Source organism: Marmota monax, unplaced genomic scaffold, assembly GCF_021218885.2.
Source record: "Marmota monax isolate L192 unplaced genomic scaffold, Marmota_monax_Labrador192_F-V1.1 WCK01_AAM20220418_F8-fsc00102, whole genome shotgun sequence".
NCBI lineage: Eukaryota > Metazoa > Chordata > Mammalia > Rodentia > Sciuridae > Marmota > Marmota monax.
In genome coordinates, this window is record NW_026692494.1 from 3,166,723 (window position 1) to 3,237,448 (window position 70,726).

Here is a 70,726-nt window from a genome sequence, read left to right on the forward strand (position 1 = left end):
CTCGTTCTTTGGGTTCCTGGCAGGTGAAACTTCCACCAAGGTTTCTGACCAGAGGCCCTCTCCAAACAAGCCAGTGAACGTGGAGGCTTCAGGAAGATGCCATCCTGAGCACGAGGGTCACACACTTCCTCCTTGCAGGAAGCAGAAGAGGCAGAGTGCGGCTGTCCACTCACAGACCAGCTGTGAAGGAGGCTCCACACCCCTGGGAGGGGAGCAGGAGTGAGGCCAGACGCTACCCAGAACCCACTGTGATTCGCCCCAGGTAGAGATTCTACCCACTCCTGCCAATCAGCAGAGCCCGCAGGACAGTCAGTGCAGAACCCAGCAAAGCCAAGCAACTGGACCTCACCACTGGGGCAGCAAGGCTCTGCCTGGGCAGTCACTGGTAGAAGTTCTCGATTTGTGTTTTGTATTTCTGGGCTATGAATGGCCTCTTCATTTTTGTTGTTGGACCTGTTGAGAATGGAGAAATCGATTGAGTCATGGAGGAAAGGAAATTCCATACTTGCAGCATTGACCAGGAGACAGAATCCCATGGCCAAGACCCACAAGCCCTCTGACCCCCAAGAAGCCACATGGCCCAGATGCCGGCAAGGGACCAGCCTCTGAGGTCGGCATCGTCAGCTGTCCAGCCCACTCACCAAGCTCTCCGCCTTGGATGGAGAAGTCCTTCTCCAAGATGACCCACTTGTGGATCCGCTGTGCCTCACTGGTGGCTTCCAGGTTCACAGCATCTATGCCTTGCTGGATGGCCTCGTAGATGAGTGGGTCTTGCTGCCTCACGATCTCGGTCACAGTGTCTGCCTGGCTGCCCAGGCTCCGGCAGAAGTTGATGGCCTCCAAGCTCAGCTTGTTCAGGGGTGCTCCGCTCACCTGATCCGTCTCACACTACCCCAGGACAGCCCTGTCACCACACACGTTCCTTGGCCAGCCCAATCCAACCCAGACCCTGAAGACCAAGAAGTGATCTTGAACCTGCAGGCCAGCTCCCGGCCCTGGGGCCAGGCCAGGCTGGCTGTGGAGGCCCCAGGGGACAGCAGGGGCCCACCTCACCTTCAGCGTCAGCAGTATGCTCAGAAACTTGGCTCTGTCGCCCACCAGCATGGCATTACTGATGATGGGGATCTTCTCCCTCACCAGGTTCTCGATGGGAACGGGGGCCACGTTTTCACCACCAGCAGTGATGAGGATTTCTGCAACAAGGCTTGGCTCAACCAGGTCCACCCATGACAACAGGAAACCCCCACTGGTATGGGGACAGAATGGCAGATGACACTCACTGCCAAAATCTCAGGAGCATGTAGGCCCTGGCCCCACCTCCCTAGTCACTTGCTTTCCCATCAAGAATCCCAATCCGAGTTCCTGCCTGGCCCCCAGGGCCTGTCCTGGCCTTTCTCATGTCTTGCTTACAGGCTAGTGAAGCCCCTGGGGCCAGGCTCTGTCTGTCTCTTGCTGCTGCATCCATTGCCTGGCCACCTAGGAGTCTAGTTCCAGACTTACCCTGGGGGCGTGTGTGGCATCCCTAATTCTCTAAGAATCCTTCCCCCTCTGCCCAGTCTCCAGAAATCTTCACCTCCAGAATTCACATCTCCTCCTACCCTAGACCCAGAAAAATTTACTCTTTCGTTCTGTGATCCTGTCTCCTCCTGTCCCAGGACCTGGCAAAGCTGCCCTTACAATGGCCATTTGTCCCAACAGCATCTTCACTGTGATGGTGCAGAACACCTCTGTGGCATGGCCTGCCCAGGGACCCCTCCCTGGGGACAGCACTGGCTGTTTCACTAGCAATCTGCTCTTTCATGCAGTTGGCTTGGGTGGGGTGGACCACAGGGATGACCAGGTCTAACAAGTTGGCATATTCCACCCCCTACAGTGAGACTCATTCTGAGACACATGCACTCCTCTTGATAATCTTTTCTCCATTAGTCCAATGAAAGCCAGACATACAGTGTTTGCACTGGAACTACTGGAAATACTACTCTCTTTCCATTGGAGTTAGAAATGAACCTAGACTGTTGGTAGCCTTCTTGCCACAAAACAGGAACCACTTTATTAGCAATGGCATTAGCACAGAGAAGGAAAAAGATTCATTGTGAAGTCATTTTGGTACCTGGATCCAGCTATGCCTGAAGCTAGAACTTCTGGATTTTTCAGTTATATTTAGCCAACAGTTTTGCTTTGCCACTCAATTTGAAATGAGTTTTCTGTCACTCATCACAAGAAATAATGTTAACATAGCCCATTTATTGAATAGTTACTGCCTATGTCAGATTTGATACCAAATGCTTTCTATATGAGTTGGCCAACTACATAGTTCTGTGCACCAAATCTGGCCCATTGCTCAATTTTGTGTGGCTATAAGCCAAAAATGTTTATTTTTTAAAATATGTATTTTCCAAGTGGACAAAAGGAAGTGAAAGGAGGATTATTTGTGACACATAAAATCACGTGGAATTCCACACCCATTCCTTCATGCATCGTCTGTGGCTGTGCCAAGGTGGCATGACTGATTAGTGGCAGTGGAGACTGTGAGTCCTGGAAACCCAGAAGCACTTTCCATAGGGCTTTCTCCAGGAAACCCTGGGAGATCCTGTCCATGTCATTGCAATTAACCCTCAGGCTCTGTAGATCAGCATCCTCACATCCTCAAGCTACAGTGGAGGGAATGGGTGTTTCAGGGCCTGTCTCTCCCAGGTCCATCCTCCCAAAGGAAGACGATAGAGTGCCAAATGATGGAGGGGTGACTTTCCTGGGCATGAGGAGGAGGCTGGGTCATGCCCACCAGGGTGTCCTGCACAGCCCTTCATGGGAGGTGGGAAAGCCAGAAAGCCTTTGCACCAGCACGTGCAAGAGGCCCTCAGAGCCCAGACCCCGGCACCAGTGCTACCTTTGATGCGGCCGGTGATAAACAGGAACCCCTGGTTGTCCATACGGCCCAGATCCCCAGAGTGCAGCCAGCCATCCTCGTCAATGGTCTCTAGAGTCGTGTCCTCCCTATCCAGGTAGCCCATGAAGATGTGCCTGCCCCACATGCAGACCTCCCCAGTGCCGTCCTTGTTCTGCTGGACCAGCATGTTCTCACACCCACTCACGATCTTGCCACAGCTGCCAGGGGGACAGGAGTGGGGAAACCGAGGCTCAGAGACAAAGTCACCCACAGTGTGCTCAGAGGGCCCAGGCTGGACCTGCACCCTCTCTAGGACCCAGCAGATGTGAGGAGGGGCCTGCCAAAGTGTTTCATCTGTTAAATTCCCAACACTTTGTGAACTGGAAACCCTAGCAGTGATGTCGACCATTTTTTGTTTTGTTGTTGTTTTGGAGGGGCAGGGGAAGGTACTGGGGATTAAACTCAGGGGCACTCAACCACTGAGCCACATCTCCAGCCCTATGTTGTATTTTATTTAGAGACAGGATCTCACTGAGTTGCTTAGTGCCTTGCTTTTTATTGAGGCTGGCTTTAAAGCAATCCTCTTACCTCAGCCTCCCGAGCCACTGGGATTATAGGCGTGCACAACCATGGTTGGCTGTGGATTGTTTTTATTTATTTATTTGAAGTGCTGGGCATCAAACCTAGGGCCTCACCTGTTCCAGGTAAGTTCTTTGTCACTGAACCCCTACCCCAGCCTCTGTGGACTGTATTTATACCCATGTACATAGGAGAAGGAAAAAGTGCTTAAGGATAGGGAAAAAAAATCCCCCCACCCTTGAGAAAACAGCCGTGTAGACCTATACATCTATACTGCAGGTCACCCTGACCAGGACAGCTGACTATCAGCAAACCAACCAACTAGAATCTCCCTAGAGGTGAAAAGTTACTTCCATAAGATAGCAGAGCATCATCTGAAATCTGAATTCTTATAAGACTCATTTCTCCAGAAATACATTTGCAAGGGCAGTTTTAGGATGCAGAGATAAACACGCTCTTGCATCACTGAGATCTCCTTCCCTGGAAACTAGAAGGATAAGGGTTAAGCCTAGGAATCATCTCAGCAAGAGAAGAAAGGCAGGGCTGAGACATTCAGAACTTAAAAAAGACTTACAGCTTCTCCACTGAAGCCTTTCTAGATATGTAGAAAAATCTAGAAGCCATAAAAAAGATTGATAACTTCAACCAGATAAAAATCATAAGTTTCTGTACATCAAAAAACAGATTATGGCTGGGGCTGTAGCTCAGTGGTAGAGCACTTGCCCAGCATGTGTGAGGCACTGGGTTAGATTCTCAGCACCACATTTAAATAAAATAAAGGTCCATTGATGACTAAAAAATATTTTTAAAAAACCAGATTAACTGGGGCTGGGGTTGTAGGCTCAGGAGTAGAGCGCTCGCCTAGCACATCCAAGACCCAGGGTCTGATCCTCAGTACCACATAAAAATAAATAAAATAAAGGTATTGTAAAAAAATTAACTAAAATAAAAACCCTAATGAAAAAATGAAAGACAAAGGGTTGATTTTCCTAATATGTAAATGCTAACAAATGATTCAATTTTTAATGGGAAGATAATGTAGACAGAAAGTTCAGAGAAAAGGAAGTTACAAGTGGGGTTTATATGTGTGAAAAGATTATTTCTAACTCCACTTATAATAAAAGGAAGAGAACAATGGAGATATCATTTTGCATCACGGTACAAAATGTCTATGTCAAACATTCATTTTATCATTATTTATGGGAACACCTGATGGGAGAAATTAAGCCCTAAATAGTCACCAGTAAGGGAACCACTTAATAATTTATGGTACGACCATTTGTGTCCTCTGGGATACCACAAAACTGTTAAGAATGGCTCAGAGGGAGAGCACTCACCTAGCAAGTGCAAGGCCCTGGGTTTGATCCTCAGCATAAAAATAAATAAAGTAAAGGTGTTGTGTCTAAGTACAATTAAAAAAAAATTTTTTTTCAAGAATAAGGCAGCCGGGGCAGGGGCTCAGTAATGAAGGGTTCCACCACGCGCAGGCGCACACACCACGCGCAGGCGCACACATACACTGACAGGGAACATTCTCCACGTGGTAAGAACCCCTTACTAACAAAATCCATCTGACTCCGAGCATAGATGGTGCCAGTCCAGGATGAGGGGAAGTTTGCCCTGAGTCCACCTTGAGAGGGAACCCTGTTGTCTGAGCTGATCTGGTTCCTGGGTTGCAGAGAGAACCAGAGTTCAGAGGAGGAGGGTTCTGTGTCTGTTTTGACATGGAAAATGCTTCTGTTGGGGATAAATGCTCACAGCATATGTCAATGCCTGACGTGTGCCAGCTTGACTAGAAAGAACACTGTGGTTGTTTTGCCTCTGGGAGGTGGTTACAGGTTGAATTTTGTTGTGCCCCCCACCCCTGCTCCCCAGTTCATATGTATAAGTCCTAAACCCAAGTAGCACGGCATGTGACCTTACCTGGAAACAAGGTACTGCAATGTAATTATTTAAAAGGAGGTCACACTGGGGCAGGGTGAGCCCTCATCCAGAGTGACTGGTGTCCTTACAGAATGGGGAAATGGGGACACACACGCGCGCGCGCGCACACACACACACACACACACACACAATACCACAAGAAGATGGAGGTGAGAGGGTGACACTCCATAAGTCAAAGAACACCAAAAAATCACCACAAGTTGGGGAGGGGCCTGGGGCAGATTCCCCATCACAGCTTCTGAAGTAGCCGGCCCTGTCCACGTCCTGATCTGACTTCCAGCCTCCAGAACTGGCAGCCCACACACTTCTGCTGTTTATTGTGGGTGCTTTGTTATGGCTGCCCTAGGGGACTCAGGAGAAGGCTTGGGTGGGGACTTTCATGGTGCCATCTTTAAGCCTGCTGACTTACACATATCACTCACTGAAAAGGATCATTTGAAGACAGAGACTGGCACCGGTACCTTCCTTCCAGGGGTGGGTGGGAAGCACTGCTTTTTGGTTCTGAAAAACACTAGTGGGCCTTGGGGTTCTGCAGAAGACAGATTTTGATGGGAGTTTAGAGGCATGAGGGGGGAGGCGGAGACGTTAAGGTGCCCGCAAGTCAGAGGCAGGAGAAGGATTCGTCAGGTTAGAAGGATTTAACTTATGTTTTGTTTCTGAAATATTTTTATTAGTTGTTGATGGATCTTTATTTTTTATTTATTTATTTATATGTGGTGCTGAGATTCGAACCCAGTGCCTCCCACAGCCAGGCAAGCGCTCTGCCCCTGAGCCCCAGCCCCAGCCTGTTTTGCTACCTCAGTTGGCACCTGACAAGGGAGAGCCCCAAGCAGGACAGGGAGGTGAGAATGGCGCCATGGTGGCAGGGACTCTGGATTAGGGCTCACCCTGCCCCAGCGCTGAGCTTGCCCTTGGTGATCTCCTGGTTTTGGTATCATCTGGGTCAACCTCTGGGCCTGGGGTGAGTCCAACTTGGGAAAACCCAGAAAGGGGCCGGGGAAGTGTTAGAGATGGAAGATGGCCAAGTGGAGGGGCTTCAAGGTCACAGGACGTGAACTTGGAGGCAGAACTCGCCAGACACATGGGGGCGGCCCTTGCTTTACCTGACCAAGCAGGGGTCCGCGCCTCAGGAAGCTGGGGCGCTGGAGGCCCGAGACTGGGGCCTTCCTGGAGAGGCCCGGAGGCCGCCCGGCCCCTGCCCCTGTCCCCTGCCCCTGCCTCTGCCTCTGCCTCTGCCCGGGCCTGCCCCCTGCCCCCGCCCGGGGCCTGCCCACCTCAGGATCCGGTAGTCGCTGTGGGTGGAGATGGAGTGGGGCCCCGAGCTCTCGCTCAGGCCGTAGATCTCGCCTATGGGGATGTCCAGGCTCAGGAAGAACTCGGAGGTGCTCTCGGTGAGCGGCGCGGCCCCGCTGAGGAAGGCGTGGCAGTGCTCGAGGCCCAGGGAGCGGCGGACCCTGCTGTACACCAGCGCCTTGGCCACGTGGTAGCCCAGCGGGAGGTCGCGTTTCCGGGGGGCCAAGGACATCCTGGAGCCGGGCGGGCGGGAAGGCTGGGCTGCCCCGCCCGGGCCCGGGCCGCCACCTACCCCAGCATCCGTTTGGTGTTGACCTTCAGGCCCGTGTCTTTTGCCCACGTAAACGCCTTCTTCCGCAAGCTCGAGGCCTTGGCCAGGTTTTCCTTGATGGTGTCATGCATCTTCTCCCAGATGCGGGGCACCCCCAGGAAGATGGTGGGCTTTATCTCCTTCAGGGTGTGCACCAGTGTGCCCTGCGCAGGACGGACGGGCAGGTCCGGTCGGGGCACGTCCGCAGTGCCTTGGGGGGACCTGAGCCGGGGTGTGGCACAGCCCGAGGACCTTCCCTTCGCGGATTGGACAGCCGAGTCCCACGGGAGCTCATGCTCTCCAGGGCTTGGATATGGCACCCACCCCGGGAAGATGCTTGGAAGTGAGCCGAGGGATTTAGCTGAATGAAAGACTTGGATACACAGAGAAAGGCAAACAAGATGTGATTTGTGGCATAATGGAAACAATTTGCATGTTAAGCAAGTGAGATCAGCTACAGAAATTGCCCAAGCTTGTAATGGGATAGTATGCAACTGTGAAAAAAAATAATAATAAAAAGAAGCAAGATTCACCTCCCAACTGATCTTTTGATCCCCGCAATCCCTGTCCAAATCCATGCAGGAGGTCATGTACAAATCAACAGGCCAATCTTACGTTTCACATAGAAATGCTGAGGCTTCCAACAGGCAAAGCAATTTGGGAGAAGAACAAAATCAGAGGCTCCTACCTAGTTTTAAAACTTACTATAAAATAGGCTAATCCACTGTGCAGGCTTACCCAGAACTGAGGGGGTTCCAGAAATGCAAAACTTTCAGTTTAAAAAGTGGGAAATCCCCAGGCACACTGGGACAGGTCAATCACCCTGATACAAAGTGCCATGACCAAGGCAGTGTGGTTTTGGCCTAAGGATGGCCGTGCTGCTCAAGGGAACAGAGCAGAAGTCCCACAAGAAACCTTCCATTTGTAAACAACCGATTTTCAATAACGTGCCGAGGACTGCAGGGCAGAGAGAGGGACTCCACACAGTGAGCAAGGGGCTCCGCTTGGCAACACTAAAACTGAAATGGGCATCGCCCTAAAGTGGAAGTGATAAAACAAAATCCTTCTAGAGGAAAAGAGAAGAAAATCTCTGTGATGTTAGTGTGGGCCAAGATTTCCTAGATACGAGAACAAAAGCATGAAAGGGGGAACCCATAAGTGGGTCTCATTCAAGTTAAACACTTGACACTCTTCAAAAGACTATGACAAAAACAGAGATACACACCACAGGACCAGGAGAGCACCTGTGAGTCTTCTATTTGATAAAGAATTCATGGGGGGGAGTGCTCAGTGGTAGAGCGCTGAGGCTCTGGGTTTGATCCTCAGCACTGCATAAAAGTAAATAAAATAAAGGTATTGTGTAATTACAACGAAAATTTTTAAAAATCATAACCAGAATATGTAAAGAACTCTTAAAATCAACACTAAGGTTAAATATCCAACCAAAATTTAAAATGCAAAAGATTCAAACAGACATTTCTCCAAAGAAGATATACAAATAGCCAATAAACACAGGGAAAGATCTTACCATCACTGGCCATTAGGGAAGTGCAAATTAAAGTAATAAGGCACCACATTGTACCCATTAGAATGGCCATAAAGTAATTTTAAGTGGATACGTGCTCTGGGCACCCATGGAGAAACCAGAACCTTCATATACCCCCGGGGATGTGAAGTGCTGCAGCTACTGTGAAACACAAGGCAGATTCTTAAACCTCAAGACCCCTCAGCACAACTCTGATTGACAATTAAAAATTCTGACACTATTAGGGATTGATAAGGATGTGGGAAGATGGAACTTCTTGGATCCAGTAGGTGACTATGTATACTTTATGCATTCAGTTAAAAAAATAAAAAAGCATGCCTTATTGAGTAACTGCAGTGGCTTAAGCACCGAACAGAGGGGACAGGAGAGTGACTGAGAGACCGAGGAAACAGTCAAGCAAAGAATGAAGTGACAGGGAGAGTCAGCCACTCACAGAACAGGAGAAGGCCCTTCCAGAAGGCAGAACAAAGGCCCAGAATTTAGCTGCTTGATTGAGAGTGTGGGGGAGAATAATGCCCTCCCCCCAAGTATGTCCTCCTCACCCTAACTCCCAGAACTGGTGATGACCATGTCTTTGGGGACAGAAGGGTCTTTGCAGATGTGGTTGAGTTGAAGGGTTGTTGAGTTGAGGGGTTGAACCCAAGCTCCCTCATCACTGAGCTACACCTCCAGATCTCTAGTCTTTTTTTTTTTTTAATTGAGTCAGGGTCTTGCTCAGTTTCTGAGGCTACCCTTGAACTTGAGATCCTTGTGTCTCAGCCTCCCAAGTTCCTAGGATTACAGGTATGGGCCACCAAGCCCAGCAAAGTTGAGAATCTTGAGATGGGGACATTTCCTGAATCATCCAGGCAGCCCAGTGTCATCCAAGGTCCTTGCAAGGGGCAATCAGGAGGCCAGAGTCAGGGACATCTGATGATGGAAGCAAACTGTGGAGGAGGGTTGAGAGTGGAAGGCACTGCACTGCTGGCTCAGCAGGTGGAGGGAGAGGCCACCCTGAGGACCGTGGGAGGCCCCTAGAAGCTGGGAGAGGAAGGAAGGAAATGGATGCTCCCCAAGACCTCCCAGACAGAACCAGCCCCGAGGACACAGAGAGAGAGGCATTTTGGACGTCCAACCTCCAGAGCTATGACATCATAAAAGTGTGCCTTGCTAAGCCACTAACTCTGCGGTCATCGATGTGGCCGTACCAGGGAGCTCACGGGGCAGCAGGGGCCGGTGGAACTCCAGAGTTCTCTTCTGGCTTTGTTATGTTTGCGAAGTCCAGACATAAAAGAAATCAAAATTCCTCTCACAGAATTACTCTGAAAAAGCTACCATGGGCGATCTCCAGCCACATGAAGGAATATCCAAAAACACGACACAGTGACCCTGGAAAACAGACCCCAGTGTGGGGGAAGGGATAGCCCTGCATGGCGGCTTGTAGAAGGTGCGTGGGTGTTCTAGCCTGGTCCCCACAGTGCACGGTGTCTTCTTTTCTGGAGAGGAGCCCTTACTCAGAAAGGCCTGGCAAGTTGTGCTCCCCTGTGGTGCGTGAGCCTACAACCAGTGACTATCTGAGACATAGACACCAGTCTTCCTGGCCCAAGTGGAGCAACTCTGTGGTGCATTCATGTCTTAGGGCTTCCCGTGGATTGAAGGAGGTTTTAGTCCAGCCGAACCGACATCCTTTCTTGGCTTCTTCCCCTGACCTTCTCTGCTCCTCTCCTTTCACTTGAGAGCTTCCTCTCAATAAATCACAAAAATACCCATCTCAGATTTTGCTTCTATGTGGTCCAACCTAGGACAACAGCCGTCCAGATTAGAGCTAAGAATTGAAGGGAAGAAAGGCAACGGATATTTGACCATTTGAAAAATGCCAATGAACACGGGCTGGATCAAATGGAGCGACTGGACTGGTGTGCAAAAATGTCACCAAATTGGAAAAGAAAAGCAAGTATTAACTCTAGAAAAACCAAAAAGTTGTACCCGACCGGGAAACATAACCATATAGTGAAGTGCTGGGCTAAACTGGTAAGAATGATTGACCCTGAGAGGATGGGAAGGGAGATGTGTGGAAACGGGGGAGAAAAGGAAGTAAATTTTTACTTACCACAGTGGAAAGGTAATTGATGATATTTAAAATTCAATAAATCAAGAAAAGATGGTATCACATATTCAAGGAATCTTGGAGCAGAAGACAAGGACTAAGGAAAAAGCCTCATAGACCTAGAGCTTAACAGGACACCTGTTCCCTGGAGGGACAGCCCTCCACCCCTGGGGCCGCCCGGAGGATGCCGTGGGGCCCAGGTCCTCACCCAGCCTTACCTTGAGCGCGTCTGATTCAGCAAAGTAAATGACAGCGCCGATCTTTATGGGTACCCACATGTCCATCATCTGCGCCGCAATATGGCTGAGGGGCAGGTAGCTGACCACCACCTCCTGATGCTCGGGGGTTGCCGTCAGCTCCAGGTCCCTCACCACTGCTCCAGCCATCCACTGCTCCATCCATCCAGCCATCCACCTCTTGTGATCTAGAACACAAGAGACGCCCACAGGCCCTCACCTCCCCAGGGCCTCACCTCCCCAGGGCCTCACCTCCCCGAGGGCCTGCTGTGCTCACAAAGCCCTGCTCTGCAGCTCCAAGCTGCCCCTCGGCCCTGCTCCCAACACCTGGGGTCCGTGGCTCCCTGTTCCCCAGCCCGTCTCACAGATGGGGAGCAGCAGCACAGGGCAGTGCCACTAGCAATGTGTGAGTGTGCCTGCTCCCTACGGCCTCACCAACATATGTTGTTACTTCTACTCTTGATGATTGCCATTCTGGCTGGGATGACCTGGAGTCTCAGTGTAGTTTTAATTTGCATTTCTCTAATTGCTAGAGATGTTGAACATTTTTTTATACATTTGTTGACCATTTGTATTTGTTCTTCTGTGAAGTGTTTATTCAGTTCTTTTGCCCATCTATTAATTGGGTTATTTATTTGTGTGTGTAATTATTATTATTATTATTTTTTTAGTTTTTTGTGTATCCTGGAGATTAACGCTCTGAGGTGCAAGTGGCTAAGATTTTTTTCCCATTCTGTAGGCTTTCCATGTTTTTGACTATTTCCTTTGCTGTGAAGAAGCTTTTTAGCTTGATACAATTCCATTTACTGATTCTTGGTTCTTTCTTGTGCTTTAGTAGTCTTGTTGGGGAATTTGGTTCCTAAGCCGACAAGATGGAGATTTGGTCCTACTTTTTCTTCTAGTAGGCACAGGGTCTCTGGTCTAATGCCGAGGTCCTTGAATCTCATGCTTATTATAAAACAATAGAACCAAACAGGCTACCCACGATCCCATCACACAAATACGCCAACAGTGAGCGGACTGGTGCTTTCCCATTTCCAGGACATACCTTCAAGTAAAGTTTTAGAGTGTCTACAATTTCGCTATCTGTATTTCTCAATGTTGTCATAAATCTACGGGGAACAGTTACTGTGCTAATCTAGCCACGTGGACCTGGCAGCTGTCCCTCCAACTCACCAGGCCTGCTTCAGCCTCAGGGCCTTTGCATTGGCCATTCCCTCTTCCTGGAATGCTCTTCCTCTGGCTTTCTCCCCCCCACCCACTCCCACGGTGGGCTGCTGCTTGAATATTTGGCGTGGCTCAAATGTCACCTCCTTAGAGGGGCCACCTTACACGGCTGCGGTTGAAGGTGTTATGGTCTGAGTCTTAGCACAGCCTGTGTTTGCCTGTTCATCTCCCGTCTGTCTTCCTGGGATCCACCATTGGGTCTGGCTTGTTCACTGCGGTATCCCCAGCCCTGGAACATCCCCACCACGGTGTGTGCCTGACAGCTGTTGCTGGGCGAGTGGACGGGAGAGAGGATGGCCGAGTCCAACGCGTGGAGCATTTGGCCCCAGATATGTGCTTGGGATTAGTCCATCTCCGAGGGGGTCCGAGGGGGTCCGGAACCACCCGCTGTGGCCATCGAGGGGCCACTGCGGGGGTTTCTCCAGCCAACCCCGCTTTCCAGGAGCGGACACGCCCTGCTCTCCGGTGCTCTCATTTAGAAAATAGAATCCACAGGTTTTAACTCTCTACGAACAACAGCCCCCGGTGGAAATGCTCCCATCCCGCAGATGAGGGAACCGAGGCTTGGGGACCGGGACTGCCCGCCCGAGACTGCAGAGTCAGGCCTCGGACAGGTCTGCCCTGAAGCCCCGTCTCACCCCGCTAGGAGCACCCACCCCGCCCGCCGCCCACAGCCAAGGGCTTGGCGCTTACGTTGTCGTGACTGAGCATGACGCCCTTGGGGAGGCCGACGGTTCCCGAGGTGTAGATGATGACCGCACACTGATTAGCTTTCTGGGTCTTGATCATCTGGTCCAACTGGGTGTCAGGAATGCTGCTGCCAAGTTCCATGAAGTCATGCCACTGTGGGTGGACAAGACAGCCGAGGCCATCGAGGGGCCACTGCCATCGAGGGGCCACTGCCATTGAGGGACCACTGTTTTGTTACAGCAACGGGGGACCACCAGCTCCGGGGGACCCACGAGCTCCAGGGGACCCACCCACTGGCTTGGCCCCCGCCAAGGTGGGGCCTTTGAAAGCTCTGCGCTTCCCAGTGCCGTCGCCTCTTTGGGCCTCAGTTTCCTCATTTGGGAAATGGGAATGATTTCAGGACCCATTCCTGCGGAGGTTCCCAGCCGTAACAGAATCCATTCATGGAGGAAGAGGAGGAGGAGGAGGAGGAGGAGGAGGAGTGGTGGCAGAGTGTGTTTTCCAAAAGTGACAGTGATGCCATTTATGGTGTCACATCTCTTTGGGGGGCCTTGCCCCTCCCTCGGTGAGATATGGTGGCCCTGTCTTGTGGTTCCTGGCAGAGCTTTGGGTTGGCTCTGCGGCTTCCAAGACAGGTCATAAAAGGCAAGGCAGTGTCCACCTGGCCAGCTGCCTCCCAAGACATCCTCTGTGGGAAACCGACCAGCAAATGAGTCTGGGGTCTCATGGTCAGAGCTGCCGAGGCCATATGGTGAAGGCACAAAGAGACGGGGAAAGAGGCTGGAGGAGTCGCAGCTGAGAACAGGGTGAGCACTAGGGCTGGGTAGGGCATGGAATTTAAGACACACACACCCCTTGGTAATCAAGATAAATAATGTTACAATGCAATTCAAAAGTCACTATTAATGCAAAAAATCTGATGCCTATATCAAAATTTTAGATAAAGACTGGACCATTGGGTCCAAGCCATAGCAGAACCTGCAGCCAAAAGAAAACTGTGTGCGCCTGATATATGTTCTTTTACATATTTTAAAGTGGTCAGTGGTTTGGTTTTTTTTGGGGGGGGGGACTGGGGATTGAACTCAGGGGCATTTGACCACTGAGCCATATCCCCAGCCCTATGTTGTATTTTATTTAGAGACAAGGTCTCACGGAGTTGCTTGGCATTTCACTTTTGCTGAGGCTGGCTCGGAACTTGAAATCCTCCTGCCTCAGCCTCCCTAGCTACTGGGATTACGGGTATGTGCCACTGCGCTGAGCTTCAGTGGTTTTATTTTTATCTTCTGTGGAACTGGAGATGGAACCCAGGGCTCCTGCGTGTTAGACAAGTGTACTACCACAGAGCTATATCCCCAGACCCAGTAAATGGTTTTAATAAAAAATATTATTGGGCTGGGGTTGTGGCTCAGCAGTAGAGTGCTCGCCTCGCATGTGTGAGACCCTGGGTTTGATCCTCAGCACCACATAAAAATAAATAAATAAAATAAAGGTATAAAAATTATAGATGAATTTATATCTGTTGTTAAAACCACACACACACATATATGCATATATACATACAATAAACTATGGCTTGGGTATCAGTAAAATATTTAACTTTCAAATAATGTGAGTTGCAGGGCTGGGGCTATAGCTCAGTGGTAGAGCACTTGCCTGGCATGCGTGAGGCCCTGGGTTCAATCCTCAGCACCACATATACATAAACAAAATAAAGGCATTCTTTCCACTTACAACTACAAAAAAATATAATAATAATAATGTGAGTTGTATATTTGAAAATCACTTAGACTTAAAGTATTCTCACAAAAAAACCAAGTATTTAAAGTAATCTAGGGGCTGGGGTTGTGGCTCGGAGGTAGAGCGCTCACCTAGCATGCGTGAGGCACTGGGTTCGATCCTCAGCACCACATAAAAAAATAAAATAAAGATATTGTGTCCACCTATAACTAAAAAATAAATATTTTAAAAAATAAAGTAATCTATATGGTAAATAGTTTGATTTAGATATTCCATAGTATATACATATACGAGAATATCATATTGTAAAACATAAATATGCATAATTTTTACTCATAAAAATAAATTTTAAAAATGTGTTTTAATACATCTAACTTTCAATTTTTTGGTATTTTTTCAACCACCTTCATGTTCTGAAAAAAAAAATGAAATGATTGTTGCTGTTTTAATCCACCAACTTTGGGGATGTGTCCTTATCCAACAATAAGTAACCAGAACAGACACCTTCCCACTGCAAAAGAAAAAAAGAGTCCCAAAGGTCCCCCAGCTTCCCGTTACAGGGTCCCATCCACTTCCATGATAAAGCCTCACCCATCCCTGTGCAAGGCCCAGCCTCTCCTTTGCTCTCTGCCCACTTCCTTTAAGAGTTCTACCCCTTCCCTTACCAGGTCTAGGGCTCAGGGCATGGCCACGCCCATGCCCCAGCATGATCCCACCTACTCCCCAGCATGGCTCCACCCCTTCCCCAGCATGGCTCCACCCTTTCCACCTAAATGGTCTTATCCACTCCTCCAGCACAGTCCCACCTCTTCCCCAGCATGGTCCCATCCCTTCCAAGCATGGCCCCACCCCTTTACAGCATGGTCCCCTCCCACTCCCCAGCATGGTCCCACCCACTCCCCAGCAGGCCCCACCCACTCCCCAGCAGGCCCCACCCACTCCGCAGCACAGCCCCTCTCACTCCCCCCTCATGACCCTGTCCACTTCCCTTACCCCCTCTCTGCTTGCCCACTGGACCGGCTAACCCACCTCCCTGGCAAGGCCCCAGCCCCCTCCCCAGCGCCCGCCCCCCCCCACTTACAGAGTACAGGTTGTTGCTTCTCTCCTTCAGTGGAGGCTTGTACTGGATGATCGCTTTTAGGGTCGCCAGCTTGCTTCGTGGAATCTGAAACGAAGTTCCCTGTGGGGCTTGTGGCCACCCAGCCCTGGGGAAGCTGACGCTGGCAGAGTCTCAGCTCTGTCCTGAAGCAGCTCCAGCCTCTTGTCTTTCCCCACCCTCACTGCAAAGCACTGCTCTGTCATGGCTGGTTTGGGCTACGGGATTCTTTGGGGTCACATCAGTAGTAGCCTGCAACGGGCAAGAGTGGATGAAGACCACCGCCTGCGGCCGGGCGCTTCTCAGGCCGTTCTGCTGCTCTGCGTGGCGGACGCTGGCGCGCGAGCTAAGCATGTCCTGGTTCTCCCCTTTCCAGCGACCTGCACTAGGCAGCAGGATTCCCCTAACCTAGGCAACAAAATTCTTCATGAAGGTGGCTGGCACTGGACACGCTGGGAGCCGGCTGCCTGCCTAGGACTGTACGGTTCAGGCGACTGGTGCGATTCCTACAGCCTGTTCGTGCAAAGGAGGGCACTTTTATGGCGTTATTTAGCCAGCCCAGAGAAAGAGCCACCTCCGGCATGCCCTGTGCTCAGACAAGAAGCTGGTGGGACAGCCAGGCAAGAGTTTTCCAGGGGGAAGAACTAAATGCTCAGCAGCCTGGAAGAGGCCCAGCCTAGGGAGTTTGAGGACCCCAGAGAGCATGGCCAGAGGGGACACCAGGACAGTGACAGGGAAGGAGGCAAGAAAGGGTGGTGAGGGCCAGCGGGGTGGAGCCTGGGAGGCCAAGGCAAGGAGACAGGAAACCTCTGGGGGTGGAGGGTCATGATCACAGGGGGGCCATGATCATTGGCCCAAATCAACGCTCTCCAGCGGAGCTTGATATCCAGTTTGAATCTTTTACACAGAGCAACTAGAACAACAAATCCGTCTCTCCCGAACTTCGCCTTCCACAAAACTAGGAACAGAAACAACTTGTTGCGCATGGGAGGCCAGGCATGCCAGAATCAGGGCTGTAAGGTATGGCATCCAGGGAGCTGTAGAGGGAACCGTCAGGGCATGTGGCGTATTTCAGTGATAGTAAACTCACATTAAGCCAATATGCATGGCAGGAGTAAGGACCCACCCACCCACCATCACCCCGGCCCCTGCCACAGTGTGAACAAACAGCGGTGACATGGGTATTGGAGACTACAGCAGCAGCACTTAAGAAAGCAATTCCCAGAAGCTTAAGGCTGGAGCTGTCTGTCATTCCTGAACCCTGGTATGGAATCTCAGCGGCTCTAGCTGGGAGTTTGTTGAGTCTGGACAGTGTGCCTGAATTTTGGCATGGGAAAACACATGATCGACGTGATCAGAAGATGCCATCAATGGCAAGACACCTCTGTTCTCTAGAGATATTACAAGTGAAGAACTGTGTGACTCAGAGGCTTTTGAGCTGAATGAGGAATTTGGTTGCCTAGAAGTCTCTTCCCAGGACTCTCCTACCTTCAGGATCCTCCTGCCAAAAGCTGATGCAGGAAACTGCAGCTCGTTCAAACAAAATTTTACAACATTTATACAAAGATACTACAAAAAGAAAAGAAGAAGAGAAGCTAAATTTCCTTGCACACAGAGAAAACTCACCTGAAAATTTCACCACAAAGTGAAAGAAAATTGCAATCCAGCTCTCCAGCATAAAATTTAAAAGGTAATGAAGCAAAGAGCACAAAGCAGACATTCAGGTGCTCAGGGAAGGAAGGGCCTGTCACCAGGGGGAAAAAATGAAACAGGAAGTGGCAGAACTCAGGAAAGAAATAGAAAAGCAAAGTAATTTCAGAAATGAAAACAGTGATAAGAAATGAAGAAAATGTCAGGGAGCGTGGACTTGAAATCATCACACTCCTAAAGAAAAAATAAATCGTGTCTGTAAAATAAAATGGCATCTATAAAATAATGCATAAATGCATTTTTTACGTGGAGGTTGAGCCGTAAACTCAGTTACTGTTAATTGGAAATTAAACCCCCCACAATCTGCTGCCTCCACAAAAGCAGCTTCACCCGGACCTTGGTGTGGTCATGGAGGACTCTTCCTGAGCCCATTTCAGGGGGAACCCCCATCTCAATCATTAGCATCTACCAGGGAGTCAGAAGAGGCCTGGCCAGAGCCCTGAGGTCTCCGGGGTGGCTATGGCGCGCAGTGCTAGGTAAGGCTTTACCGAAAGTATTTTCTGTAACTGTTGATCGTTTTCAACCAGCAGGATGTTCACCTTGGCATGCGAGATGACATATTGACAAGCATCGGCAGAATTGGTGGCATAAATACCAACACAGAGGCCCCTGGGGAGAGAAAACACATTTGCATGTGCTCACTCCCCTGGCGGTGAGCGGGCAGGGAGGTCAGGCAGAGGAGAGTCTGCAGGTGAGTTTTGAGGTCACAGTCTCAGCACCAGCTTAACCACATTGAAAGCAACAGAAATGACATCCATGATGAGTGGGAACTCCTACGTTGTCACCATGACAGTGGATCACAGACCCCTGACAACACCCCACTGTACCAACAAGAGAGAAGAGGCCAGCACAGGGCTGCTTGCTCAAGGTTATATGGCAAGGAGGGGTCAGGCGTGGGATTTGAACCCCCAGCTCAGGCCTCGGCTCCTTCTCCACTTACTGTCTTTGGTTCTCACGTGTGACCTTGCTGGTGACATACAATTGTGGTTTTGTGTGCATTTAAATGGCAGATGACACAAAGCATCTTTCCCAGTATTGATGGGCTACTTCTCTGTGCTACTTCTGCTCAAGTCTTTCACCCATTTAAAAGTTTTGTCTTTTTTTTACAGAGTTATGGAATTTCTTTGTACATTCTAGATACAAATTCTCTGGTAGGTTCGAGTTTTATGAATATTTTCTCCAAGCATGTGGCTTGCCTGTTCATGTTCTTTTTGGTGCCTTCTGATGAGCAGACATTTTTATTTTTATTTTTTTATCATTTATTTATTTATTTTTGTTCTATTGCATTTTTTATTTTACAAATTTATGGGTTTTATGTGGCCATAATAATAATGAATATCATATTCTTATCATAACCAAAACTTACAGGGCTTACTATATGCTTAAAGTATCTTTTATTTCCTCTTTACAACAACTTTCAGGTATTATTATTAGCTTTTTGCATAGAGGAAACTTTGTGTTAACAGATGTAAATAACTGGTATATGTCCTCAAGGTTATGTTATAGTAAAACTAGGATTACATATATGTACATGGTGTATTCTTCACTACTTTAGAATTATTTTAATGGGTTTTTTTTGCCAAGTTTTTAAAAAAAGCCAATTTCTTTACTTGTAGAATAGTTATTTCCTGTCATTCTTTTTAGAAAATCACATTTCTTTTAACATCATCACTTATGTTTGTTGTTTTATATTATTTCCCTAGGATTGATGATTAGAAATGGTATTACTGAGTCAAAAAATGTAAATTTTTAATGTTAACAAAGCCCATTTGTCAGCCTTTTATTTTATTTTATTTTTATTTTGCTTTCTGTGTCCCAAGAAAACTTTGGGTACCCCAGGTTGTGAAGATATTCTCCTGTGCTGCCTTTTTCCAGAAGCTTTAGAATTTAGCTTTTGTGATTGGGTCTACAGTCCACCTCAATCTAAGTTTGTGTATGGTGTGAGGTAGGGATCAAGGCTGACACATTTCCCATGTGCACATCCAGCACCATTGGATTACTTTGGTGCTTTTTTATGAGAGTCAGTGACCAAGCATATGTAGGTCTATTTCTGGGCTCTCTGCTCTGTTGATCTAGTTGTGCTGCTAGATTGTGCAGGAAATCATGCAGGTTATAATCATGTGAAATAGTTACCCTAATCACCGTTTGCAGGCATGCACTATTCTAGGCTCTGTCTAAGGGCTTAATCCTGTGAGGCTTGGAGGTATATTGAAATCATCCTCATTTTCCCAGATGACACAAGATCTTGGGAAGACCAATTGCTCTAAACTCAGCTGCACTCTTCGACCAGAGCCCACCCACGTACCACACTGTCTCACCACACTGTCCTGAAGCACAAATTGACTCTTTGTTAAAGTTCATTCCAACACACTAATAAGTCAGGACTGATATATGCTCGTATGAAATTCAGAAGTAGAACACACTAGAGTGTGTAGGTCTTGATGCCCACACATGTACATGCCATGTCTGTTTTGGCATCGACCTCAGTTTCCTGTGTTGGCTGCTCCATCCGTGCCCACGCTGGACACCACATTCACTCTTGACGGGCAGCATCGAAGGACCTCAGTAGGGCAAATGATCACGGGATGCAGAGTCTCTCGGGATCTATGGCATCCCCTCACCTGGGGAGTCTAAACGGGTGATTCTGTCCCACGGGGTACACTTGGAAATCCTGGGGACATTTATGGTTGTCACAACTTGAGGGTACTGCTGACATTTCCAGGGTGGAGACCAGGGATGGCCTGGGATGTTCCACCACAGAGAACGGTTCAGCCTCAGAGGTCGTCAGTGCCAGGAGGGAGAAACCCGGTGTAGACAAAGATGGCTGGTCTTTTTCCTTTAGGGATTATTTGTAGGCTTACCCCTTACACACAGGACTTCACACGGACTTTCACTTGACCATACAGATGGTCACCATTTATGAAATACCTACTGCATCATCTGGTAAATTATGCCCCAAAGGTGAATTAAACAGTCCCCATCCATGAGGAGCTTAACTCCAGGGCATCCTGGCCCCCCATAACTCCACCATTGGCAGAGAAGTTTCCTCTGGAGACAGGACAATATAAATTCCATGTTATACACATTTTATCATAATACAAATTAAATGAAAATGAATAAATGAGGCCTTACGCAGCCGGAGGGACACAACGAGGGGTTTTCTGGGTGCAGTTGACCAAGAGCCTGGGTCTGGGGCTGGCCCTTCTGCCCCTGGCTCTGTGAGCCTTGGCTCTCTCATCTGTGCCTATGGGGTGGCAGGGCCCACTTCACATTGCTCCGTGAGATTTTATCAGATCACACACAGAACACCGTGCTTGGCCCGTGGTCAGAAGTCTCTAGATGTTATCTGTGATCACTACTTTGAACAGAGTTCTCTCACTGAAGGAAAAAATGTACTGGCTTAAGGAACATCATCACCTGACCCGGGATGAGAGTGACTTGTACGTGGGTCCCTCCTGCCCGCTAACCTGGGGCCGGCCATCGCTGCCAGGCCCAGGGCAGTGGCTCCCCGACACTCCCAGTGGACCAGGGCGGTGCCTTACCCTGCCAAGACGGCGCCAAGAGCTGCCATGAACCACTCGACCGAGTTGAATCCCAGGATGCCAACCCCATGGAACCGCTGCAGGCCCAGCTGGAAGGGAAAGTGAGAAATGGGCTCAAAAGTAGTCAGTGTCACGACTGAAATGCGACTCTGGGAGGTGGGTTTGCCTCCCCCTGTGTGATACTCCATTTGTCTATCTTTTTTATTTTTTTGTGGCAGAATATGAGCCATCTTCACCGTGTGCCGTCCAGGGCTCTGCCGTCCAGGGCGTCCATCTCCAGAGCTTCCTCCTCTCCCCATCTGGCAGCTCTGTCCCTTCTGACAGTGGCACCTGTCCAGTCCCAGCCCCAGCTCCCACCGTGCTGCTTCTGAAGACACAGGTGTGTGTGGGGGGGTCCCGGGAGTGGGACCGGGCGGCATTTGTCCTTCTGTGACTGATGGCTCGCTGCTCAGGGTGCCTTGGGTCACTCATGCCGCGGCACTCCCATGTTCTGTCTGGATGATATCCCCCATTTTGGACCCCCTGCTGCTTGGCCACTGTGAATGGCTGTGGCGAGCGCACGGCCGCACAAATACCTCCCTGTGCCCTTGCTTTCAACTTGGATATCCCCCGGGAACAGAACTGCTGGACACATGGGGATCCCAGGTCTAATGCCTAAGGACCGCCGTACTCTTTTTCAGATGGGCATTCCATCAACCGTGCAAGTTCCCAGTGTCTCTGCGTCCTCACCAACACGTGTTATTTTATGGTTTCTTTAAAACCCTACGCTGGGCGTGGTGGTGCACACCTGTGATCCCAGAGACACAAGGCTGAGGCAGGAGGATAGCAATTGCAAGACCAGCCTGGGCAACTTAGTGAGACCCTGTCTCAGCAACAGAGCCCCTCCCCCGAGGTCAATCCCCAGTACAAAAACCCCAAAACCAAAACCACACACACATATGTATATATGTACATGTATGTGTGTGGACGTTTGAATAGATGTGAAATTATTTTTATGTCTAATAACAAAAGTACTCAAGAGAGTAACATCATATAGTGATGAATTGCACACTTAGAGGTGCAGGCCTATTGCAGATGTGGCTGATAACGACCCAGGAAAGTTGATGAAGCTGGCTGTCTTTGAGGGAGACGCCCTTTTGTTCTGGGTACCACATAAGTAACTTGGACAGCTTGTCAGCAGCCTCAGGAGGCGCCCTGAGCCACAGCCACCCAGCAAAGCTGGCCCTGGATTCATGGGAGGTAACAAACATCTGTCATTTTAGTTCACTGTAGGATAACTTGTTATGTAGCAGTGACTGACTCATACACTGAGATGCCATAATAAGGGTCAAAAGCCAGATTCAGAACCTTGGGTGTAAAACTGCAAACATGAAACTTGTATGATATAGACATATGATTTGTTCCCCAAAAGGACATGCAAAAAATACTGGCAATGGTGGCTTCCTCCACAGCGAACCCGGGTGGCTGAGGGTCAAGGGCTGTGGGGAGCAATTCCATCAATTAACTCTTGCATGTTTAGAGCTTCGGTGTTTAGTGCCAGATCCCCCTACGTGGACCCCGCTGAACGTGTGGTCCAAACCCGCTCACCTTGATCAAGGCTCTGGCGGCCTTCCGGCAACCTTGGTAGTCCTGGGAGAAATTCAGAGTTTCCCATTTCTCGTCATCCTTCCATGAGAGAGCCGGGTAGGAGCCGAATCGTTGGACTGACTCTTGAAAAAGCTCACGGGTGGTCATCGGGGTCTCGTGGCCTGGCCCGTGTTCCGACAGCCTGAGGAGGACTTCTCCATCTCGATAGGTGGTCCACAACCTGGTAGGACCTGTGAACAGCCAAGGGGTTGGGTGGGGGGACTTCATTAACGGAGCACCTCGGGAGGGGTGACTGGGTTTTGGAGACAAGGTACCCTCCTTGGGTAAAAATGAGTGGTCAGAGCTCCCGCTCTCCTTTATGAGTTTTTATTTATTTATTTGTTTTTGGCTACCAGGGACTGAACCCAGGGGCACTCAACCACTGAACCACAACCCCAGCCCATTTTAATATTCTATTTAGAGACAGGGTCTGGCTGACTTGCTTAGGGCCTCGATAAGTTGCTGAGGCTGGCTTTGAATTCACGATCCTCCTGCCTCAGCCTCCTGAGCCACTGGGATAACGGGCGTGGATCACCGCGCCAGGCTCAATTATTTATTTTTGATGGCCCCTTTCAATAATTTATTATAAAAAAATTCAAGCATGTAAGAAAGTGGAAAAACTATGGCACACGCCCGCTTACCCACCACCTACGTGCCACTGCAGCTGGCATTTTGCAGAGCTGGCCTATCACACACCCCCAGGACGCGCCCATCCTCCATATCCGGCTGCATTTCAAATTGAGCTGAAGCTACCCACCCACCTCAGCCTTAAATGACTCTGCCTCTGAACCATTAACTGGAGTTCCACGTCACAGGAACGTTTGGGAACAGAAATGCTTCCGACGTTTGGGTTGTTTTCGGGTTTTAGAATATTTGCCTGTACCTAAGGAGGTGTCTTGAGGATGGGACCCAAATCCAGACACAGAATTCCCTTAGGCGTCACATGCACGCACACAGACTGAAGGTCCTTTTGCATTGGGCTTGTGGTGCGGCTGCATTTCTGCGGCCACCCATGTGTGGGGTCGGGTGTGGGATCTTCCTCCTGGGGTGTGGTGTTGGTGCTCATGAGGTTTGGGTTTTGGAGCATTTGGGTTTGGGATTTTCAGGTTCGGGATGCTCAACCTGTATTTACATGGATTTTTTTTTTTTAAGGTAAATTAACACCAAGTGACTCCATGTGCTTTGGCCAGTGATGGATTATGTCACTCTTGGGCTCTTTCTGCTCTATTCTGCTACAAAGATGGAGAAAGCTTATGTCAAGGAGAAGCCCCCTGCTGGGCGCGGTGGCACATGCCTGTAATCCCTGTGGCTTGGGAGGCTGAAGTAGGAGGATCGCAGGTTCAAAGCCAGCCTCAGCAATGGCAAGGCTGCTAAGCAACTCAGTGAGACCCTGACTCTAAATAAAATATAAAATTGAGCTGGGGATGTGGCTCAGTGGTCAAGTGCCCCTGAGTTCAATCCCTGGTACCAAAAAAAAAAAAAAAAATAGAAGCCCCTGCCCTCACAGCAGACATGTGGCGGGGCAAGACATAAGCTCGTGTTTGGCAAAGCCATGGAGGGAGGGGAATGTTCCTTGCCTTATTTGGAAACAGGGGTTTTGCAGGTGGACTTGGTTAAAGATCTCGAGGTGAAAACATCATGGATGTAGGGTGATCGCCAACTCCAGTGACTGCTGTCCTCCCACAAAGGGGAAAGGACATAGAGGAGAGGGCCATGTGCACCCAGAGGCAGGTGCTATGATTGGAAGCAGCTGGTGGCCTCCAAAGCGCGTGTTGAACTGTGCGGTCACGGCGGCCGTGTTGGAGGGGCCAGTGAGAGGGGTCGATGCCGTTCTCGGGGGACCAGGTTAGTGCAAGCAACAGTGAGCGAACCCTGCCCTCGCAGGCCTGTTTTAGTCCCACGCGAGTGGGCTGTTCCGGAGCAAGGCCCTGCCCGTGCTCTGCCTCTTTTGCCTGCGCCCAGTTGCTGCTCTCATGTGCCCCACCATGGACGCCATCGGCCATGTCACAACGCAGCACAAGGCCCTGGCCAGTGAACGCACTCAATCTTGGGCTTCCCAGCCTGCAGAACATGAACCAACCTCTTTCTGTTATGATTTTCCTAGTCTCACTGAACGGACTGAGACACAGGGCCAAAGAACCCCAAGGATGGCCTCAGCCACAGGAGCCGGGAGACGCTTGACACGGATTCTCCCTCAGAGCCTCTGAAGGCCCTGCCCACACCGTGGCTTTGAACTGCGGCCTCCAGAACCCGGAGGCCATCCACTGCTGGGGGCTCAGACGCCCGCTCCGGGTCGCTTGTTCTGACAGCCTGGGAGGCGGACACATGGTTTCTAAGCTCATTGCTGATTGAGAAGGAGGGACCACGAGTCATCGTGGGGCCACCATTTTATGTGCTCTGCAAGGCACACAGAGCTGTGAGGGTGGATGCAGGTCTGGATGATGGCTCGAGGCCCGGGGTTCGCTCAGCGGCCATCACCTCACGATGCCACATCATCGGGACTCTGGGTGGCTCCTGGGCACTGGCCCTACACGGGCCCACCATCCTGAGGGGGAGGAGCTACGATCAGTGCCTGAGTGACCTGGGCATGCAAATGAGGCCCAGAGTGGCTGGACTCCTGAACTCTGAACTCAGACAGTGAACTGGGGCCAGCTCACGCCGCCGACCACTTCCTCCGTGTTCCCTGGGAGTGGTGACGGGCTGAGCAGGGCTGAGAAGGGCGGCTGGTCCCTTTGTGCCATCAACGTGCCCCCTCACTTCTCTCGGGCGGCATACCTTGCGTTTCACTCATGTCTGTCTTGAGGTCCTTGGTGTCCTTTCCTCGAGACACTGGAGGTTCAGCCCTTCCAGGTTCGCAGGAACCATTCTTTGTAGTACTACGAGGCAAAAGAGGGGCACTTAGCGACATGGCAAAGGGCCACTCCCAGCCTCAGGTAATGTCTGCCCAGAATCCTGGGATGGATTAGTCATGCCTGCCCTGAGCCTGGGAGGAGAGGAGCTGCTTTGCCACATAAGAGGATCTGTGAAGCTCAGAGGGTGTCAGCCTGGGAGTTTGTAGAAGAGACTCTGCCATGGTTGGAGTCCAAGGTCGAAGTGGGTGACGAGATATTTCGGAACCTCTCACGGGAAAGAAACTCTCACGGTTTTCAAGGAACTCTGCTCTACCCACCTTGCCTTAAAGAGAGTCCCCTTGGTATGTGTTGGGGAGTAGTTCCAGGACCCCCTTCAGGCATCAAATGTACCTCAAGTTCCTCCTGCAAAGTGACACAGAAACTGCACCCAGCCTGCTGTAGACTTTAAATCATCTTGCCATGATTTATGATACCAGGACAATGCAAATGCTATGCAAATAGTCACTGCACTGCATTGTTTAGGTTATAATGACAAGAAAAATATATAAATGTCCAGGACACATGCAATTTAAAAAATATATATATTTTCATTTTAAGATTGGCTGGGTTTGAGGATGTGGAGATGGAGGTCTTACTGTGTAACATGAGAACCCCAATAGTATAAAGAAAGGAACAGGGTCATTCTTGGCATATTAAAGTTTTAAATTTTTCCACAAGGCAGCAAATATCATCAACATGACCTAAAAGTCAACAACAAACCAGGGAAAAATACAGGCAAGATATCCAATAGATAAAGGTTGTATTTCCTTCAAATGTAAAGAATTCTGGTGAAACAATAAAAAAGTGTCCAAGACCCATTGAGAAAGTGAGCAAGGGACATGGTGAGATAATTCTAAAACAAAATTGAAAATGACTTTTAAAGACAGGAAAACATGCTCAAATCTCAGTTACGAGAGAAAAGCAATAGAGAATAGTAGAAAGTAAGTTTCACCTCTCAGATCAACTTCAAAAATATTGAAAGTACCTTATCCTAGTGAGGGTGTGGGAAAACTCTCATACATTGTGATAAAAATCCATGTGTCTCTTTGGAAGACGTTTGTAAGTAAGCAGACTTAACATCACGAGGTGTTAGCTCATCTGTCCAGGATAGGATCCTTGGTCACCCCAACTGGATACATCCTCAAAGACCATCTAGCTGTGGTGCCTCCGCACAGCCACACTGTCACCAACAGGAACAAGCTCTGCATTCACAGAGCCGTGCAGCTGAGTCTCCCGGCTGCTGCTGCCTGCAGACAGTCCGATGCGAAAGACCACCCAGGTACATGTCCAAGCTCAACCTGACTTACAAAGTGAGACCTGACATTTGTGCAACTTTCTGGGGGGAAAATACAGTGACAGACAGCAGATCAGCGGTTGCCATGGGCTGGGAGAGGGAAGAGTGGCTCAGGATGAGGGGGAGCCAGAGGGAACCTGGGCTGATGGAAGTGCACTGCGTCTCATGATGGCTGAACCAGACTATGTGTTTGTCAAAACTCAGAACCCGGCACTCGTGAAAGAGAGAAAGGGGTTGGGGGAGACAGAGAAGGAAGGAAAAAGAAAGGAAGAAGCAATTACAGGGGTGTAACAGCGACTGGTTCTGGGACCCTCTGCTGACACCCCAGTCTACAGGTGTCCAGTCCCTTATATAAAACAGGGTAGCATTTGTCTAGAGCCTGCGAGATCCTCCCGCAGGCCTCAGATCCTGTCTGGAAGACTCATGTACCTAATGCAAGGTCAGTACTGGCCTGTCCTTGTTACACTGTATTGCTTAGGAAAAGAGCCTGTGCGTGTTCGATACAGGGTTTTTGTTCTGAATATTTTCTACCCACAGCTGGCTGAATCCAAGGATGTGTGTCATGGAAGGGCAGCTGCCAGTTAGGTGTGGAAAATGTATTTATTCTGTGCCCAAATTGCACACTCCCCAAATGGAGTCAAGATTTTAAATAATTAGAATGTGATAATGCACAGTGACAAGCTGGGCCTGTATAGAGGGACCATCAGGAAGTGTCTGTTTCCATTTGGGAATAAAGTCTCACATCCCCACGAAGCCACATGGTCAGTCCCAGGTAACCAGGAAGGCAGAGGAGCGATGCACTGACAGGCTCCCCACTCCCGGCCAAGCACGCCTACCCTGCTCAGGCTGAAGAGCAAGACGCACATGTGCAACCAGAGTGGCTGGTGGGTGAGCCTGGACCCCCGCAAGGTACAGACCCCTCGGCTGTGTGCAAACACCGGGAACGCGCCCATGCCACAGCAGGGTCTCCCCACAGCCAGGGCGCCACACAGAGGGTGGGAAAACAAGGCCACCAGCTCAGTGAGAACCAGGCGCACAGGCCACACAGGGTGGGACTCCACGGATAGGAAACAGCGCCACAGGTGACTCCAGGGACTGGGGAGCACCTCCTGCTGTCCTGGGGTGAACCAGACCCTGCCCCTTGCTTTTCCTCTGTGGCTCAATTACCACTTTGTAGTTCTGTGAATATGTGTGTGAGTGTGTGTGTGCGTATGTGTGTGTGTGAGTATGTGTGTGAGCGTGTGTGTGTGTGTGAGTGTGTGTGCGCATGCCCGTTGCCGTCTTGTTGATTATTATCTCCTAACACCTAACCCCGTGCCTGTCCCAAACAGGCTCAATCAGTGTCAACGGGATGAGGAACACCTGAATACGTTGACTTAATAGAGCTGAGATTCTCACTGGGGGACAATTCTGCCCCCTGGGAATACACTTGGCAGTGAGTGGCCAGCTTTGGTTGCTACTGTTGTCCACTGGATGGAGCCGGATACTGCAAAACACCCACAGTGACCAGGACACTTTCCTCCCACCAGGAACAGCCCAGCCCACAAGTCACCGCAACCATGCCGACCCCTGGGGACACCCTGGATGAGACTCAGCAGGTGCCATCAGAGTCTTTCCTACATCCAGAGCAGCAGCAGCTACAGAGAGCAGCTGTGCCCTCTGGGCAGGAGGAAGCCCCTGAAGCCAGCAAGGGCTGGACCCTGGGTAATGCACGAACCCAGGGCCATAGAACCAGACTGCACGGTCTCCCGCACAGCCCTGTCCCGGAAGTGTCCACACACCAAGTCGTGACCTGTCCCAAGGCCCCTACCGAGTGCTGCTCTTCACCAGGTGTGGCTCTGGCCATCAGGGCCAGGTGTCAGGAGCTGACATGGCACCGCACAGTGTTTCCTTCTCAAAGATAGTGAACAGGTGCCCCCTCCTAGAAGCCCAGGCATGTGCTGTCCCTACCCAGCCCCCTCGGTCCCCCTGGGATGATGGTGGTGGAGGGAGGCAGGAAGGGGGGTAGTTTCCCTCCCTCCTCAACCGTCTTCTACCCCTTTCAACCTTCCAGAACCTTCCATCCAGGCCATCCCTTGTGACATCACTGGCGGTGCTCCCCGCCCCCTCCCCTGGAGGAAACTGCTCCTGGGACTGGGACCTTGTTCTCCACTCACCCTTCCGCGTGCTCGCGCTTCTGCGTGGGCTGGGGAACGGCGGGCCACAGCCCTAATGCCCGCACCGTGTGAGTCGCCAGAGGTATAAAGGTCAGTGTGCCAGGAGGTATAAAGGTCAGTGTGTCAAGGAGACAGCGGGGAGGCCCAGAGCCAGCGGGCGGGGGCACACAGGGCCGAGAGACCAGGCACGCCGAGGACTGACCTAGGCAGCGTTCTCAGAGGGCCGCAGGCTGTCCCAGGGCGTGCGGGCCCTCCCTGCCGTCCCCACCTGCCACAGCCCTGCCTCCCACCCGACAGTCACACACACTGTGCACGCCTCACATACACTAGTGCATACACTCTCACACAGCACACACACTCCTTGTAGAGGCAAACACACTCACACATGTACACAGACACGCAGCTACGTGTACACCCACACATGCTGCACACAGACACATACACAGACAGGCACACACGCTTACAGACACACTGTTGCACACATAAACTGCGACACACACACATACCTGCACTCAGACACAGGATAACACACATATCACACTCACACACACACACACACTCATGCACACACACTACAGAAGAGAAAACTCACTCAGGAAGAACCTGTCGGAGATAATACCTGTTAGGTTTAGCAAGGCCGAGGGGACACTGCCACGTTTCCCAGGTATTTTTAGGCGTGAAGGATGGCTCCTGGCTTCTGGGAATGTTCTTGGAAGCAGACCTCTGCTCCCTGTCCCTTCAGTCCAGCGGCCTCTGAATTGCACCACTCACCCAGGCTGCCACTCCCTTCCCAGGACACCTTGGATCAGCCCAGGGTATAATGTCCTGACCCTCACCCCAGCTCAGGACCCGGAGAGAAGCCATCCCAGCCGCCATCTTCCCTGGGAGCAGCCATTGTCCTCCTCTCCCTCTCTGTCCACTCGTGATTCCTTCCATCCCACCGCTGTCCATCCTAAGAGAGCCCCTCTGAGTAACCTTTTGTCCTCTCAGTTCCTCTCCTCTGGTTCCCAAGGGTCCTGCACATGTGACCAAGGCAGCAACTGCACACCACTACAGCCCCTTGATGTTAGGTTTGGATGTCAGGCGTCCCCAAAAAACTCCTGTGTTGGGCTGTGGCTGTGGCTCAGTGGTAGAGTGCTCACCTTGCATGTGGAAGGCACTGGGTTCAATCCTCAGCACCACAGAAAAGTCAAATAAAGGTGTTGTGTCCACCTACAACTAAAAAAAAATTAACAGAAAAACCCTCCTGTGTTGATGAAGGAATGTTCACAGGTGAAATGGTTCAGTTAGGAGAGCTGTAAGCCAATGAGTGGATTAACCCACTTGATGGACTAATATTTTAGAAGGACTAAGGGGTGGTGACTGTTGACAGGAGAGGCGTGGCTGGAGGAAATACGTCACTGGGGTGTAACTCAGGAGTTCATATTTTGTCCCTGTCACTTGCCGGTTCTCTCTGCCTCCTGACGGTCATGAGCTGAGGGCTGTCCCCCACCAGGCCCTTCCGCCATGACGGTCCGCCTAACCTCAGGCGCAGAGCAAGTCAGTCAGGGGCTGACCCTCTGAAAGTGTGTGTCCAGAATAAACCTTCCCTCTCCTAAGTTTTGTCAGGCATTTTGTTCTTAGCAATGGGAAGCTGGCTAACACAGAAATTGGTGCTAGGAAGTTGGGTTGTTCTGTAACTAACCTGACCACGCGGTTCAGAAGCTTTTGGAACTGGTTTGTGGGAGGAGTTTGGAAAAGTTTGAAGATGCAGGCTGGAAAAGCTTTAAAATATTAAATATTGTAAGCAGATATTAATCTGCTTTTAATAAGATATTAATCCTTTTTAATTTAAAATATTAAAATATTGTAAGCAGAGCTTAATGGGCGATTCTGATGGGAAAAAACGGTGCTGATAGGAATGTGGATAGTAAAGACCGTGCTCATGAGGTTTCAGAGGGGAACAAGGACTCTGTTGGGAACTGGACTAATGGCCATTCATGTCACACTTTGGCAAAGAACCTGTCTACATTTTATCCTAGTCCTGAGATTCTGTGAAGCTGGATTTAAAGGTGATGGACTAACTCATCTGGTGGAAGAATTTTCAAGGCAGCAGAGAATTGAGGCAGTGGGATGGGAATTGATGGCAGCTTTCAGACAGATTCACTGTGATAACTGGGAGCAGAAAGTAGACAGGAAAGATTCAGAAACCTTGCAGCTTGGCCAGAGAAGCACATGTAAAATGGGGGCCAAGAGAGTGGTGTTGTTGAAGAGATTATCACCATTAAAGAGAAACTAAGTACTCTGCACAGAGACCGTTAGAAAGACACCCTGGGGGAATGTCAAGAATCATACCCATGGCAAGATCATACCCATGGCAGACTCAAGGATGTAAAAACAAAACCTCTCTGGGGAGAGTCCTTGGGACAGAGTGCTGGCACAGGGTGGCCCGCAGAGCTGTCTTCCGTGATTCTCCCACCAAACGCCCTGGATGTCAGACTTGGAGTTCCACGACCCAGTGTTTTCCTGGCTGGGCTTTGGTCTTGATTTGGTCCCGACCCTTCTTTCTATGCCCCGATCCCTCTCTTAGAACGAGAACACCTGCTCTGTGCCGCTGGGTATTGTGTACGTAACTTGCTTTTGATTTTTAGACTCATAGACGATAGTTTGCCTTGAGTATCTAGGGAGACTTTGAACTTGAACTTTGGGCAATGCTGGGACTGTTAGGATTATGAGGATTCCTGGTGACACACTGAATGAAAGCATTTTGCCTTGTGAGATGGTTATAAGCTTTGAGGGGCCGGAGTGAATGTTCTATTTGGATGTGAGGTGTCCCCCAACACTCCTATGCTGATGAAGGAGTGTTCAGAGGTGACATGGTTTCATTAGAACTGTAACCTAGTCAGTGGATGAATCCAGTTGATAAGTTAATAATGTGGGTGGGCTAGCTGGGTGGTAACTGTAGTCAGGTGGGGAATGGCTGGAGGAAATCGTTCATGGGGGTGTGCGTTTGGGGTTCATATCTGTCCCCAACACTCTGCCGGTTCTCTCTGCCTCCTGACAGTCATGAGCTGAGGGCTTTCCTCCACCAGGCCCTTCCGCCATGATGGTCTGCCTCACCTCAGGCGCAGAGCAGTGAGTCAGTCATTCATAGAGCGACCCTCTGAAACTGGGGGTCCAGCAGAACTCTTCCCCTCCTAAGTCATTCTTGTCGGGCCTTTTGGTCACAGAATGAAGAGCTAAGACACTCAATTTGTCTTCCCTGGATCGTACTGACCCCAGGTAAGACAATAACATGGGCACTCACCACCCACAGCCCTGCCCTGGGGACCCTGAGCTGCTCACTCCCAAACCCGTGTGGTCAGCCCCTTCTTTTTACGAGCTCTCCCTGTACAGATCTGAGCTCAGGGATCCCAGGATTGAGGACGCCTCCTCCAAGTGGAGCAACAGAGCCTACCCCAAGCCACTGATTAGATTTTAATTGAGCAAGGACTGACCACAAAGAAGCAGTCACCAGGCCAAACCCACCTACCTCAATTCAGCAATCCCCAGAAGACCCCTGTCCCCAGCGCCAGGGCAGCTCCAGGGGCTCACGCTGGACACTGAAAGGGAGTGACTCTCCAGGGTCCCCTCTCTGGGCAGGGGAGTTGGACCTTGTCATGGTTTGAGTGTCCCCCAAAAGTTCATGTGTTGGGAACTTAATCCCCAAAGTCATATCGTGTCATCCTGAAAGCAAAGGAGGACAGTAAAACACCATGTCCCCAAAATGCCCCTTTCCACTCCCTGGAACTGAGTCAAGTTCAGAGACCAATGGGCCAGGGGCTGGGCTGGGGCTCAGGGGCAGAGCCCTCGCCTAGTCCACGTGAGGCACTGGGTCCAATCCTCAGCACCCCAAGTAAATAAATAAATGAACAAACAAATAAATAAAGGTCCATCCACAACTAATAATTTTTTTAAAAAAGAGTGGGCCAGTGTCCTTCAAGGTAGTATGTGTCCGGACCTCCTGAAGGACACTGGCTCTCTCTATCTCATGTGTATTGCACACAGGGCCCACTAGTGTCACCTGTAGGCACTGCTTTCTTGCACACGTGCCAGGGCAGCTGCTCCCTAGATGCAGGTCATCCAACAACAAGAAACGGAGCAAACCAATGACAGCACAGCTTCTGCACCTGATTTGTAAAGGCCTGTCCCTGTGGTGACTGCTGCACATCAAAGCCCTGTGGAGGGGGGAGTGCTCATCCCGGTGGCCACCCGAATTTTCTGGTGATGCCGGAGGCACCATGTGAATGGGGTGCACCTGCCCCACCTGTTGCCACTGCACCTTCCGGTGAAGCACTGGTGGAGCCTGTCACACGGAACACCCGTCCAGCCCCCTGCCACCAGACCTTCCCCAGAAAGCATTACTCGATAAACCCAGCGTCGCATCCCATCTCCAGGGGCTTCTTTGGTCTCTCGGCCACCTTTCCCATTGCCCAGCACCACCGGGCTGTGGATGTCACACACACGCTGAGGGCATTTGGGGGTGGGACCTATAGGAGGTCATTGGGTTAGCGGAGGACGTGAGGGTGGAGCCCCCATGAGGGGAGAAGAGAGGTGGGCTAGCACTTTTGCTTCGCCTCACCAGGTGATGCCCCACCATGTTGCACACCTTCCTCGGCAAGAAGGTCCTCACCAGAGGCTGAGGACATGCCGCGCCAAGCTCTCAGCCATGTCAGGCTCCGGACCGTGGGCCCAAAACATTCTGTTGTTCACAAATAATCTGGTCTCAGGTATTTTGTTATAGAAACTGAAAATGGACAAAGACAGATATCAAGCTCTCTGGGATGGCTCCGGGAGCTGTCTGTCCAGGAAGGTTGGATCTGCAGATCCAAGGGGCCTGAGGGATGGCCGCACTCCGCCGTGAACTTGGCATTGCACCTGGTGGGCTGCTCTGGGAAGGTTTTGCTATTGAAACTCTGTTTCTTTTTGTTGTTGTTGTTGTTTCTCTTTTCTTCTCCTTCTCCCTTCCTTTCATTTTCTCTCCAATTCTCCCTTCCTTCTCTCTCTCCCCCACTCTCCCTCCCTCCCGGCCCTGCCCTCTGGTCCATTTCCAGGCAGCTTGAGCTTCAGCACAGCCATTCTATCCCCAGCTCCCTGGTTGCCTGGAAGTGTTTAATGATACATTTGACTAAAAGAAAATGTGTGCATTTTTTTTAAAGAAATGCATTGGATGCCCACTCAGCGGCCCCTCTGAAGGCTGGCGGGGTCGTGACAGTTTGCTATGGAAATGATTTGGTGTCGCAGAGCAATGTGACAGAGGGATGGCAGGAGAGCCACCACCAAAATAGAAGACGCTGTGGCACTCAGGTGCTTTCCACGCAAAATCCACTCTTCAGAAGCCCCGACCTCATGGAAATTGTCCTTTTATTCTACTCTTAAGAGGATCAGATGCTCACACTCAGGCCTGTGCCAACTAAGAGGCTCTCGACCCACCCCTCTGTGCAGAGTGGCTCATAAAGTTCCAGCCACGCTGCTTAATCAACAGTCATTAGTGAAATAAAAACAGGCAATTAGGAAGAAGCTCGTCTGTCCAGGGAGAAAGAGTTCCAACGGCCGCGCAGCAGGCTCTCGGGGTGCGGCTCCTCACATTCTTGTCCTTCATCCTGTTTTCCGTCCATCAGCTGTCCATCCAGGAAGGTTGGATCTGCAGATCCAAGGTTGGATCTGCTTTCCTTGTCAGCGCTAACATCTTTTGTTCCATTTTCTATTTTAGCAGGAAAAAAACCCTTTCATTTTACCATGCCTTTGGGGTTTTCTGGCAAAATGAAATTGACCGGAAAGGTAATGTTGGTATTTGGTAAATGCATGCAGAGACAGACACGCTCCACAGCATGAAATCACCTGAATTTGAAGTCAGCCTACCTTGCACTGCGAGAGAGTCTTAAATTATATCTATTATTTTTCCAGAAATATCCTCTGCCTATTGAGTGTGTTAAAAAAGTGCACAGGTGCTGGGCACAGTGGTGTCTGTCATCCCAGAGACTTGGGAGGTTGAGGAGGGAGGATCAAAAGCTTGAGGCCAGCCTCAGCAATTTAGTGAGACCCTATCTCAAAAAAAAAAAAAAATCAAAATGGCTGTGGCAGTGGCTCAGTGGTTCAACCCCCAGTACCCCAAATTGACAAAAGCACATCAGGGAGATGTGGGCAGAGCAGATGCAGGGTAGGGCTAAGCACGGGGAGCAGAGCTGAGCTCTGTGATCTCTTAGTGTGGAAGGGCAAATACTCACCTCCGACTCTCTTAGATCTTAGGTGGGTCTTCATTGGGGTCCAGGAGCCAAATGAACACAGGGAAGATTAACAGGAGCAAAGTAGATGCATTTTATTAATTTTGCGTGTACATTAAGACCCCACAAGAGAGTGAATATCCAAAGACGTGGCCCAAACCAGAGGCCCTGTCCATTTAGACAAGGAACTATGAATCTGTGAAGCAACGGCAGGACTCAGGGATTTCTATGCTAGGAGCTGTGCTTCTAAACAAGGACCAGGAGGTAGGTCGGGAATCAAAGCCAGTGGAAGACAGGCTTCCTCTAGCGAGTTTGCTGAGCTCCTTTGGGGCGCCAGCCTCAGCCGCCAATGATAAGGACTGCTTCTCTCTCTGGTGTGTGGGGTGCCCCCCCCAAGTCCTCATGACCTGTTACATGTAGCCGGGAAGGTCAGCTAGCCTCTCCTGCAATCGCAGTTTATCCATTGTCTCAGCTCAAGATGATCAATATAACATGCTGATATGTCTTGGGCCAACACACCCTTGCTCCCTCATTGGCTAGCTCTGTAAGCCTGGGCAAGCAAGTGGACTACTCTGTACCCCAGTGGGGAGGCAGCCCCCCAAATGCCCCCGAATTCCCACTTGCCCATAGCCACATCTTTACACAATCCCCTTTCCTTGACCCTGAGGTAGACCTAGTGACTCACTTCTAACCAAGAAGTCAGAGTGTTAGGATGTCACTACTGAGATTAGGTCATCAAAGACTGTGATGTCCATCTTGGTGCATGGGGAAGCCAGCTGCCAGGCCGTGAGGACACTCAAGATGCTTGTTGAAAAGCTCACATGGCCAAGAGCATCTCCAGCCAGTAGCTCTCTGGGGAGGGAGGCCTACCAAGCACCTCAGGAGTGAGAAGCAAATCTGCCCCACAGGGAGGTGCTGTTCAATGAATGGAAACACGCGGTTATGCAAGATGGCTACCTTCTGGAGATCCGCTCTGCAGCGCTGTGCCTATAGGGCACAAGGCAGCCAGTCCCAGCATCTACGGGTTTTGCATCTGCAGATTCATCCCTTTTTAAAAATTTCATCTGTACTTAAAAGACACATATGCTTTTCTTGTCCTGGTTCCTACACCATACAGTGTAACAACTGTGCACCCAGCACCTACATTGTATCTATCAGGTGTTATAAATCATCCCGGGATGCTTTAAAGCCTACAAGAGGATTGGGTAGGTCCTGTACAAATGCCATGCCATTTTAAACGAGGGCCTTGACTATCCACGGATTTTGGTATCTGCAGGGGATCCTGGGACCAATCCCCCAAGAGACAGAGGGACACCTGTACCACACTGTGCATTTAAATCTTCATTAAGAGGAGGCATCTCATATGAAGTGTTCTTAGCACTGTTTTTAAAAAGAAAGGAGGGGGAAGGAGGGGGAGAAGGAAGGAAGAGAAGGGGCAAACCTGCCTCCAGCCGAGCCTTGGGAGGAGAATGCAACCCCAGCGAATGACTCCGTGGGTGAGCTAGAACCGGCCAGCTACAGTGCCCGCAGCTTGCAGACCCACAGAACCCTGGGAAATTAGGAATGATGCCGTTTTGAGGGTGATTTGTTGCACAGCAGTAAATAATGGACACCCAGTGCCCTGACAGGTAAAGTGGGACGGAGAGTGTGAGAATTGTCAGGCAGACTAAGTGAAGTTGCTTTGGCAAAGTGATGAGAGAATATCCCCGCATATCGTAGGCACTCAGTAGGCGCGCATACATTGGCTTAAAAAGGTAGCACACATTGAGTGTCTCTCATCTGAAAATCCAAAATCCAAACTGCTCCGAAATCCAAAGCTTTTTGAGTCCCAACATGAAGCTGCAAATGGTAAATTCCACCCCTGACCTCACACGAAGGGTCACAGCCGAGAGGTAGGCAGTGGAAATCCTCCCACACACCCGCCTGCAGGCTGCATGTCCTCTTTATGGCTGAATAATATTTCGTGTGCAGATACATCACCGTGTGTCCCTTCGTCTTGGGCGGGTATGGGGGTCCTTCCTGGTTCTGGGCTGTCAGGACTCATGCTGGGTGGGCATCCTGGGCGAGCCTCCTTTTCAACTGCTCTGGGCAGAGCCCAGGGGTGGCGCTGCCGGGCCTTATGGTGGCTACAGGTGGAACATTTTGAGGAACTGGGACTTTGGGTCTTTAAAGTGGGAAAGTACCAAGGAAACTGGGTGAGTTGGTCACCCTCCAAATGATTCCTCCTTAGTGTCACTTGCCGAGAGCCCCGGGTGAGAGCTTCTGTATACCCTTCCCTCCTCCACGACCCGACCTCCACGCTCCCGTGTCTCTGCAGACTGTCCACTCTGCCAGCTTTGGCTCCGTCCTTCCCTCCAAGCTGCGCCCCACAAGGTCCTTCAGGGATGGTCCTGCGAGACGGTTCTAGCAGCTCCTGGGAGAGCCGGAAAGGCAGGAGCCAAGTCCACGAGCAGGGTCCCCCATCCACGTGGGAGCTGGGAGCCGTCCCTCCCCGTCTGCCTGGGTGTCCTGCGTCAGCTGAGCCAGGCGCTTCTTTGATCCAGATTGCTTGGACCATGGAAGGGGTCCTGGGGAGGTCCCAGGCCCCAACAGAGTGTGAGCCCAGGTGGAAGGTTCCTGAAGGAAATGCGTACCGTCACCTCCTGTGGGAGTCATCACGGCGATGAGAAGCCGCGGCCCCTTCCTCCTGCACCCTCAGCTGAGCTGGGCCCCCTCCAGGGCACAGCATGGCATCCGCTCCCCTCGGCCTTTCCTCCCTGTTTCTGCCGCCAAGCCCAAGGGCTGAGGGCAGCTTATGCATGGTCAGGATCTGGAAGAAATCCTTGGCCACCCATGTGCACAGGAGCCCAAGGTGGAGACACCCCACATCCATGGTGTCGTCTCTGCACACAACCGAGTATCATCAGCCCTGAGAAGGAAGGGAGCCCGGGCCCTGCCACGGCGCGGTGGACCCCGAGACATTACGTTAGGTGAAAAGAGCCAGTCCTCCTGCCCCAAGTACCAACGCACGAGGTCCCCAGGACAGGCGAACCCACAGGAAGTGGAATGGTACTTATGAAGGCCTGCAGGAGGGGACAGGAGTGAGTGTCGCGTGGGGAGATGACAGATTCTGAGTCAGGTGGTGGGGACGTTGCTCAGGAAGGTGAATGTGCGCAGTGCCATTGACTAATGGGTGAGAGTGACAGCACCTTAGAAAGCATAATAGGACTGAGGTGGGGTCTCTTTTTTTGTTTTTTTGTGGCGCTGGGGATTGAACCCAGGAGTTTGGGCCGCCGGGCAGCTGGGCTGCAGCCTCAGCCCTGCACTAGAGCTTTCTTGGATATATTTCACATAGCACAAAGGTCAGCTTTTAAACTAGATAATCCAGTGGGTTTTTGATATGCTTATAGATTGGGGCAACCATCACCGCGATCAACGACGAAGCCCCATGTGCCTCAGCAGCCTCCCCATCTCCTCTTTCCTCAGCCATTTGCTGTGCCCATGCAGGTGACAACTCCAGACATTTCATACAAAAGAAGTCCTGCAAGATGTGATCCCCTGTGACAGGCAGCCTTCGCAGAGCGTGCCGTCTGAAAGTCAATCCATGTTGTGTCGGTGTTTCATTCTTTTTTATTACAAAATAGTATTTGAGAAAATATTTGCCATATTTTATTTCATCAGTTGGTGGGCATTCAAAGTTTTTCTATTGTGAATAATGCCACTACCAACATTTGTGCACAAGCTTTGGTGTGGACGTCTGTCTTCATTTCTCTTTTGCGTGGGACTGGAATTGCTGGATCGTATAGTAACTCGATGCTTAACTCTTGTAGGAACTGCCACACTGTGTTCCCAATTGGCCGCTCCATTTTATATTTCCACTAGTATCATATGCACATTCTAATTTCTCCACGTCCCCAAGGAGACTTGCTATTATCTGTCTTTGTTTATGGGGCCATCTTGATGAGTGTGAGTGGCATTTCATGGTGGTTTGGTTGCATTGTTCCTGATGGTAAATGATTCTCAGTATTTTTTCATGTGCTTATTGTACATTTGTTTATCCATCATTGAAGAAATGTCTATTCAAATATTTCTTCATTTTTAATTGGCTTGTCATTTTATTATTGAGCTGTAAGAATTCTTTATTATGCATCTGAGACCCTCATAAAATTTTTGATTTGCAAATATTTTTCCCATTTTGTAGGTTGTATTTTTACTTTCTTGAAAGGTGGTCTTTGAAGCAGAATTTTTTTGATGCTGATGATGTCCAATTTATCTATTTTCTTTTTACCTGTGCTTTTGGTATCACGCTTAAGAAGCTTTTGCAAAACCAACATTATGAAGATGTAGCCCTATATTTTCTTGTAAGAGTTTTAGTTCTTACATTCAGTTCTATGCTGTATTTTAAGTTAATTTTTGCACATGGTGTGGGGTAGGGTTTCAACTGCATTATTCTACATGTGAATGGCCAGTTGTCCTGGCATCATTTGTTGAAGAGACTATTCTTATGCCTTTGATATCTTGTCAAAAATCAACTGACTACACATGTAAGGTTTTATATCTGCAGCCTAAAAGCTGTCTCATTTATGTATAGGTCTAACCTTATGTTGGTAAGTTTTAAAATACAGAAGTGTGAGTCCTTCAATTTGTTCTTTTTTAAGATTGTTTGAGCTATTCTGAGTTCCTTGTATTTCTACATGACATTTAGAACCAGTCTATCAAATTCTGCAAAAGAGCCATCTGGATTTTGATGGAGATTATGTGGAGTCTGAAGATCAGTTTGGGGCACATTACCACCTTACGGCTATCAGGGACACTGATCCATGAACATGGGATGTCTGTCCACTTATTTGCATGTTCTTTAATTTATTTCAATCATGCTTTGTAATTTTTTAGTACACAAGTCTTGTGTGTATTTAATGAAGTTTGTTCTTAAGTGTTTTATTCTTTTTAATGCTTGATGGATGTGTTCTTATTTTTGGATTATTCATTGCTGGTGTATAGAAATAAAATGGTGTTTTAATATTGATTTTTTTACTCTAGAACCTTGCTGAACTTGTTTATTAATTCTGATAGCTTTTTTAATATTAATTTTTAGGTTTAAGTGGACACAATATCTTTATTTTACATTTATGTGGTGCTGAGGATCAAACCCAGTGCCCCATGCATGCTAGGAGAGCACTCTACCACTGAGCCACAACCCCAGCCCCCTGATAGCTTTTGAGTGAGTTTGTTCTGATTTTCTACATACAAAATCAAATAATCTACAAATTCAGATAGTTATGCTTTTTCCTTTCCAATCTGGTTGACTTTTATTTCTTTCCTTTGCCTGATTGCCCTGGATAGATCCTTCAGTGAAATGTCAAGTGGTAAGAGTGAGCATCTTCGCCTTTTCCCTATCTCAGGGGAACACACTCCCTTTTGTACCATTAAATGTAATGTTAACTGTGGGATTCTTGTAGCTGCCCTTTATCAGGATGAACAAGCTCTCTTCTATTTCTAGTTTGTGGGGTTATTTTGTCACGAATCAGAGTTGGATTTTGTCAAATGCTTTTTTCAGCATCATTGAAATGGTCATCTAGTTTTTGCCCTCTATTCTACTAAAATGATGATTTTAAAAAGTTTTTTGAACCAGTAAGACTTACATTCTTGTGACAAATCCCACTTGGTCATGGTGTTTTTATATCTTTGGATTGGGCTTGTTGGTGTTTCATTGAAGCTCTTTATATCTACAACCATAAATGATATCAGTCCACGGTTTTTGGGGGATGTCTTGTGATGTCTTTGTGTGGTCTTGTTTTCTGAATAATACCAGCTTACTAGAATAAATTGGGAGGTGCTGGAAGTTCCATCCTCTTCTGTTTTTAAAACTAGCGTGTGAGCAGTTTGGTGCCAATTCTTTAAACATTTGTAGCATTTACCCGTGAAGCCATCTGGTCCTGGGCTTTTTGTGGGAAGGTTCTTAAAAATCACCGTCCCGTTTCTTTGCTTGCTATAGATCTGTTCAGATCCTTTACTTCTTCTTTTGTCATTTTTGGCACTTTGTATCTTTCTAGGAATTTGTTCGTTTCATTTATGCGACTTATTGGTTACTGGGTGTCACTTAGGATATCTAATTTGCTGGTGGACAATGATTCATAGTAGTACTTTATCGTCCTTTTTGTTTCTATAATACAGAGTTTTGCTCTGTAATCTTTCTTGGGTGGGCTGTCCTCTCTTTTTTTTCCTTATGTTAGTAATTTGAACCTTCTCTCGTTTCTTTTGTCGGTCAGTCGAATTAAATGTCAATTTTTTGATCTTTTGAAGGAACCAACTCATGGTGTGGTTGTCTATTTGCTTTCTACCTTGTCTTCCACTCATCTCTACCACTTTCTTGATCGTTTCCTCCATGCTGCTAACTTTGGGACTAGTTCACTCTTCTTTTTCCATTTTCTTAAGCTGGAAATTGACTTCAGACCTTGCTTTACTAAGCTGTTTTTTTTTAAATATTTATTTTTTTTGTTTTAGGTGGACACAACATCTTTATTTATTTTTAAGTGGTGCTGAGGATCGAACCCAGTGCCTTGCGCATACCAGGCGAGCGTGCTACCACTTGAGCCACATCCCCAGCCCCTAACCTGGGTTTTTACAACGGAAAAATTTCCTCCTCAGTAGCTGCATCCCATCAATCTTGGCATGTTGGGTTTTGTTTCGTTCATTTCAAAGTGTTTTCTAATTTATCTCATGATTTTGCCTTGAAGACGGTGGGTTTTGCCCATTTTAAGTGGTTAAGAAATGTCTCAAAGCTGTGCTTCTGGAGGGCTGAAGATCAGTTGGGGCACATTACATTGGGGTGACATGGGGCGCCAGGCGGCTGGGAAGTGTTCGAGTGTGTGCTCGTGGGTGCTCTGGGTCTTACTACGTGGTTTGGTTTAGAAGGAGGCATTTCTGTATTCACCCAGTGTTTCCCACAGAAGAAATTGCAAAGGCAAAATTCATGTTGTAGTCGGATTGTTTCTGATGACTGTCGCCCCGAGGTATCCATCCATGGCTGCCCCATCCACCGGTGCTCGAGTTCCTTATATTAAGGGGCACAGTGCTGGCCTGGAACACCCATCCTGCTGTAGACTCACAATCAGACCTTATACAATTCCAATGCCATGTGCATCGTTGTTATGTGGCATTGATGAAAAATGACAAATAAAAAGTCTATACCTGCTCAGTACAGGTGTCACCCTCAGAGGCCCGCATGGGTGACACAAGGACACTATGGGCAGGATGCTCCGATGCTGAGCGCCAGAGGGAGACCAGGCACCCGTGAGTGGTGGGGGGCTGCCACGGTTCTGCCCACACTTCGCTTCTTAGACTTGGACCCCGAGTAGAGCTCAGTGCATGGAAAATTCAAGCTTTGGGGAACATTCTGGAATCTTTTCCCTCAAACATTTTCTCCTGGTAGTTGGTCAAATCCCTGAATGTGGAACCCTCAGAGGGCAAGGGCCAGCTGACTATATCCATCACATGGGGACAAACGTGTGTTTCCCAAACAAGTGATCTTGTAGACTGCTGTCCCAAGCAGCTACCCCTGCCCCACCTTAAAACCTTATCCCTGTCCCCCACATCTGCTCCATGACAATGTTCTCCAACACGTATCCCCAGTCCACTCACCACATCCACCCCCACTGCCAGGAGATCCATCCGTCTCTGTCACTTAAACTCTCCTGGAAGATGGGGAAATCGAGTTAGCAAACCACTCATAGCATTTTAATTAAAATGAAAGAGGAAAGAAACTATCAGAGTCCACCCTCCCAAGCAGTGCTCCAACTGACCTTTTAAAATCCCCCACCAGATGCCATTTCCCCCTGCTTGAAACCTAAAACACTGGCTTCCAGACCGACAGGGGCTCCTGCCCACGGCCTGAGCCTCCTGCCACTTCCCTCGCTCGCCACGCTGCCCGCTCACAGCCCTCCTCCTCTCACTCGGGTCTACACCTCCAAGGACCTGCTCCCGGTCCTTCCACACGAGTTTCCACCCAGGGATTTTGAATTCAAAATTGTCTTCTCTCGTTCATCATTATCGCAGCTGTGGTTCAAATGTCATCTCTTCAGGGAGGCCTAGGGTGACAGACTCTTCCCACTTTGGGGATTTCCCAGTTTTAGAGCTGAAAGGCCCATGACTTGGAAAACCCCTCATTTTCAGGCCAAATAAGATGGTTGATCTCCCTAGAGAGGTCATCCTTGGCTGCTCTGTCTAGGATAAGCTGCACCCACTCACCATCCCCGAATCACTATCTCACCTTTCCTATAAACATGTGAATAAAAAAATAGTACTTTATTTACAGCAGTGTCTTTAGAACCTACAATTAGTAGGCAATTCGTGTTTTTTGCCAGAATTAATAATTGAGTGAAAGGAACTAATTACTGAGGTCTGCTTAAGTTTAAGACTCACTCACATGAAAATCTGCAAGAAGCCACCATTATAAGATGGGGAAATCAAGTTAGCAAACCACTAGTAACTTTTAATTAAAATGAAATAGAAAAGAAACTATCAGAGTACATTAGTGTATTAGTTCACTTTCTGTTGCTATTACAAAATACCCAAGGCTGGATAACTTATAAACAAAAGAGGTTTATTTAGCTCACAGTTGTGGAAGCTGAAAGTCCAAGATCAATGTGCTCCATTTATTTGTTCAGCCCCTGGTGATGGTTCCCCTTGGCTGCATCATGAGGGTGGATGGCATAATGGCAGATGGCATTGTGACAGGAGCACATGTGGGAGAGAGAGAGATTACATGGCAATGGAAGAATCCAGAGAGCAACTTCCTCTTCTAAGAACACCTGATTCACTCTGAGATCAGCATCAATCTCTTTCAAGGGCAGCACCTCAGTGACCTAAGAAGCCCACTTTTTAAAGGTTCTGCCACTTTCCAGCATCATCACACTGAGGACCTAGCCTCCCACATGTGAATCCTTGGGGAACACACTCAAACCAATTCCAAACCACATCTCAGTCCACAGAGATGACCGAAAGGGTGCAACTGGAGCGGAACACAAAGTTTGTCTTTTCTTATGTGCACTTTTGTCTGCACGGAGCATTTGTTTCAGTTACAGATGTGCTTGTGTGGCTGGTCTCTGAGTGGACCGTCTTTTCTGCTGTGTAGTGCAGTCAAGCCATCCTTCTAGTGGTCAAGAGTGGCGCTTAGGGTCTGGGAATGTGGTTCCGGGTAAAGCCCTTGCCTTGCATGTGAAAAGACCCCAGGTTAGATCCCCAGCACTGGCAAGGAAACAAACAAAGCCCACTGAACAAAAGAAGCGTGGAATTTGGTGCTAAGATTCGGGGGTTTGAATCCTTTACAAATTGTTTGATATTGGGCAAATTTTCTCACTTTTTCCTGGGCCTCAGATTCTAGATCTGTAAAGTGGGGATAATACCCAGGGCTTTTCTCAGGATGTGAGTGTAAAATTTAATGAGGTAGCATATGAAGAAGGCTTATACCATCCTCTGGCTCGTGGAAACAGCTTGGCTGATACTAATACGACCCTCTGAATGGCTGTGTCTGAGGCCTCTTCCCAGAGCCTGCCTTTTTCTCACAGAGTTCCAGCTCCTTCTCCTAAAATCCTGAACCTGTTTCTTTATTTATTCTGTTTACTGTCAATGCCCCCCACCCCCGAAATAAAGACCCCATGAGGTCCCATTGTTGTGTTCACAGCTGAACCTACTACCTTGAGGAAGGCACTAAAGGGCCAGACAGGAAAGAGTTTAGGCTGCGCTGATGCTCTATGGTCTTTGTCCAACCTCCCAATAATCCATTGCTCTGCCCCTACGGTATCCAAGTATTTCTCCACATTGCGCAAAGGAATGCACAGGGCTGTGTTCCAATAAAACTTTATTTATAAACAGAAGCAGACCCAGCGTGACCTGAGGCTACACAGTTTGCCCATCTTCATGTTACAGAGGCCTGCCACAAAATTCAGGCAGCCAGACGCCCCCCTCTACACCCCCGATTCTTGCAATTGGGCCAGATGAGTTCAGACACCTGCTCAGAGTAACAAGCATGAGTTTATTAGAAGGAATGGGGGACACTCAAAGGAGAGCATGGGTCCTCCCAGAGAGTACAGGGATGGAGCACCCCTTCTGCCTTCCAGTTTTAGGGGGTGGGGGGTCCAGGGAGGTTTCCAGGGAGTCCCCCCAGGTCCATCTTTGACTGACATCATAGGAACCACAAGGCCGGCCTCCAGGGGAGGCTGGCTGGAGCTCAGGGAGTTGGAGTCTTTAAGGAAATTTGGTCCCCCGTTTTTGCCTCAATTTCCTGCCCCCTTAATGGTTTGTTACCCTCTGAACAGCCCTCAGCAAGCTCTGTTTGTGACACTCTTGATATTTTGGTTGCCAGGGTGATTGGGGGTTGTGACAGTTGAGGTGACAAGGGAGGGTCCAGGCCACCTGGTGGAGTGTGATAGGATCTTGGAACAATAGTCTTTCTTAAGGGGGTGTAATGAGCTGGGGAGGTTTGATGAGACCAAGTCCCCAGCCTCCCAGGGCTTGCTTGTCAGATAAGGCTCCCTGTGGCTTCCAGCCGCCCTCCATTGTCCCTCCTTGCTCGCCTGGCTACCTAACACTTAAACTAGTTGAAAATTCTGGATTCAATAAAAATAAAATACAGCCTTCTATAGTTTTCACACGCCACCAAAAATTCTATTGATTTGTTTTTAAACCATGTTAAAAACATCTCTTAAAATTCACAACTTATGAGCCATAAAAAACAGCGAGCCAAAGTTTGCTGACCCCAGGCCAAGCTGTGCCTACATGTGGGACATTCCGCCTGTGCATAAACCAAAGCCCCGTGTGCCGCCGAACACCGACTTTCCCCCAGGACTGGCCACCAACCCGGCCCGCGCGAGCCTCCCCTTCGCCAACCCTCCCAGCCGCGCGCGCCTCCCGCCAGGCCCCGCCCTTCTTCGTGGCTATTGGCCTGGCCTCGCCCTCTTTCTCGATGGGGAACGCCCCCCGCGATAGGCACTTCATGCATCCAATAGGACTCCACAGGGCCTCGCGCTCCGCCCCTTGCCCGTTGGAGGCGGGCGTGGGCGGTCCGTTGAGGGGGTGGGGCGTGGAGCCTGGTAACCGTTGCCGGTAACAACGCCCCGCCCCGTCGCGGCCGGCGGGCGGGCGGCGCGAGGCAGCCCGGCGGGCGGGCGGCGGGAGCCGGAGGAGGAGCGGCCGCCGCCGCCACCGCCGCCGCCATAGAGACTGTAGCCGTGGAGACTGTTACTTACCAACGGGGACCAACACGCAGCAGCCGCCGCCGCCGCCGCGGGAGCCGCTGCCCGAACTCCCGGCCCGAACTCCAGGTGACCGATGCGACCGTCCGGGAAGTGCGGGGAGCGGCGGGGACCCCGCCCGGGGGGCCGGGGATCGGGGAGAGCACCCCGCCGAGCACCCGGAGCGCCCGGGACCCGCCTCCGCGTCCCGGTCCCCACGCGCCGCTGAGTTTGGGGGTCCCTAGCGACGCCCCCTCCCTCTTTTTAGCAGTCTCGGCGAGGTGGGAACCCGTCGCCTCACTTTTTACAAAACTTCCTGGGGTGCGGCCGCCCGGGGACCCTCGGCCAGCTTTGGGCTCCCCATTAGGGGCCGAGGACCCGTCACTCTTCTCCCCGCACCCAGAGCCGGGAGCGGGACCGCGGGCAACTTACCCGGGACGCTTTCCCTCCCAGGCCTCGCAAATTGGGGGCGATCGGAGAGTCCTCTGCCGTTTACTCCCAAAAGTTCTGAAATCGGGGCACCCCTTGGGGCCCCTCTCTCTTTCAGTCTCACACTCCCCGAACTGGGGGTCCTGGAAGGCGCCGTTTTCGTTTATGCCCCAGTTCCTGGATTTGAAGTGTCCAGGGACCCCTTTCCCTTGGACCCCCGAGACATACTGATTTCGGGGCAGCCCTGGAACCCGCTTCTCGCACTTTGCGCAGAAAAGTCGGCGTGCTGGCGCTGGGAGAGCCCCTCCTGCCCTGCTCGCGGTGAGACCCCAGCCCTGCGTGTGCGGGTCCCCGGCCGGTGCTTCCCACGCCTCCCACGGAGTCTCCGCGCACACCCGCGGCTCCCCTATTAGGACCTACAAGGAAGCGGAAAAGTTCACCGATCACCGAAGTGGATTTTTTTTTGAGTCTTAATAGTTAGTGCAGGAGCCCGAGTGCTGGCGCGCCTTCCCGGCCGCGCGGCGCGGTGCGAGCGTCGGTGGTGAGACCCACCCTCGCCCGCGCCCGGCGCTCGGCGCCCCGCGCCGCGCTCGTTCCTCTCCGGCGCTGCCCGGGAGAAGCCGCGGCGCCTGCTGCCTGTCGCTCGCTCGCGCGGCCGGCTACAGAGCTGGGTTTCGCAGTCCTGGGGGCTCGTTCAGGGGCCCCGGGCCCCAGCTGTCCGGCCACTTGGGCGGGAGGCGGTGGTTCGCTTTCTTATTTTAACCTCGCTCTGCAGGAATGGAGAAGGGACCGGGCAGAGTTTGGTCAGTCCCGAGCACGAGCCCAGGGCTTCTGCCTATCCCCGGGACCTCATTCCTATTTGGGATGTTTTTAGTACCCTCCCCCACTATTTTCTTGCTTTGCGCTGTGAACTGTCAGCGCAGGATTTAGTGAGGTTTCCCCCTCCCAATCGGATTGGCTCTGAAGATCCAAAGTTAATCAAGGTTTTGCTGGAGGTTCATGATCAGTTTCAGGGAACTTCCCCACAAAGTGCTGCTGCTGCTGCGCCTTCTGCGCGTTCCTCCTAAATACGTACAGGGATTATGTGTCAAACAAAATGTTAGAAGTGAAGGTGAATTAAACACACTTTCAGGCCAATAATCATGACGCAAAACCTCAATAGGAACTTTTTTTTAGTTTTGCCTATCTGTACTGTCCAGATGTTCTTCTCTTTTTGTTTCGTGCTCTGAAGCAGTGTGAAAGTTTAGACAGACAGATATGCATGTGTGTATACGTGTGTGTATATGTATATTATTATATGAAGATTCTTACCCTGTCCTTCTGGATGTGACTACCTCCTGTTTCTCCCAGTCAAAGACTTGCATTGACCTGAAAATAACCCTGGAAATGGCCGCTCACCTATTTTGTTCCCTGAGAAGCAAGAGTTGTCGGGTGAGAGCCCCTAAGAGAGGAATTTGATTTCCTCTGTCACTAGGGCTCCTTCATCCACAGGCTGGGCCACACTTTGGTGGGGGTTAATGATGGAAAAGCTACCACTGTTACTTGATCCTGTGTAGCTCCACTGTTCTGGCCGGGAACAGATTCAGAAATAGTCTGCCCCTGCAGCATGAGCCGTACTGAATCATTTCACCCTTGAGATGTGCCTCTACAAACCACTGAGCCTGAGAGGAGAGGGACAGAGTCATTAGTTACCTCAAGTAACAGGATATTCAGTGAAGTTGGCTTTCTGGGCAAAAGGCACGTGTTACCTTTAAAAGTATTGGTAGTGCTGTTTTTCATCTCTTGATGGTGTTTATTACCCAAGTGCTAATAGGATGGATCTGTGCACCAGAAATACCACACTGGGGAATGGTTTCTCTGGGTCTCCTTCCTTAGATCTGATTTTGAGTTTCATATTAGAGTTATAATTAATAGTAATATTTAATTAATTTAAACTTAATTAATATTGTAATTGAGTAAAAATATCTGAGAATACTTGTGAGATTTTTATATGAGTAGTGTTTCTTTTGCTCATAAAATTCTAGGACTGGTAGGAACCACATCTTATATGTTAGTTTTTAATTAACTGAAGGGTGACAGCTTCTTTATATAATGCACCCCATGCCCACCTACTTATTTGTAAATTATGAAACTTTCTAAAAAGCAAAGGGAAGTTCCCAGAGAGACCATCTCACTTCTTGGGACCCTCAGCAATTGGAAGAGTCGTCAGCACCATTCCCCGACAGTGTCCAAGTTGCAGGGTCCTCTGCACTCCCATGAAGACACATCCAGATTTCTGCCCTAAATTATAGGACTATTTGCATGAAACGGAGTGGAGAAGGATCATAAGTGAAGTCATATCAGTTCAGGTCAGGTTTTGTCATCAGATGAGTCTGTATCAATTTGTTTTAAGATTTCCCAGTGTTCAGGTCAGATTTATGTAAGGAGCCGTGGACTTGTTTAGAAAGTTGCTTTGGTTTTAGTTTCATATTATTTCATATTCTGCCTCCTCCAGAATTTCAGTGGGGATTAACCCTCCAGGCCACACTCTCACAGCATGTGCCTAGCGTAGCGGACGCACTTGATTCATTAAACGGACTGCAGAGTGACGGTGGATGGCATGTGTGTCAGGGTTAGAGAAATCTGAAGACCACCACATGCTTCTTGGACACCCCAAGATCAGCAAAGAATTCTTATAGAAAATAAAATGGAGAACTTTAGGAAAGGAAGACCAGAATGGCGAGGGTTTGTGGGCTAGGGAAGGAAAAGGAAAGGGGGAGAAGGGCCCGGGAGAACCCCGAGAGGCTCTGGAGGGAGTTCCTGCCAGAAAGCCCCAACCGGCTCAGGATGCTCTCCCTGCCCAGTGTCCATGCGTGCGGCTGCCTGCTGGGCAGTCCAGGCGGATTCTGCAGCCAAGCTGAGCTCACCACAGTCCCCCCAAACCTGCCCCCACCTTAGTAAATTTTAACAACTTGCTTCTCTCAGTTGCTCACATCAAAACCCTGAAGTCAATCTTGGCTCCTTTCTCCTGGGCTATCGTATCCTGTCCACTGTCCCTTAACCAGGTCTCACCACTTCTCCTGGCAGTCCTGGTTCAAGCCACCAGGAGGGTCCTGTGCAGGTGATGCCTTCGGTGGCCTGTGGCAGTCCATCCTCAGCCCAGAAGCTGTTCATCTGAGGGGGTCATATTCATTCCTATTTTCTATTCTTCAGCTCAAACCTGTCCAGTCAGTGGCTCTCACCTCAACATGGAGCAAAAACCAAAGTCACCCTCATTCCCCAGTCAGTGCCTCCGTGACCTGACCTTTGACCTCCCTTGCATTGCTGGCCTCTCAGAAACCCAGCACCTGCAAAGTCCTTGCCCAGGAACTGGGAGGGCTCGCTGCCTCCACGCCCCATCCCAGATGTCATTGGCCACTCACTCAGAAATGACGGTGCACTCGGCCTCCCTCCCTCTTCCTCGTCTCCGTGGTGTTCGACACTGTGCAGTCGGCCTGCTTATTTTGTCATCACCACCCTCGTGAGACTGTCAGCCTGGTGGGGGCAGCAGTTTCTGTACCTTCTGCATCCCCAGGGCTGAGAACAGCCCTGGCCCAGTAACAAGTGGTTTCCTGCCTGCCTGCGAGGACAGCCCCTGTGGAGTGGAGAGTGGCTCCTCAGGGACCACGAAAGCCACCGCTGAGACTTGGCAGAGCTCAGACTGGATGAATGAGGGCCGAGAGAAGGAAGGAAGGAAGAGCTGGTTCCTCAGCTGCCACCTCACAGGGGGTGAAGGTTGGAGTGCGGCAGGAGGGTTAAACTGGGAGAGGCAGGGACTATGAATCACTAGCGATAGCTTACGTGGCTGCTATGGTAGAAATAGTTTCTGTCGACCACCTAGCACAGGGCTTGGCACCTACAAGGTGCTCAGGAAGCCTGTGGTTATAATGACTAAGTAATAAGTGGCCTGGATTGTGCATTTGTGATTGGATTTCCTGACTACCACCGGATGCTGAGGATGCATTCAGGAAGGACGTCCTGCTGGATTGCATGTGGACCTCGTGCGGTCTGTTTTAAGGTAGGAAATGCCTGAAGTTAATCTAGGAATTTAGTGGACAAACACATCCCTCTGCAAGGGTGAGTGCTGGCAGGAGCTCCAACAACAACACAGCAGCGTGAATTCCACATCATGGTCATCGTGTGAGGCCCGTCTGAAGTCAGTCCCGAGGTCCAGGGCAGCTCTACGGCAGAACTTATAGATGAGAACGTTTCAGAACTGTTTCCCTTCTGTTATCACTGCTCTTCAACGCCAGCACGGTTGGCATCTGGAAGTGTGCCATCTGGAGACGAGGACTGGGCCGGTCTCCGTGCGAGGCCTTGAGCCAGGCCCGCAGGAGCAGGCGGCCGCGGGGCTGCACCTGGCTCTTCTCCGCGAGGCTGCATTCCTGTTCCGTGATGCACGGTCCTGCAGGTCTTGACACTGCTGGGCAGGGCCTGGTTCTCGTTCTCAGTGGCTGTGAATTCTCCGACTTCCCGACAGACGCAGTTGACTGCCTGCAGCTGGTTCCACGTGAGTGGGTTTCGGAGCCATGGATCACTTCCCACCTGCCAGGTTCACGTTCTAAACGGAAGACGTCATAAAGCCATTAAAACAGGGAGAACTGACATGCAGTGGCCCAATAGAGTGATTAGTTGTCATTTAAACAAAGCGCAGATGTGCTGCACACGGTGACCCTGTTCCTGTGCGGTCGTTTTGGCCGTGTGTGTCTGGGGACTGGGGTGACTCATAAGGAACTTTGCGGATGGTGAACTGAACCAAAACTTGAGGCCACACGACAGTGCCTATGGTGCTGACCGGCCCCCTGCTGTCAGCGAAGCCCTGGAGGTGCTGGCCCTGTGGAGTTGGCGGGGAGAGGCTCCGGCAGGGGCAGGGGCAGCAGGTACCAAGTTCCTGTGGTGGCGGGGAACCAGCTGGGCCCCGGGCAAGGCCTAGAAAGGGGGCTGGTGCCCGTGAGCAGCAGGTGAGAGGAAGGGAGCCGGCAGCTCTCCAAGGCCTCCGTGGCATGAGGAAGGTTTGGATGCTCTTCTGGGTCTGATTTAGACATCTGGTAGGTTTGGCCCTTGTGTAGGTGTCCGGTGGAGGAGCACAGCCACCGCTGCAGCCGACCTCCGCCTTGTGTCCATCGCTCACAGCTCCCGCCCTCTTCCAGTCAGGCCCTGTCCAGTGAGGTGACAATGTCTCCACAGCACAGCAGGTGCTCTCAGGAGGGAGGCCAGCTCTGTCTGCAGGGGTCGGGAAAGCCGCGAAGGAGGGCATGGCTTGAGCTGCATCTGGGGACAGTGGATGTGGTCAGGTTCTGGGAATCTGCAAGCAGTTCCTAGTGCAAGTACAGAGCCCACGGGAGGTTAGGCTAGAGAGGGGACCCAGAGACGGGGCAGGACCGTCGTCTAAGCAGGGAGGTTAGGCTAGAGAGGGGACCCAGAGACGGGGCAGGACCGTCGTCTAAGCAGGGCTCGGTAAAACTCTCTCCGCTGGATCCAACCCCGGCCTGTCTGCAGGAGTGAAGTTTTGTTGGCACCCTGCCACGCCCATCCACTTACATATCCTGTCTGTCTGTGTTTACGCAGCGATGACAGGGTTGAGTATTTGCGACAGAAACAGAATGTGGCCTGCAGAGCCTGAGATATTTACAGTCTGGCCCACCCCCTGGCTAGCCCGGGGATTTGTCTGTGTTGCTGGCTCAGAGGCCCTGGCCATGCCGCTGTGGGACCGGGCAGGCCTGCAGCAGAGGCGGTGGGAGGCTGCAGGTGAATGCAGGGGATGGTGGTGAGGCCTTCCGAGAAGCACAGTGGCGGGGAGGTGCAGAGCTGCGTGTGGGACCTGGGACTCTCTCATTGGCCATGGGGGAGCCCAGGCCATGCCCACGTGCCTGCATTAGGGGTTGGCCAAGCTGGGCTCTTCAGTGAGTGGGGAACATGGAGACACTGGTTTGGGGCAGGGGCAGGCGATGAGTGCAGTCCTGTACTTGGCGAGTCTGAGATGCCAGTGAGACCGGCAGGGGGACCGTCCTCCAGGAGGGAGCTGGATGTTGGTGCTTGTAGCTGGGGGGGGCGGCCAGGCTGGGGGTCAAGCTGCAGGAGATGTCAGCAGGTAATAGGTCATTTCAGTCATGAAGTGGGTGAGGTCACCAACAAAGAGAGTGGAGAGTCGGGAGAGAAGGCCAAGGACAGTGCCATCGAGACTCAAGGAACAAGCAGCTGTAGAAGAGTCGGGAGGACAGTTGTTGCATTTTATTTTATTTTTATTTTTTAGTTGTAGTTGGACATAATACCTTTCTTTCACGTATTTATTTTTATGTGGTGCTGAGGATGGAACTCGGGGTCTCACATGCGAGGCGAGTGCTCTACCGCTGAGCCACAACCCCAGCCCCAGCGTGTTTTATTTTTAATTATAGCAAAATGACATCCCGGTGACCGTCTTAACCCTGGTGAAGTTGCAGCTCAGGGGCAGTGAGCACCTTCACACTGTGCAGCCCTCCCTCTCCAGAGGCTCTCCCCTCCCCAGTGAAGCTCCGCCCCTCAGCACTAGTCCCCGCCCCCAGCCCTGCTCCCACCCTGCTGCTTCGGCCTCTGTGGATGTGAGTCTAGGGACCGCCTGTGGGTGGAGTCCTGCAAGGTGTGTCCCCTGATGTCTGGCTTATTCCACTGAGCACAATGTCCTCAGGGCCCGGCCACCAGGTAGCAGGCATCAGAATTTCCTTACCTTTTAAGACTAAATGACATTTCAGCGCCCGGCTGGACCACAGGCGTATCTGTCCACGGACGTGGCACTGTTTCCCCCTCCGGCTGCCCTGAGTCGGGCTGGACAGAGGAGCTCTGAAGGACTGTGGATGGAGGGAGAGCCGGGGAGGCGGCTGGGAAGGCCAGGGCGGAGATGACCCCAAAGACCGAGCGCCAGCAACATCGAAGACTGGCGGAGCCTGGAAAGATGGGACTTGGGCAAGTGCCGGTTAAAAAAGGATCCTGTCCTCAAAAAAAGGCAGAAGGTCTGGATCATGAGCACTTGTCTCCCTGGAAACTGTCGAAATCATACGATGATATGGAAGTCCAGGCCTGAAGTTGCAGCAGCACCTAATTACTCTTATTTTTAAAATGTGAGCTGATTATCACTGAGAAACGCTGCTGTGCTTCCAAGAATATGATCTGTTGGGAAGGTGATCTGTGGGGCAAGGCCTTGGTAGGAATTTCCAGAAAAGTGACCAGCCCATGAAAATGTGTGCCTGCCCTACTCAGGGCCAGCGGGAGCCCAAGGAGAACACCACAGGGCCTTCCCCCCTCTCCTGGCCCCGGGCACCTGCAGACAGAGGCATCGCAATTCCAGACCCACAGACAGTGGGAAAAGAATGTGCTTCCAGTTTTAAAAAGAATTGTTCTTTTCTAAAATAATTCACCGTAGTTGGGACTTCTTTCTGTGAAGACCTTTGTGGGGTCTCCATTTATTCAGCAAATATTTGTTCACCCAAAATACTCACCCTCTGAGGTGCTTATAATTAGCTGAGGCTGTGAGCGTGTCACTGTAGCATCCCGTGGAAAGCGGGGTGGGGGGGAGCAGTGGCTGAAGTTCAGTGACTGATGTTCAGATGCTCAGTGAGGACCAGCAGATGCATCTCAGGAGCATGTGGCCCGTGTAAATCACAGTACAGTTACGGTACAGACCCGTGAGCAGACCTGCACAGAACACCTTCTGGGAGCCTCTGAGGACGCGTGGTGTAGTCCACAACAGGTTTCCCTGGTGGCCGCGCTCACCGAGGACACTGGGCAGGCAGAGGGAAAGCCCCCGCAGTTCCTTAGCGCACAGCCTGCAGGAGGCGGGACTGAGGTCGGCGAGGCCTCCCCACCTAGGCTTCCTTCCCGCTGCTGGTGTCCTGCCAAGCCCAGCTTCCCTCGTGGTCTAGGTGAGTGGCTCTGGAGTCCTTGCCTTCTGCTGTTGGCTCAACCCTCCTCTCCTAGAAGCCTCAGTCACCACCACAAGCGCCTGCCATGGCCACTTCCGTCTCTCTGCCATGGCTCCTTTTGCAGCCAGGGCCCCTGCCTCCTGTGAGTCCTGCTTTCCCTCTCCATCTCCCGGCCTTGCCTGGGAGGACAGATGGACACTTCCTCTCTCTACTTTTATCAGCCAGACTTCTGCACTGGCCCCTTTGCTGTGACCACTCAGACAGCTCAGCGTCCAGGGCTCATCTCCGCCCAGCCCCGGCGCCCTTCCCGCCACCTCACCCTTTACTTCTCCCAATAGATGCCAGATCCGAACCAGGTCTAGTGCTGTCCTGTCCCCTCTCTGTGCAGTGTCATCTCTACATTGAGAATCGTGCTCTTAAGACTCTTCTCCAATGTGCTGTCACCTTGGAAACTGGGGTCTTTGTTGGTGAGTTGAGTGGGATTATGTGGGACCAGCACTGGGTCCCCACCACTGCAGGTGGCCCCCAGGGGCCCGATGATTCCTGGTGGAGCAGACTCTTGTGGTACCGTGGGGTGTCGAGCAGCCCCTGCCTCCACCTGCCCAAGGCACATTTCCTCTCCAAACCATGGCTCCCAACTATGTCTCCTGGGTGGAGACAGAGTCACCGCCCACTGGGGACCACTGGACTAATTAGCCAGAAGTGACTGGGACCACAGAAGAGTCACCCCAGCACTCAGCTTTAGTGTCACTATCCTGCTCTGACACACAGCAGTGATATATGCATCTTATTTCCTCTTTTCCATTGTCACAGGCTCTCCCTGCCATCCTTCCCACAGGCCACAGTATGTAGGTGTCACGTGTAACACACGAGGCAGTAAAACCCATGAGCCTGGGTGCTCCCCAGACCTGTGGGGCCCACACCAACTGAGCGTGGCTTTCAGTTTTAACAAAAGAAAAATCCCAATGCCTTCAAATCTCCATGTTTTTGATTCTGTCTAAATTAACATTCCAGCCCTTTCAATATGTTGATTCTTTGACAAAATCCCCAAAGAAATTTTAATCAAAGACCTCTACTGTTAATTGACTTCCTTTTTTTGCCCAGCCAAAATTGCAAGTCAAGTTCTTTTCCAGAAAGTTTGGGGGTCTCGTGGGGGGAGTGGAGTCTTATAATGGAAACGCTGCCTGTCTCATTGCTAGGAGCCGAGTACACAGTGGAGAATATTAAATGCCCAACTCTATGTCTAAGCCAATCCCAGTGGTTTGATTGTCTCTTGTTTGGATTTGGGAGATTTCACTTTTGAAAAAGCTGATTTGGAGCAAATCTAGTGCAATTTCATTAACCAACCGACAGAATTCTCCGTTTTGCTCTGAGGAAAAGCAAGGGTAAGTTGTGTTGTAAACCTTAGTTCTTCCTGTGGCTTGAGCGGTTTGTGAGAGATTTGACGCTCTCTTGACTGCTGGGCCACCCTCAAGAAGTCAGCCCTGTGCCCCCAGCTGTGCCCCAGGAGGAAGCAGAGGTGCAGAGTGGGATCTGCTCCCCAGGACAGGACCAGTCACTTCCCTTCTTTCGGGCCCTCCCAGCAGGGCGCTGGGTAGATCCCTCCCACGTGCTAGGATCTCCAGCCCCCTCTAATGCTCACTGTGCTCACTCAGGATTCACAAGCTCAATGTCAAAGAAAAAGAGCAAGAATGTCCTTGACGGGGTGCTGGAGGCAGCCCAGTCAACCAGGAGGCGCTGGGCCACGGTCACTGCAGTGTCTCTGATGGTGTGGGAGATGCAGCCCACTGAGGTTCCCCCATCCTGGTCTTAGAGGGTTGGATCGGCCAAGGGCTCACCGCACTGCCCCAGCAGGGAGGGCCTCGATTCCTGAAGTTTCTACCAGGTACCACCGATTTCTCGTTTGACTAAGAACAGGCTTCTTACTGGGTGAGGTCTTTTGTTGTTGTTGTTGCAGTGCTGGGGATCAACCCAGGTCCTCACGCTCGGTGACGTGCCCTACTGCTGACCTACAGCCCCTCCTCAGCTCATTTTTTCCCATTTTTTATTGGTACATTATGACTATGCACAATGGTGAAATTCACTCATGGTGTGACAAAATGGTTTTCCCCTTTCCTCTCCTCCTCCTCCTCCCCCTGGCTCTTTTCCTCTACTCCACTGTCTCCCTTAGATTTTCAGGGGCCCCCCGCCCCCTTTCTTTCCTTTTTCCTCTCCAGCTTCCACATATGAGAGAAAACATATGACCCTTAACCTTCTGAATTTGGCTTATTTCGCTTAACATAATGTCCTCAAGTTCCATCCATTTTCCTGCAAATGACATGATTTCATTCTTCATGGCTGAATCAAGCTCCCCTGCATACACACACCGTGTTTTCTTTTTTTTTTTTTAAATACTTATTTATTTAATTATTTTTTTAGTTCTCGGCAGACACAACATCTTTGTTTTGTATGTGGTGCTGAGGATCGAACCCGGGCCGCACACACGCCAGGCGAGTGCGCTACCGCTTGAGCCACATCCCCAGCCCCACCGTGTTTTCTTTATCCGTCTTCCATCGCAGATACCGAGGCTGGTTCCGTGGTCTGGCTGTAGTGAATTGTGCTGCTGCTGTAAACTGGACAGGCGGGAATCACTGTAGTGGCTGACTGGCACTCTTTTTTTTTTTTTTAAACTTTATATATTTTATTATAACTGGTCCAGTTATAGAACATTAAATTACATAAATAAGTCTCTAATATGTTATCCTTATAAGCCTAGAATTACCATACAACTTTAGTTTGCAGAACACTAGCTTGATATAATGCTCTTTTAAACCTTTTAAAGCTTCTACCTTAAAGACTTGTATACCTGGAAGATATATGAACACATTTAATATACAAAGAAGAGTAGTAGCATTACTGACTGGCACTCTTGAGGATAAATGCAGAGGAGTGAACTGCCATACAATTTCTGCAGTGGTCACAGTGATCTGAGTGTCTTTTTTTTTTTTTGGTACCAGGAATTGAATTCAGGGGTGCTTAACCCCTGAGCCACATCCCCAGCCCCTTTTCATATTTTATTTAGAAACAGGGTCTCGCTGAATTGCTTACGGCCTTGTTAAAGTGCTGAGACTCTTTGAACTCATGATCCCCCTTGCCACAGCATCCCAAGCAGCTGCAACTACAGGCCTGAGAGTCATTTTTAATGCAAGTCAAACTCAAAGCTAATACAGAAAATTATTAATACAGAAAAGGTTAATACAGAAAATTATTAGCCAGAAAGAGTATCTTGAGTGGAAGACCTTTAGAACAAATACAGTCACCTCTTGATATTCCAGCCAACTACAGAGGCATAACTTCCTGGGTAGTGGAACTCCCTGGAGGATTCCCAGTAGAAACTCTGATAGATACACTTGTACTTTCAGTTGTCTGGCTACAGAGTTCTTAGATAAAATAACCCCCGGCTGTGCCTCTGACCGCTCGTCTCTGATCCACATAAGATCTTCTGGGTGGGAGTGGCAGTCCCAGTTCTTGCAGAGGGGGTTGGGCCGTTTGGAAGTAGAAACCCAGCACAGGTCAGCACTGATCTGTATGAACCCCCGGAGACCCAGCGTGTCCCCCACGGGAAGGCCGAGTGTCCTTCAGGTCTCCAGTGTTCTTCCTGCGAGCAAATGCTTCCCCTTGGTGTACCCAGAGCCGGCGAGGAGGCTCTTCCGGGAAAGGCAGAGAGGGCCTGTCAGCCATAGGTCAGTGCCAGTGGGCAGGGCAGCAGCTCTGCTCTCAGGGACGCAGCCAGATTTTAAAAATTGTCACTGTCAGTGACCAAGGTTAGGTTTGAGAATAAAGGCCACGTGAGCTCACTGCCAGGTGCCTCCCGTGTGCCCGCCGTGCCCGCCCCATTGGTTCCCCTCATCAAGGCGCTGCTCTCTGTGCTTTCCACTCCCGAGTCCAGACATAGTGAATGGAAAATTCCAGAGATAAACAATGCACCGGTTTAGATAAGTTTAATTATGGGATATTGTGATAGTTGTTCTACTTTATGGTCACTGTTAATCTCTGTTCATAACTTACAAACTGCCCCAGGTGCATATAGGAAAACGCGTCGCGTCCGTAGCGTTCAGTGCATCAGCTGCAGGTCTTGGAGCGTGTCCCCTGCAGATATGGAAGGCTGCTGTGTTACTTCTAGGCCTTGCCAAATCCCACCCAGCAGGCTCCGGATGACTGTCAGGCCCTTAAGAAGGTGACAATCCTGTAGCTTCAGAGTTGCTGGGTCCCCACCTGGGCACCCCACTGTCCCTGGAAGCCCCAGGTCCCCAGATTCAGCGCCTTGTCTTCCTCCCAGAGGGCAGGCAGGCTCCTGCACTGCCTGGGCTGGGGGGCCAGCTCACCTCGGCCTCCCCCTACCCCGGCTGCCACCTCTGCCAGCACTGGACCCTCTCTGCCCCTCTGCTCTCGAGCGTCTGCCCCTGCATTACTGAGTGTTGGGTTTCGTGCACCCTCGACTGGGCGGTCCAGTAACTTCTGACCTCTCCCCTCCCAGGAGGGTCCCACGGAGCCCACGGTGCCTCACTCTCGTTCCGAATCCAATGTTTGAGGCTCCCTCAGTGGCAGAGGGGGCGGGGTGTTAAGGTGTCTTTTTGAAACACGGTGGGGCACCCTGACGTCGGGAGAGCCTGCAGGGCTCATTAATGAAACGTGACTCTGTTCTAAGGTGCCGTCCTGGCGTGTGGCGCGTGCCGTTTGATGGCTGTGGGCCAGGCCGGACAGGCTGGTCCAGTGTTTCCCAGCCTGAGACTTGCAGGGAATTTGTTTTGCTGAGTGTTCTTCCCGAACAGATAAGGGGAAAACTGCAGCCAGGCTTAAAGAAATATGTGAGGCAAATTGTTTTAAATGGAAGGAGGAACCCATCCAATAAGTTTCTGCAAATTGGCAAAAGCGCCATTATTTTATTTGAGCAAAGTGCCCTTGTTTTCTTTGGGCCGGGAGCGCCCACAGGATGTGTTAGTATTCAAGGAAGAGCGCTCAGTCTTCAGGGCCAGCAGTCCGTGCTGAGGCACTGTGGGCGGGTGGTTGCTGCTGCCCCTGCCCCTCCATGGGTGTCGTCGGGAGCACCCAGACGACATGTGAATGGGGGGCATGGTTGTGCTCCACGGAAGCTTTCTTCATGGATGCTGGGATGTGAATTTCATGTCATTTGCGTGTCACAAAATATTTTAATTTCTTCCAACCTCTTAAAAATGTAAGAACCATTCTTAGCTTGTGGGCAGTACAAAGACAGCCATCGGGCTGGGCTGGACTGGGCCTGGGGCTGTAGCTTGCTCTGACTCCTGCCCCCTCAGAGTCCAGGGCTAGGACCAGTGTCCACACCTTCCTCCATCGAGATGGCACAGCCTGTTGCCGCCTCGCCCAGTTCCGGGTGCCCGTCTCTCTGCCCTCGTCCTGCACCGCTGCCTAGTGACCCTCACACCATGCACCCCACAGGGCCTAGGCCGGGTGCTCCCTGGACTCCCCACCACCTTTTGCCAGGTGAGGGTTACTTATACACTTGTCCTCTGTCACCTGATGTGGAGCCCTTGAAAAGGACTCCCCTCCACTACATTTGCAGGTCACCCAAAAGGACTTATTGAACTGACTTAGTTGCTCAAAATCATACTGACATCTAAAAATTTTGCCTAATTTCTAGTAAAATAGGGTCTCTTAGATAGTGATGTGACCAACATGGAAACATAATGCAAGCCACGTGCAATTTCAAATTTTAAAAGGTAAAAAGAGATGTCACCCAATGCACAGTATTAAAAATATTTCAAAATGTAATATAGTGGGGAAGACTATTACTGAGTATTTTGTGTTTGTTTTGTGTGCTACGTCTTCGAAATCTCAGTGTGGACCAGCTGCATTTCAAGTGTTCTGCCCTGTGGCCATCGGCGCTTACACTGGCCTGACAGGTAAAGGCATTCAAGTAAGGACAGGCATGATTTTTAAGTCTCTCTCTCTCTCTCTCTCTCTCTCTCTCTCTCTCTCTCTCTCTCTCTCTCTCTCTCTCTCTCTCTCTCGTGCTGGGATGGAACCCAGAGGCTGCACTTCATAGTCACTGAAGTTCAAGGTCACTCACACAGCCCACTTGACTTGAGCAGTTTCCCTTTCCTAAGGTAATCCTGGTTGGCCTTGGTAACATGGGCCTCCTCCTCCAGCTGACCAATTCACCCGGAAACCCTGGTGGCCATCTCAGGACTCTGGAAGCCTTTCAGTAGTACCTACAATCTTTTTACTTCCTCTTTGACCTTAAAGTCATAGCTTCCCATTGTGAGAAAAAAAATCCAAATAATACAAAGAGAAAGAAAAGAGCCCCCGGCTCCCTCTTCCTCTCTCCCCACCTCCTGCCACCACTGAGGAATGTTAATGTGAATTCTTCAGATGTCTCACTGCATGGAAAACATACCTGCTGATACTTTTTTATTTTTAAGAGACAGGGTCTTACTCTGTTGTCCAGGATGGCATTGAGCTCCTGGGCTCCAGTGATCCTCCTGCTTCTGCTTCACAAGTAGCTGGGGCCACAAGCGTGCCACCCTGTCCTTGCACACTCATGTGCCACAGATTCACCCTTCTGATGTGAACAGTTTAGTGGGCGTTGACCTATCACAAGGCTGTGGTGCACTCACCAGCACTGATTCCAGATATTTCCATCACTCTCAAAGCCCTGTCCCGTGAGCAGTCACCCCTCCGCTCCCCAGCCTCCTACCCTCGGACCCCTCCACTCTGTGGACTCACCTGTCTAGACATTTCGTGTCCGTGGGTCACACGCTGTGTGGCCTGAGAGCCTGGTGTTCTCTAAGGCCTCGTGCTGTGCTGTCTGTCAGTTCCACTCTTTTTTATGGATGAACTCACACTTTGGTGTTTTCGAAGAGAGAGCTCCAGGTGTGCCCCTGTCTGCACCCGCGCCTCTCCCCGACGGCCACCTCCCTCCGCGTGTCTCTGCGGCCCTCGGCCTGGCTGCCCGGGCTCCCTGCACAGTTGTGTCCTGCTGGCTCCTTGTGCGGAGGCGCTTCAGTCGCACTCTTTCAAGGCGCCTCACCCTGGGCTGAGGAAGCCAGCACTGTCCCAGCACCTCACTGGGCACCAGAGACGTCCCCTGGCCTCTGCTTCTTGCCACTTGTCATCCAGGCTCCACTCCTGCAGCAAAGACGACTTCCTGCTTCTGCCCTTGTCTCAGACTGCCCCACATCGAGCAGGACAGCAAGCCACCAGCTCCCCCCAACATGTTGTCATCTGCCCTACGTCCTTGTTCCATTCTTGGTCCCAGAACAACACAGGCTCCTGACCTTCTAAGCATTTTGGAATACCTGGTCACAGGCCCTTGGAACCTGATGACAGCTGTGTCCCCCCTGCCTAGGGAAACACGCTGCACCCACCTACCTTCTGCAGGCCCCTGCCAGCCCTCTCCTGGGCCCCGCTCACTGTCAGGCCTGCCCTGCCACTCGGGGCCCCACGTGCCTGACTCAGCCTCCTCCTGTCGCAGTGAGCTGCCTGCTCAGGCCAGGCTGCCTGTGCCCCAGGGAGCCTGCGCTGGGCCGGCTGTTCCACCACAAGTCCAAGCCTGTCGCCCTTGGGCAGCCTCGCCTCCCTGGCCCCGGGACTCCCTGTTGACGTGTTCTGGACTTCCCTGTCTCTGCCCTCCCCGAAGCATGCGTTCTGCCCCTTCCCCAGAGGAAGCCCTTTCCCCAGGTCCTGCCTGCAGCCTGCTGTGCCACCCTCGTCTGGAAGTGTCTTCATGGGTCCCTGTGGGTCCCTGTGGGTCCCTGTGCCGCCTCATGCCAACTGGGCATCTGTCTGTTCTCTCCCCGAGGAGGGAGTCTGTGATGAACTTTCTTGCTCTTCTTGACCTCTGATTTAGTATAGATTTTTTTTCTCTTTATACAAACAATTTAAAATCAGAATTCCTAAGACCTAGTCCTGGACACAGTTATTTATCCTTTATCTGAACTTTTCTCCTATTTTAAATTTACTAGATCATAACTTTTAAGCATCTTTAAGGTCTCTGAGACATCAACCTCAATTGATTTTCCTTTTTTGCTCTCAGGAATGTAGAGCCTTCTAGAGGCTCCCTGCCCCCCCCCCCCCGCCCCAGTGGCCTGCTCACTGAGGTCCGGCTGGGCCTGCAGTCTGTGGTTCTTCCCGCTCCCAGCCGGGCCTCTTCCCACCTCACACCCCACCGCCCAGCCTCTGCCCGCTGTCCACTCGGCTCCTCAGTCATCCCCTGTTGATTCTATTTATGGGGCACCAGAAGCCGGTCACTTCCTTATACCTTTTCTCCTCCCTGTTGCTGGATTTTTTCCCAAAGAAAGTCTCTTAGGGATCGTTGGTTACCAAAGTTCATTTCTGAAAATGTTAAAAAGAATTTTGACTTTGTAAGTTCTCAGCATCACATGGCACTTCTTCCAAGGCAAAGAGCCTGGGTAGTTTCTGTATCAGCTCTTTTTCTTCTGTCATTTGTCAACCCTTACCATAGAATTGCTTAAAAAAAAAGCACAAGGTAAAATCCATGTGTCATAAAACTCACCATTTGAAGATGGCTTCCACTCAGTGGCCTTAAGACATTCCAAGTCCTGTGCAGCCGTCAGCACTCCCAGACCTGGAACATGCCACCAGCCCCAGAAGCCCTGCGCCTACCAGAAGCTAACCCCAAGCCCCCCAGCCAATCACCAGTCACCCATCTCTTGTCTGTCTGTACAGGTGGGATGCCCACCACGTGGCCTTCTGTGACTGGCTCCTTCACTTAGGGTGATGTTTGGAAGTTCATTCATACTGCGACGTGGATCTTCCTGGCTGCGTGGTATTTAATTATATGTAGATATCACAGTTTATTTCTCCATTTTCCTGTTGATGGACATTTGGGTTGGTTTTTGCCTTCTGACTATTATAATCAATGCTGCTATGAACATTTGTGCGCGAATTTTTATATGGACATATTTTCATCTATTTTTCTTCATGTAGGTAGGGTCGTGTGGCTGGTCATGTGTAGCTCCCTGTTTAACTGCCGGAGTGTCCTTCTCGCTGCTGTGCCATTGGCTGATCCCAGCAGCAGGGCAGGAGGCTCCAGCGTCTCTGCATCCTCACCAGTACTTGCCCCTCCTCCTTGTTTTGGTCATAGCCGATCTTGTAGATGTGACGAGGTTTCTCACTGTGGCTTTGGTTTGTCTTCCTGGGGACTGAGTGTGTTGCGTGTCTTGTCATGAGCATGGCTGTCTGTTCCAGGGACCCCTGTTCTGTAGTCACCCTCTCACTCCCACAGGCTCCCTTTCCTCTCTGAGATGCCCGGTGTCCCGTGGGCAGGGAGGTGTGGGTGCTGCGGGTCCACTGGGCTGCCTCACTGAGGCCCCTTAGGCTGGTGGCTTCTAACTCCAGGAGTTACTGCTCAGTTCTGGGGTCCTGCGTGTCCATGGTCAAGTGGCCTGGGCAGAGGCTCGTTTGTAGATGGCAGATCCTCGCTGTGTCCTCACATGGCAGAAGGGGAAGAGGGCTCTCCAGGTCTCCTTTCTCTCTTGTAAAGACACCAATCCAACCTATGGGGGCTCTACCCTCCTGGCCTGGTCACCTCCCAAAGGCCCACCATGGCACTGGGGTCAAGTTCAGCATATGAACTTGAGGGGGACACAAACCTTTCCTTTTCATCAGAGGGTCGGGATCTACAGGATGTGAGGGCTGTCCTCTCTCTCCCTGTGACATCGCCCCAGCTGTCACCTGTGCATACCCCCTTTACAGACACTGTCCCCAGTCTGAGGACGGAGATAGGGAGGGGGCTGCTGTCCTCACCTTCAGACTGTCAGAGGCCTGCTAGTCACTGAGATTTCTAGAGGGACGTCTGTAACTACGTGGGTTACTTATCACATCATTGGCTCATTTAGAGTTGTTTGAATTCTCCGGGAGACGTGAGCCTCGGCTCCAGTCGAAGGCACAGCCAGCAAACCCACCGCGGGCTAAGGCGGACCGGTACCTGTTCACACAGCCGGGAGCTAAGGAAAAACAAACAAAAAAATCTTTTTTATCATTTAAGTTGTTGAGAAATAATCAAAAGAAAACTATTGGGGCTGGGGCTCAGCGATAGAGCCCTCATCGCATGTGTGAGGCCCTGGGTTCGATCCTCAGCACCTGCAACTAAAGAAATATAAAAAAGAAAAGAAAAGAAGAAGAAGAAAGAAGACTGTTTGAGCCACATGAAATTATGTGGACCTCACAGTTCAGTGTCGACCAAGTTTCATTGGCCCACGGCCAGGATCACTCCACGCGGTGTCTGGCCTCCGCTCTCTGGTGGAGACAGGGACAGGTGGTCACGACAGGGACTGTGGACCCTGCGGAGCTTCACGTGTTTGCTCTTGGGCCCTCGGTGGGTGAAGCCCGCCGACCCCTGGTCACTCACACACACACACACACACACACACACACAGCGCTTGGCTTAGCCCTGGGTGTGAATAGCAACGTGTGTGTATGAATCGGGCTGATTTGAGGTTCACCGCCCCCTGAGACTGTTCAGTGGAGTTTACCATCAGTTCAAGGGAGAGAAGAGTACTTACTGTCCTTTCCTGGCTGTCGTAGTTAAGAAGTCTTCGTCTGGCCACACCGGCTTGCAGGCTGCGCCCTGGCATGCAGCCCCTGGGCGAGCACGGCATGGGCTCCAGGGCCACACGATGCTCCAGCCCCTTTTACACTGGGTGTAGTGTTTGCGCGGAACCTACGCACCACAGCCTTGTGTCAACTCAGACTGCATATCCTCTGGTGGTATCTACAGTGTAGACGCTAGGGAAATAGTCGTTACACTGTATCACTAGGGAATAATGACAAGAAAAATTTCTGTGCACGTTCAGAATAGGCACATGTAAAAATATGCATATTTTCAATCTGTGGTCGGTTCAGTCCTGGGAAGCAGGACCCCAGGATGTGAAGGCCGCTGTCCCCGGGGTCAGGCAGCCTGCCCCAGTGCCTGCCTTCCTCTCTGTGGCACTGTTCTTGGGGTTTCATGCCCTCAGCATCTGGGTTAGGCACAGACCAAGCCCCTGTGGCACGAGGTGCTCTGGCCCCAGAAGCGCCCTTACTCTTCTCGCGGGTGTCCCACTGGAGGGCAGAGCGCCAGTGGCCGTCCCTTGAGCACCGCTGCTTCCTTGTGGCGGGTCCAGCAGCCATGGAAGTGGAGGAGCAATCCTGGCAGCCAGGAGCAGTTTCTGAACTTGGCTAAGTTCACTGCGGTGCCACTGGGGAGAGGTCCAGGGCCAAGCCCTGCCACTGGGCCCGGCATCTCCAGAGTGGACCCACCGCAGCAGTATCCATGAGGGAAAGTGTGTCATGACCGATGGATCAGTGAGGGGGAAATCCACCTTCAGCCCCAGCCCTGGCATGCAGAGCCGAAACCTCCTGAGAGGGATCGCGGGGGTCTCCGAGTCACGTATGGTAGCTGCGTTTTGGGGCTTCGGGTCATTGGGAGGCTCCCGGGGAGCTGGAGTTAGGCTTCCCTGGAATGAGGGGGGCAAGGAGGCAGCTTGGTCCCTCTGCATAGAGCTGATAGACGGCAGCTGCCAGACATGCCAGGTGAGGGACTGTCCCCTTTTCCTGGGGTGGACCTTAGAGCAGATGCGCAGCTCCCTGAGCCCCTGCCTCCCCTCTGGAGGTGTTCCCCTGAGCTTTCCTCAGACCCTCAGCACTCCCGGGCTTGGTGTGCTCTGGGTCATGGCCAAGGTGGTCTTTGGAGGTGTAGACAGTTATCAGCTTGAGCTGTTGCCTTCCTAGAATATGGGGTGACAACTGCCACCTTCAGATTGGCCCCCCCAACCAGGGTGTTGTTTCACTCTACTCCTGTGACAGTCATGCTTGGCCCCTGTCCACCGTGAAGCTACCTCTGCAGCGTGTGACATGGGCCCACCGTGTCCTCCCAGGAAGTGAATTTGTTTTCTCACATTCTTTTAAAGACTGCAGACATGCCCGGCTATACCAGGCTCATCTAGACCAGAGTCCTCGAATCTGTGAACTTAAGTCGACAGAGGCCAAAAACCCCAAACGGCCTGCTAATGTCCACCCTCCTTCAGTCTGGACCATCTTCACACTCTGCTGGAAGTTGGGAATTTCTCCCCGGAACGGCCCAGTGCCTGTGCCCACACCTCGTCATGTTCAGGTTCACAGGCTCCCCCAGGTTTGATCCTTATGAATCCTGGCTCAGCATTAGGCTCCTGCTGTCACCACTTGAATGGGCACGTCCCAGACTCTAAACCACTTTGCCCACTCTGAGAGCTCCTGTAGGTCAGGGGTAAAGCCAGTTCTCTAGGTGTCACAGGCAGGAGGGCCAGAGCTGGGAGAAGCTGAGCCCCTGCGATACAGGGAGGGGCTGGTGCTCCCGTGGTGTCCCCTCTCCATGCAGTGGCGTGGGCAGCCTCCGGAAGACTGGAAATGCCAGGAGGGAGGGAAGCACACGGTTGAGAACAGGACCGAGCCCTGCACAGACGCAGCCCCCAGGACGGAAGAACTGGGTTCACGGGGCTTCTCTCCCGGATCCACTTTTAAAACCGCGCCCTTTCCGGCAAGATTGGATCCCTGTGTGTTGTCACTTGCCTTTCTTCACTTCTTTTTGATATGTCACTCCATCAAGGCTGGCAAGGCCATTCAGGGGGGATCAAATGTTGGGGAGACCAGATTTCCACAGCCAAAGAATGAGGTCAGACCCTTATTTTATGCCACATATAAAAATTCACCCAAAGTAGAGTAAAACCTGAAGGTAAGAGCTAAAACTGTCACACTTTAGAAGAAAACACCAGGGTCTTCTCCATGACATTGGACTTGGCAGTGATTTGTTGGGTGTGAGACCAAAAGCACCGGCAGCATCAGAAACGGACAGGGAGGGCTGGGGTCGAGGCTCAGCACCACATAAAAATAAATAAACAGAATAAAGGTACTGTGTCCGACGACAACTAAATATATATATATTTAAAAAAAAAACAAAAAAACAAAAACCCAGCACGCACAGGGGGAAGCGGTGCCGGGCGCCTCTCGCTGTCGTCCCAGCTCCGCGGCCACCCCGGGCGACTCGGAGAGACCCGGCCTCAAAATGAAAGAGGGCTGTGGTGCAGCTCAGTGGCACCCCGGCTGCAGTCCCCAGTGCCTCAAAAAACAAGTTACAACAGTGAATGGGGGCTGGGGACGTGGCTCCAGCGGCAGCGCGCTCGCCTGGCCTGCGTGCGGCCCGGGTTCCATCCTCAGCACCACATACAAACAAAGGTGTTGTGTCCGCCGAGAACTAAAAAATAAAATAAAATAAATATTAAAATGGAGATGACCCCATTAAAAAAAATGGGTAAAGGTCCTGAGTAGGCATTTCTGCAGAGAAGGTGTCCACGAGGCCAGCAAGAGCCGCGGCACACAGGTCCTCGGCCGCGCGCTGCAGCGCAGGGAGGTGCCGGTTCACACCCCGGGCGCCGCCGGTCGGTGGGTTGGGGCGAGAGTGTAGGCTGCGCTGGAGGAGGGGCCCTGCGAGCGGCAGGGGCGGGAACCCAGCAGGAAGGTTCCTGGCTCTGGGAGGCAGAGTGGCCTCTGACTCAGGAGGCCCGCTCTGGGTATGCGTCCAGGGGCTGGAACCCTCCGCGCACCGCTGTTCCCCGGGGCTTGACTCACGGCCAGGTGTGGGCGGCCGCGGGGCCAGGCGGGTGAGTGTCGCCATCCACACCGGGGAATATTACTCAGCCTGTAAAAGGAAGGAGATTCCGACATGCATTGACGTGGAGGAACCTGGGGAAGTCATGCTGAGTGAAATAAGCTAGTCACAAAAGGACACAGGCTGCAGGACCTCGCAGGAGGTCCCTGGAGTCCTTGGGGCCCCAGAGACAGGAAGCAGGGCTGGGATTGGGTGGGAGTCAGTGTTCAATGGGGACAGAGTTCGGGAAGATGGAACGTTCGGGAGATGGGCCGTGGGATGGCTGCACACAATGTGAGTGTACCTGATGCCACCGGACTGTGCCCTCCAAAATGCTTAAAATGGAAAATGTCGTTCTGTGTCTTTTACCACGATTTGATCATATTAAAATAGTTCGCCCGGTGGTTTTCCCAGGCTGACGTCGATGGGAAGCCATCCCCCTGGTTGGGCCTGGTAAGCCCCTCCCTCACACCCCCGCCCCTGGAGCGATACAGAGTGGACTTGCGGCCCGCGCCCACCGCACCTCTGGGGAGAAGGGCCCTTTGAGTGTGGTAGAAGGGAAAGGAGAGGCGTCCGTTCATCCTGTATGACGGCGTCTGAAGGTCAGTAGAGGCCGTTGAGGCGGGGTTAATAACCATGCGAGTGTGTGGGAGCGGTACAGTGACCTGCGCTGACTTGTGGAGCCCACTGTCCTTCACGTTGAGTCTCCTCATTAGTTACCCGTCCATTTCGCGGGCTGCGTGTTTATTAGGCTCTGGTGGTTCCTGAGGTTTTTGTTGTTTGTTTCACTGCTGCTTTTTCTCCCTATGATCTAAAAAGAGTGCTCCTTTATAACATAACTCAGCTTATGTTGTACCCATGGGTTCAGTGTTCCCAGAATTCCCTTGGTAACCAGAATAAAATCCACACTTTTCCCTGTGCCCCAAGGCCTCACTGATCTCTCCAGCTCTGTGCCCTCTGCTGCCCCGGGGCCTTTGCACCTGTTATTCACTGGGCCTGGAGTGTTCTTTCCCACATCTTCCCATAGCTGTCCCCTTCTCAGTTGCTGCCTTGTCTCAGCCCAATGCCATCTTAGTGCCACCCCTGACTGACCTATCAGAAGGTCAGGAGCCCCTCTCTACCACCACCCCTGGCCTGGCCCTCTTCACTGCCCTGATGCTGCGGCCTGGATCTCTCTGGAATAAGCGATGGTCACTGCGTCTGGTTACTGGTTTGACCCTGCGTGGGGAGGTTGGCAGCTCAGGAGCAGTGCTGTCACCCACTCGCTCAGAATGGCCTCGGCACTCAGAATCCACGCTTGCTTGCTTGCTTTTCCGTCTCTTTCTTCCCCCTTTCTGGCTTTTCGGGACCTGGGGCGTTGCTCAGTGGCACAGTGCTTCCTGGCTCCACCCGCAGCGTGGCACACGCAGGAAGGATCCCTTTGCCTTCCACGTTTTAGACCCACGCACAGTCACGTTCTGGGCATGTGGGATTGCCCCTGTGGTTGCCTGAATTGTTGTTGGTTCTGTTTTACAGCCGAGTTGTCTGTTGTATGAATGTTCCAGTTTGTAAATTTTCCTTAATGATGGATGGGGATGCATAGAAAAACCTCTGGGTCTAAGTGTGTCTTAGTCCATTTTTCTGTTGCTGTGATAGAATGCCTGAGGCTAAGTGGTTTGTAAAGGAGAGGTTTATTTAGCTCACAATTCTGGGGATCCAAGAGCATGGCCCTGGCACCTGCTGGGCACTGGTGAGGGCCTTCAGGCCACATCACAACATGGCAGATGGCACCCTGCTGGGGATGCATGCTGAGACAGGAGCCAGAGGCTTGGAAGGGCTGGCTCACGTTTTGTATCAACTTACTATCTTAGGAACTAATCCACTGTGAGGTGCCCCCGTGACCCAGGGAGCTCCCACTGAGCCCCGCAGCTAGTGTTCCACAGCACAGCCACCTGGAGACCAGGCTTCCGTCACATACATCTTTGGGGACACACTCAAGCCATGCCCTAGGCCCTGCCGGGCCGTCTCTCACAAACACATCCTGTGGGCAGTTTGCCAACCCATAAGAGCTGGTGTGTCTTAAAGGGCTGACAGACAAACTGCAGTTTTTAAGATGACGCCCAAGGTAGGCGAGTAGCCCGTTCCCAGGTCGGCAGAAGTAGAAATGCGTTTCTCTCTCTTTCGCAATGCTGATAGGACGGCTTGTGTCCTCCTGAGGCCTCTTCTGCCTGCGAAGTCACCCACGGGTGTTGGAGACCTTTCTGTGTGGCAGGCTCTGCGCCCTGGGATTTTTTCCTGGAGAAGGCCCTGTACTATCCAGTGTCCACCCAGCATCGCTGCAAGGGAGGATCATGGTGGATGGCGATTTCCCCACCGATGAACATTTGCTTTGCTTCTATTTTTTGGTGACCTCAGCTGATGCCACCAGGGACTTGTCCATGTCACCTTTTTTTTTTGATAG

The 70,726-nt window shown here is 51.0% G+C and overlaps 2 protein-coding genes across 3 annotated transcripts in view; one reads left to right on the top strand and one right to left on the bottom strand.

Moving 5' to 3' along the window:
* Positions 1 to 379: 379 nt before the first annotated feature.
* On the bottom strand, positions 380 to 22,680 carry LOC124092304 (long-chain-fatty-acid--CoA ligase ACSBG2-like). The gene is made up of 12 exons (XM_046443763.2): positions 22,471 to 22,680; positions 20,884 to 20,972; positions 17,830 to 17,950; positions 15,617 to 15,700; positions 12,796 to 12,951; positions 10,864 to 11,034; positions 6,996 to 7,177; positions 6,685 to 6,936; positions 2,888 to 3,105; positions 1,054 to 1,193; positions 642 to 888; positions 380 to 453 (listed from the first exon to the last, which is right to left on the bottom strand). The coding sequence occupies exons 1-12, from the start codon at positions 22,615 to 22,617 to the stop codon at positions 380 to 382; spliced, it is 1,881 nt and encodes a 626-aa protein (XP_046299719.1). The 5' UTR covers positions 22,618 to 22,680.
* A 23,545-nt stretch (positions 22,681 to 46,225) lies between these two features.
* Rfx2 (regulatory factor X2) overlaps positions 46,226 to 70,726 on the top strand; it is an 83,148-nt gene continuing 58,647 nt past the window's right edge. For both annotated transcript variants that reach the window (XM_046443939.2, XM_046443940.2), the window contains exon 1: positions 46,226 to 46,392. The gene's annotated coding sequence lies outside the window, so the exon portion shown is untranslated. The remainder of the gene's footprint in view (positions 46,393 to 70,726) is intronic.

Coding starts and splice junctions, on each gene's coding strand:
- LOC124092304 (XM_046443763.2), bottom strand. CDS start 22,617: ATGACCACCCGTGAGCTTTTTCAAGAGTCAGTCCAACGATTCGGCTCC. Junction 11,035..12,795: donor TCAGTCACGACAACGTAAGC/GCCAAGCCCTTG, acceptor TGGATGGAGCAG/TGGATGGCTGGAGCAGTGGT. Junction 3,106..6,684: donor AGCGACTACCGGATCCTGAG/GTGGGCAGGCCC, acceptor TCCCCCTGGCAG/CTGTGGCAAGATCGTGAGTG.